At 36.2% G+C, this 72,089-nt stretch overlaps 2 protein-coding genes across 2 annotated transcripts; both read left to right on the top strand.

The window, feature by feature from the left end:
• Positions 1-9,421: 9,421 nt before the first annotated feature.
• On the top strand, positions 9,422-13,933 carry LOC122135882. Its single transcript, XM_042716821.1, has 3 exons — positions 9,422-9,836; positions 10,268-10,677; positions 11,112-13,933. Exons 1-2 carry the CDS (start codon positions 9,515-9,517, stop codon positions 10,669-10,671), a joined length of 726 nt encoding a protein of 241 aa, XP_042572755.1. The 5' UTR covers positions 9,422-9,514; the 3' UTR covers positions 10,672-10,677; positions 11,112-13,933.
• Positions 13,934-18,005: 4,072 nt separating this feature from the next.
• LOC109107262 (forkhead box protein K2-like) lies at positions 18,006-39,860 on the top strand. The gene is made up of 9 exons (XM_042716811.1): positions 18,006-18,697; positions 30,509-30,700; positions 32,565-32,709; positions 33,552-33,698; positions 34,638-34,831; positions 35,130-35,344; positions 36,697-36,936; positions 37,022-37,234; positions 38,115-39,860. The coding sequence occupies exons 1-9, from the start codon at positions 18,414-18,416 to the stop codon at positions 38,306-38,308; spliced, it is 1,824 nt and encodes a 607-aa protein (XP_042572745.1). The 5' UTR covers positions 18,006-18,413; the 3' UTR covers positions 38,309-39,860.
• Positions 39,861-72,089: the final 32,229 nt, after the last annotated feature.

The following is a 72,089-nucleotide window of genomic DNA, read 5'->3' as shown; positions in this document are numbered from 1 at the left end:
GCTCTACTGCCCTCTAGTGTTGAGCGCTGGTAAGTCTGAATCTTTTGAATGAATCGCTTCGTTCAAATGGTTTGTTTTAATGAACAGCTTATGTTGTCATCTTAGGTAAATAGGTTCGTTTGAGTTTCATAGCGTCGCCTTTTATAACTGATTGCTTTTTAGATCAAATTAAGTTAGATTCAATTTAAGATTAAAATTAAGTAGGCTAGCTCAAACTTTTTTTATTATTATTTCAGTTAATTGCAAAGGCAACTGAACATTTCTGTTTTTTTTATTTTAAGTTATTAATCTAAGATTTATTATTTTATTTCTGCTTTATTTCAATTACTTAACAGTAATAACACTTTTTTTTCCCGCTTGTGATGTGAATGTAATGACTCTCTTTTGCCCTTCTCTCCAGAGCAGGTGGACTCAATAACAACAGTCCCGCAGAACATTCTGGTTGTTTGCTTTACCCAAACACAGCAAAAGTGACTCTCTGTGACCCGCAGCGCTCAGCTGGAACTGTTGGGGATTGTGTCTGAATACAAGGTTACGTCTGTTTGAGGACTCATACAGAAACCAAATGAACAAACACTTTTCTCTCAGCTTTTCTTTAGAGACCTTTCTCCCAGAGTGCACTGCATATTGAGAGTTTAATCTATCTATCTATCTATCTATCTATCTATCTATCTATCTATCTATCTATCTATCTATCTATCTATCTATCTATCTATCTATCTATATGCATTATAATACAAGGAATTCCATATTTCATGACACATTATCAGATCTAATCTTTTTTTATTATTATTATTATTATTATTTATTTTTATTTAGTGCCAGCATGTGGCAAAACTAAAGCAACACTAGGGCGTGTGATATCTGGGAAGCATTCGAATAAATGTGGTTGAATAATTCATTTATTTTATCTGAACAGAGCAGATGGGACGCATAATTCTTCTGCATATGAACAGCAGAATGGAAAGCGACTCCTGCAATGAAGCTCTATACGACTCTATAGGGAATATCCCACCATCATGTTTCTGCCCTACTGTCTGTCTGTCTGTCTGTCATTCTATCTATCTATCTATCTATCTATCTATCTATCTATCTATCTATCTGTCTGTCTATCTATCTATCTATCTGTCTGTCTGTCTGTCTGTCTGTCATCTATCTATCTATCTATCTATCTATCTATCTATCTATCTATCTGTCTGTCTGTCTGTCTGTCTGTCTGTCTATCTATCTATCTATCTATCTATCTATCTATCTATCTATCTATCTATCTATCTATCTATCTATCTATCTATCTATCTATCTATCTATCTATCTACCTGTCTGTCTATCCTTCTATCTATCTATCTATCTATCTATCTATCTATCTATCTATCTATCTATCTATCTATCTATCTATCTGTCTGTCTGTCTGTCTGTCTGTCGTTCTGTCTGTCATTCTATCTATCTATCTATCTATCTATCTATCTATCTATCTATCTATCTATCTATCTATCTATCTATCTATCTATCTATCTATCTATCTGTCTGTCTGTCTGTTGATTTATTGCACAGGTGTGCCTTAGGCTGGCCACAATAAAAGGCCACTCTAAAATGTGCAATTTTATCATACAGCGCAATGCCACAGATGTCGCAAGTTTTGAGGGAGTGTGCAGTTGGCATGCTGACTGCAGGAATGTACAGCAGAGCTGTTGCCCGTGAATTGAATGTTCTCTTCTCTAACCGTCTAAGCCATCTCCAGAGACGTTTCAGATAATTTGGCAGTACATCCAACCGGCCTCACAACCACAGACCACGTGTAACCACACCAGCCCAGGACCTCCACATCCAGCATCTTCACCTCCAAGATCGTCTGAGACCAGCCTCCCGGACAGCTGCTGCTACAATTGGAATAACCAAAGAATTTCTGCACGAACTGTCAGAAACCGTCTCAGGGAAGCTCATCTGCATGCTCGTCGTCCTCATCGGGGTCTGCCTGACTGCAGTTTGTAACCGACTTGAGTGGGCAAATGCTCACATTCAATGGGTCGTCTGGCACTTTGGAGAGGTGTTCTCTTCACGGATGAATCCCGGTTTTCACTGTCTAGGGCAGATGGCAGCACGCGTGTATGGCGTCGTGTGGGTGAGCGGTTTGCTGATGTCAATGTTGTGAATCGAGTGGCCCATGGTAGCGGTGGGTTTATGGTGAGGGCAGGCGTATGTTATGGACAACAAACACAGGTGCATTTTATTGATGCCATTTTGAATGCACAGAGATACCGTGACGAGATCCTGAGGACCATTGTTGACCACGACCCATCACCTCATCCATGGCCCCATGTTGCAAGGATCTGTACCCAATTCCGGGAAGCTGAAAACATCCCAGTTCTTGCATGGCCAGCATACTCACCGGACATGTCACCCATTGAGCATGTTTGGGATGCTCTGGATCGGTGTATATGACAGCGTGTTCCAGTTCCTGCCAATATCCAGCAACTTCACACAGCCATGGAAGAGAAGTGGACCAACATTCCACAGGCCACAATCAACAACCTGATCAACTCTATGCGAAGGAGATGTGTTTGCACTGCATGAGTCAAATGGTGGTCACACCAGATACTGACTGGTCTTCGGATCCCCCCCCCCCCAAATACAGTAAAACTGCACATTTTAGAGTGACCTTTTATTGTGGACAGCCTAAAGCACACCTGTGCAATAATCATGCTGTCTAATCAGCATCTTGATATGCCACACCTGTGAGGTGGATGGATTTTCTCAGCAAAGGAGAAGTGCTCACTAACACAGATTTAGACAGATTTGTGAACAATATTTGAGAGAAATTGGCCTTTTGTGTACATAGAAAAAGTCTAAGATCTTTGAGTTCAGCTCATGAAAAATAGGGACAAAACTGTTGCGTTTATAATTTTGTTCAGTGTATCTATCTGTCTGTATGTCTGTCTGTCTGTCTATCTATCTATCTATCTATCTATCTATCTATCTATCTATCTATCTATCTATCTGTCTGTCTGTCTGTCCTTTCTATCGTTCTTTCTTTTTGTAGCTCTATCGTTTATCTTTTTTATTTTGCTTGCAAAGAGAGAATGAATCAATGGACAGAGAGAGGAGGGGAAAGAAAATGATGAGAGAGTGTTGAAATGAGAGGGTTGTGAGAGGGGTGAGTATTCCACTTAGTGTCCATCTAATGCACTTTACCCCACACACACTCTCTCTCACACACACACACACTCACTCACATGCCTCAGAGGTCTTGGAACATCTCATAGCCGAGGAGTTGGCAGGACTGATGCTCATCTGACAGATCAGACAGATATCAGACTCAGGAGGATCCTCACGATTGCACACACACACATCTGACAGGTAAGACCTTTCATTCTGTAGCTTTGTAACCTTCATTATTCATAACGAAAGAGCAGCAATATACTAAAGTACATACATTATCTGCATATCTTTTACCTCTTTTTAAATCTTTGTGTTATGCAGAAATTATTCATTGAACTGCTGCCACATAATTCACGCTCTCTCTAGTGTAATATTCACAATGTGGGCTGTTTGTGATGTTTCTGTACAGTAGCTCATCAGGGTGTGGTACTGTAAACCCTCTAAACTCAACAGTTATTTTACAACAGTATTATCGAGATTTCTAACAACAACAGTGCTTATAGTCTATATTGTTTATTGTCTTCTGTTTTGACTTTATTGATGTTTGCCAAGAAAAGCATAGCTGTTACTAATGTATGTATTAACTATTAAACTAAACATTTGCGGTCTTGACACGTCTTATTGAGGGGAGTTTGTGCTGTTACTTTAGTAACTGATCAGATGCACTATTTTCACCGGCTGGACCAGAAAACAGGTGAAAAATTCCCACAAATGCACAATGAAGGAGGAGCCACATCTAGAAACTAGATGATGACAGAGCGAGGGTGCAGGACTCTCTTCGTGACAGAGAGGAGAAAAACAAACAAACAAACAAAAACATAGAAAACAACTGTCTAGCAATGCAGTAAAAACCATTCACCGCATAGCACCTTAACATGATGGTGACAAGTGCACACCATACACATTATCTTCATAAAATAATAACAATACAGCAAAAAAAAAAAGAAAAAAAAAAGATGGTTTGTTGGGGGAAATCATCAGTGCATGTTATTCAAAATAAACAAATAAACTTTTATTAAAATGCAATAATTACTTCACCTCTAAAACAATGTTATTTTAGTATTATTGAGATACTATGGTTTTTATAAATAGTTTGACTTGGTTTTTATTTTTATAGTTTCTGTTTTCCTTTTAATTTTTTGTATACATAAATTTGTGTGTTTGCTTGTGTGTTTATCATTTAGGTTTAATATATCAATATATTTTTTGTTATTTTAGTATAACAGGTTAAACTAAATAAAAATGAAAAATGCTTCATTGGCAATTAGCTAAAATAAATTAAGTTAAAAAATTTAAATATTTTATTTCAGTTAACATTTATTTATTACAATATTAGGCTACTTTTTCAAAGGAACTGCAGTGTTAATAATAATGAATTATTAAATTTAGTTTTTTTTTTTTTTTTTTTTTTTTTTTTTTTTTTTGCTTGTATGACTGAATGCTTGGATTCATTATTTCCCACAGGCTCGGCTGAAGTGTGTCACAGTGCTGTTCAACAGAAGTCACGTGAGGTGCAGGGGTGCGGGACGTCCGAAGACATGTCGTCTGTCCCAGATGACCTGCCTCTCAGGGACTGTCCAGGCTCAAATTCCTGCGAGCAGCTCACACCTTGCTCCGAGAGCACAGTCCTCAGCATGTCCCACAACAAGAACTTCTGGACCCTGCAGCCCGCACCGGGAAACTGCGAGTACTACTGGCAGGCCATCCTCCTCATGACCTCCGGGGGCAGCGTGCTGATCTGCGGGATGGTGCTGAGTGGACTTTACTTTGCTGGCTTCTCCAAGATGGCCACCAATATCCTGGGTCCCGCCCTGTTGTCTGTGGGGCTGGTGGTGCTGGTTGTGGGGTTGGTTTTGATGCCCACCACACGACAAATGAGGGATCAGAGCGCAACAAAACACCTCTGCAGTTACTACAAGCCTCACATAAACCCATGAGGAGAACGTAAGGCAAGAGACTACAGGTGATTTTGATATATATATATATATATATATATAGATAAATATACAATATATATATATATATATATATATAGTAATGCATAAAAATAAAAATATACAAATTTACTAAAATGAAAATTACAAATATAAAAATAAAAGCTTATTTAAAATATTAATAAAAACCATAATAGTATATAAATAATACTTAAATTAAACAAAATTAGAAGTTTTGTCTTGGCAACTAACTGAAATAAGTTATTAAAATTACCAGCTGGAAATAAATAAAACTAAAACTGAAAAAAATAATAATAATAATACAAATATTAATAATAATAATCTATTAAACCTAAATAGTAACAATTAAAGAAAAATGCATAAAAAAGACGAAAAAACATTAAAATAAAACTGCAAATTCAAAATATTAATCAAACTAGATAATAATAATAATAATATAAATAATACTAAAAACATCCAAAATACACATTTAAGTGTTTATTGCACTTTATCTATTTGCATCTGTAGATTTCAATTACAACTCATATCCTTAAAGTTTTCTCAAAATGAGCCAGAAATCTCCACTAAAGCAAAACTTACATACTCCAAACTTAACAGTAGTATACCTATATATATATATATATATATATATATATATATATATATATATATATATATATATATATATATATATATATATTGAAGGTTTTTACAGAGGGAGTTGTTCATCATTCACTCGGTTTACATAACATTTTATTCTTATATATATTCCCTCTGGCTGTTGACAGTATTTTCTGATTTATTGAATAATAAGAGAAATGCCCTCTGTAAAAATATTTAAATATTCCAACAAAAATCAAACAAGAATTTGAGCCTAGCTTTATAGGTTACTGTTCTGGAATTGTATTCAAATTAATGCATATTGAATTAGATAATGCCTCATTTTCATTTCAGAAAACTTGTAATACAAAACAGTCATCTTAAAGTACTGTGATTAATCAACTGGGGAAACTTTCATATTTTTACCCTATTCACCTGTAGTGTCTTGACTTAATGGAGAAATTGCATTCTGAACAAATGCATTAAACCTAACTTGTTTTTGGATGACTAAATGTGCAGAAAAACTCCATATCTGCAGTAAGAAACAGAGACTGCAGCATGGACTCTTTCCCTTTGGTCTGAAACCATGCATTCTTCTGAAAATGTAAGAATGTAGTTTACAAAGTTTTTCTGCTTTGAGTCTATTTAACCAGCGTGGTGACTAACCTGTCTGCTTTGTGTGTAGCTTCAATGCAGATTTAAACTGAGCTCAAAACTCAGTATGTATAATGTGAATATTAAAATTGTGTTTGAATATTGACTCAATTCTTATTTAATGTGAGATATGTATTCGTTGTCTTTTTTCCTCATTATACCATCCGATCAGAAAGTGTCAGTAATTAGAAACTAAAGTCACCAAACATGACTGGACCAGAAAGATGCGTGCAACTTTAGTACACAAACCCAAGTCTCTCGTTTAAATGACTTGAGGCCACATTTGACAGGCAAATTTTTAGGATGTGCAACCTGACACAGAATCCAACATACATGTGTTACTATTGGCGTGTAAACAGCATAGTCTGATATAGTGCATAGGAATCAGTATTAAAGGGATAGTCCACCCACAAATGAAAATTCATAATTTAATCATTTAAACACCCTCATGTCCTCTCAAACCTGTATGAGATTCTTTTGTCTGTGGAACACAAAAGAAGATTGAGAAATGTCTTAGTCATTCAAATAGGAATCCACACGATCGGGAGTTTAGCACGAGGATGGGAAAGTTCCCCGGGCAGATTTCCCTCTTGTTCAAATTAATCACTAATTCAACGCCTTGACCAAATAGAAAGCTTATCGGTTTGAAAGTGACTTCTTTAATCTGTTTTAAACATTTCTACTCTAATGACAATCGACTGGACCTTTTTTTCCCAGCAAAATTTCACAATGGAATATGTGTGTGTCCCCGGGTCTTACTTGCACCCGCTCCAAATGGGAGGCGGGTGCACTAACAAGCTGGCTAAAGACCGGAGCCTATCAGTTGCTAATGCACCACCTGAGATCAGGAAAGTGAGGTTTACCTGCACAGCACCTACCAACTAGCCTCCATTACACTCACTATACACATTAAACCTCATTCCCATCCGGGTCACGGCACCAATGTAACCCCCCTGGTATCCTATTCACACTCACTCCAATAGGACTCGAACCCAGGTCGCCGGCACAGAAGGTAGAGAGCTAAAGACCGCAGCCTTTAATATTAGTTGCTAATGCACCACCTGAGATCAGGGAAGTGAGGTTTACCTGCACAGCACCTACCAACTTGCCTCCATTACACTCACTATACTCATTAAACCTCATTCCCATCCGGGTCACGGCACCAATGTAACCCCCCTGGGATCCTATTCACACTCACTCCAATAGGACTCGAACCCAGGTCGCCGGCATAGAAGGTAAAGAGCTAAAGACCGCAGCCTTTAATATTAGTTGCTAATGCACCACCTGAGATCAGGGAAGTGAGGTTTACCTTCACAGCACCTACCAGCTGGCCTCCATTACATATCTCTCTATAGTACGAAGTTGCCATATGGCAAGAATTAATTCCTACTCATTTCCTTGTTATAAAAAAATAAAAAAATAAAAAAATAAAAAATGCAATTTGCTGCACAATGGGAATTAAAAGGACAGGCCTTAAGGTAGACAATGATGTGCTGTTTTTAAGTCACATGACATTTGAATGTCCTTCCAAAACTCTTGTTCCCACTGTCACCCTCACACGGAAGACACCTGCTGAAGTGCTCCAGAAATTGCTCTATTATCCTCATTTCTAAAAATCTCTTTGCAAGTTTTTTTTTTTTTTTTTTTTTTTTTTTTTTTTTTTTTTTTTTGCAGCATCTTTAAGTAAATTTGATATTTTTCTTCACAACTGAACCAACCACAAAAATTTTCACGAATTAGCTTGGTTTTTGCTCAAATTAAAATTCTGAAATAGAAGCATTTTGAAAATATAGATACTTTTTTTTTTTTTCTTCTTGTTTCTGTTAAGGGTTTGTGCAGGTTAAATGTGTTTGTCAAACAGTTAATTGGTGATGGGGCCACCCAACAATTTTTTTTTTTTCTTTTTTTTGGACCTGAAGCAGTTTTATTTTTATTTTTTACTTGTCTAATATTTTATTTTTAGATGTTTTCAATTACTTTTTGACTTCAAGCCTTCTTTAACCTCAGTTACATCTGTTGTATTGTACGAATTTTGGATGGATTTATGAAGTGAGAAATATAGTCAAACAGAAATATACATGGGCTTTAAATAATGATGAACAGAAAATGAAATATTGCATATCAAATTATATTAAAGTATGAACTAACTTGTGCAATTCAGTAAATATCATTACACTACCCTAACTCAATGAAAAAATGTGCTGTCCCAATCACCCAAACATTGCGTCCCAATCATGCAAATATTACTCCCCCAAAAAAAGACAAATAAAAATTGGGCTCAGTTTACAGAAAAGTGTACGTCACGCATCCTTTCATTACAATATAACATTGTTTCCTCCTCAGATGGGTAGTTAACATCTTCAGATCTACAGAAATATATCATGTGTTCGGCTCATGTTTTTAATTTATGGCAAGAACCCTTGCTCATGTCGGAAATAATCATCAATAATATGATTGCAGTTATTTAATAATTTGAAGAGTTTATTGTAGTATAGTTGTTTTTATGTATAAATAAAATTATTTCTTATTTTCAGAAAATGAATACATACAGCAATATTTTACAGGGATATAGGAAGAGTGTAGAGTTAGTTATGAGTTAGCAATGTTTCCCTAAGTAGAGCCTTGAGTTAGCAAGGTGATCCCTATTTTGGTTTGCATAAGTTCCAAGAATATAACTCTATCAATTTCTAAAAGAAATGTGCAAAAAAAAATAAAATAATTTTACATAAACACTAATAACATTTTCCACAGCGTTGCCATATAGCAATGTAAATAAATAAATCCCCCCCCCAAAAAATAAATAAATAAATAAATAAATAAATACATTTTTTCCCCATTTGGAATTCGATTTTGTTTAATAGCATCATTGGCAGTATGTATGTAATGTAATGCAATGTATAAATGTATATATAATACGCTTGTTTTTAGTCAATAAAGAGTTGAAGACATATACAGAGATGTTTACGCTATATACTGCATAAATAGTGCATTAAATATGCCATGTAGGAAGGCTTTTGATTTTCATAGCAGTCCCACCGTCAGCAGCCGTGCAGCCACCGTGACGTCACGAGGCCGTTCCCTCCCTGTGCGCCAGGTGCGTCTCACCTGAGCTCGGCAGTTCTTCCGCTAGCGACAGGAGCAGCAGCATCCTCCTCATCCTCCTCCCGAAGATGACGGCGCTGAGGTGCATCGGCAACTGCCTGCCGTCATTCGTCATGGCGATCGTCTTCGACATCATCGGTGTGGTCCTGCTGTTCGTCGGGATATTCGGTGACGTGCGGATGCAAGGCGTGTTTTACGGGGATTTCCTCATCCACACCGGCGCGCTGGTCTTGTTCGCCAGCCTGGCCTTGTGGCTCCTGTGGTACGTGGGGAACATCAGGGTGAAGGATGAGGGTTTGGAGCGCAGATCGAGCGCAGCGCACAGCGTCAAAGAGATCGCGAGGAAGCTCACGAAGAGATTGTCCAAAACACACCTGAAGGACAACACCGGTGAGAAGCGCTTTATTGTTTTACTGATGCTGGCGAGAACTCAGAGGCCGAAACACCGACGTGAAGATCCTAATGAACCATTAAGAACCGTTTTAAAATTCAAAGAACCAACTTTTGCGTTCCCCCGAGAATAATTTGTTTCGATGCAATGCAATGCAAAGCATGCAAAAGTAGCCTATTGAAATATAATTTTTCCTCCTATATATCTAATTTTTTTTTCCATCACCATCTCCTTTTAAAGAATCATTGAAGTGTCTTTTAATTTTTAAAAGTGACTCATGAATCATTTTATTATTATTATTATTATTATTATTATTATTATTATTATTTAAGATTAAACTGATGAAATAACCTTCACCAGTCTGTGCCCACTCTTGTATTTATGTGTGTATTGATCTATATGTTGAAGCTTATCTGTTATTTTTGCACAGGTGAGAAAACAGGAAGCAAAGGTTCCACCATTCGTAACGTAACGTGGGGGAAATCCACTTACTTCCCAGGACACAAGGATCTTGAATCAGATATGATCAAATGTGATGAACTATCCAAAGAAAAATCAGACGATGATCAGTTCATGTGCTACCAGAATCAAGGGTACGAGGATGAGGAGTCTTGCAAACCAATTCAGGAGGAGACAGATGGCCAGACCCGGTCAGAAGACGGTTCTGAATCAGATGTGAGCAAATGCAGTGAAGCGTCCCAGGAGAAAAAGCCTGGAGATGATCAGTTCACCTGTTACCAGAACGAAGGGTACGAGGAATCAGAATCAGCCGTGACCAAAGACGCCGAAAAACCTCAGGAGGAGAAGCAAGAGAGCATTGATGTTCTGCTGTGAAAAGAGGTGAGTTAAATTAACCCTAATTGCTCAAATAATAAAGCCACTGGAGTAAAGTTAAATTCAACATCATAAACTCCCAGTATGTGACTCTACACAGTTAAATGCTGCATGGCATTTTCATAGACAAACATCCGTGTGTTTCTATTTTAGCTGGTGTGCAAATGTTTACCAAGATACACTGCAAATCTAAACCTATTTTAGGTTATTTACATAATATCATAACGTGTTATTCCTTATGTCATGTACAGTCTTGCATGTATCATTAATCATTTTTGTAGTATTTTTATCATTCATTTAAACTGCATCATCCTTGACCTTTAATATTCATTTTAGATGTGCATATAAATGTATAAATTGAAGCAAACTTACTAATTCATTCATGAATTAGAAACTTCTCTTACTTGCCAAAGTTTAAGACGCTTGTTTTCTTTTTCTAGGTCCTAAAACAATGACTGAATAGCCAAGAACCTTCAATAGTCTTCAAACATTTGCCATCAGCAGTACGTCTAGAGATGCTGTGCACAACTCAAATGGTACTACATATGCTTTAATATAGTAAAACACAGCTGTCTGTTGTGTTTCTGTATGGGGGTTGAAGATTCTCAGTGGCCTGATGTTTCTAAAGCAGGGTGGCTGATATAATGCTATAATACTTTTAATGGACACCAAATTGGTGAAATGAAGCGAACTCTTACTTTGCACAATATTTACTAAAAATTCATTAGAAGAATGTATAATGCTTTGGCAAAACTGTTAGCAAATTATCTCCAGAAGTGGAGGTTACATCAGCCAAATTTTGATAATCCCAAAATAGCCAAATATTGTCTGATATATAGCCATTCAATGTGTGTTGTAATGTCCACTTGTGTTGTGTTTTTGTTACTGTGTTGTTGTAAAATGTTGCTTATTTTTGCACATCCTCATTTGTAAATTCATGCATAGGCTCATGCATTGTAGGAATCCATTTCCCTTTCAAAGTGGCAGCTGAGCGCTCAAGCAAAGACCTCCAAAGTCAAGCCATTTCATTTGTTGTTCGTCATCAGTGACCAAACCAGTCCGACAGCAAATACAATGGACTGATAGTTCATTCAAGGGACCTGTTGGTTCATCTTTGTACATAAGCATTTTATACTGCACCCATATGGCAAAAATATATATATATATTTTTTCAAGTATATTTTGAACTATATAATAGTAGTGAGCGAGTTATGTGAACATAACTGTATATGAAAAAAACTGCATGATTTATGTAAATGTAAAGCACATAATCTTGACATGCCAAATTAATCCTGACTGTAAATACTCCCTCTTTCTCTCACAATACTGTAGTTGTTGTTTTAACCGATGCAATATGAAATGCATGTAAACTTAAAGCCCAAGTTTGTATAAACAATTAAATCACATTTCACCCATATGACTGTATTTGTTTTTAATTCATGTTGTGTTTGCTTAGTCACTATTGCCACATCATACGGTTAGTGATTTGCTCTAAGGCCTAACCTTTGAATGTTGTGGTTAATCATCAAATTGAATAATGCCTCAGTTTGTGTGACTTCCTGAAATGTGCAAGGTCTCTCTGTGACTCATATTTGAGGATTGAGATTGCGTAACTAAGAAAATTCAGTACAACTTGTAATGCAGCATCTGCACCGGTGCTTTGACGAAGGCTTTTCTCTGTCTGTGGAAATATGTGAATCTGTTCATAATTGTTTATCTAGCAGATCCACCGTCAGGGTGATGAGAACAGTCTGAGGAATAATATGCATAAGTATAAGACGTCTTCGCTTTTTCAGTAGGCATTCGCCAGGCAGTTGAACTTGTTTTGCTGGTTGCATACCTGCTGTCAAAGAAATGCACTGCGTAAGAATGTGGGTGAGCTGCTTTATAAAAGTCTTGTGTGGGGAAAGTTCCTGTCATTCGTTCTTCAGGCCCATCAGCCTGCTGTACGTCCGTCGGCTCTCCTTACTTGAGCTTCTCTAAGATGGACTGCAAGGAAAGAGTGGGACGCTGCTTCCTCTTTCTATTCTTGGCTGTTCTGTTCGATGTAGCTGGACTAGTTCTCTTCTTCATTGGCATTTTTGCACCAATCAGTTTTTGGGACTTGTTTGTCCTTTCCGGACCAATCATCATCTTCCTTAGCCTGGTGTTTTGGATCTTTTGGTACCTGGGGAACCTGACGGTGCCGTACCGCGAACTCCTGCCCAAGTGAGCATGGATTGGAGGAGAAATCATGACTTCAGGAAGGCGAAAGGACTCCGGGAGTTACTGAGTGACTAAAACAAAGGATGAATGACGTGTCACTTGAAGGCCTACTGGAGTCACTTGCCGGATCACCATTGTCTTGGGAATTTAACCTTTTAACAGTGATTACCATCTCAAGATGCTTCAAGAATGAGAATGACTGTGGGGTGACAGAAAATAAATCCTGTCAATGAATTTTAACAGCAAAGAATTGGACAATTCAACCCCAAAAATGCAGCTACCTCAATAAGATTCCCTTTTTTTCCAGTTCCGCCATTTTCATTGATCACTTCATGTTCGTGAAAGACCTATTTTTTAGCATCGTACACAGTTCCTGCCTCTTTTTGGAAGATCCCGTCATGCACTTTATGGAAAACATTAGAAAACCTCAGGTGAACCTCTGAAATGCCGGACTTGACCATTGACACTATGGTTTTTGCACTGTACTGAAAACAAAACAAATGATTGATTTATGATTGATGCCTTTCCTTTTCCACAGTCTTTTGCCTTTATATAGAGGTTTACAAAAAGCTGTTGTCATCATAACCAGTATAACCAATAAGAACAAAAAAAAATGTTGATGCTGAATGTGAACGGCTGTACTGAAATGATGTTGTGGTTACTGTGAATGTGACACATAAGTTTAACTTATAAAATGAAGTTTTTGTTTGGTCAGTGACAATCAGAGACATCATCTTTTATAGTCTTTTGTTTTGGTCAGAGATGTCTTTCTGAAAACCAGATGAACTGGAAATGCCAGCGCAAACATCAGCATTGAGATGCATTATTTTGCACGAGGTGCTTCCCTGTCATGGGGAGATCATATGACCAGTCCAATACTACAGATTCCCAAACAGAATTTTTGAATGCAGAATAAATTGATCATGGGTGAGTTTCTGTGATGCTGCATCCACACCAGTAGATGTCAGTATAAAGTCCACTGTCATCATGATTACACTTCTTCTAAAAGCAATAATGAATGCAAATAATAAAATGCAGCTAATTGTATAAACATGAACAGTTTAACTGGCAAAATGATATGCCCTCATGCACAAAACAAATGCAACCAGACTACTATAAATGCATGTTCACTCTCAGCGAATATAAACATGGTTTGTGTTGAATTTGGAGCTGCCAAGAGCATTAAAGCATCGCAAAATGTTAAATTGTTCTATTCAGCTTGTGTTAGTGTAATAATTTTGATTATTGTTCGGCTTATGTAGCTCACGGTGAGCTACATAAGCATTGATTACCCTTTGGGGTAGGCTAATTGAGGTACAAAGGTGTACCTTTTTATAGTCTCAGCAAACAACTATCCAGCTAACAGGGAACTTTCTCAGAACTCTTGGTTCTCTCAAAGATATGAACAAAACTTCTTCCAGCTGGAAAATAACAAAAAGGTCCATTGCTGTGCTCCAGACATTTCTGGGCTGCAAATTTTGGCCAGTGGGTGTGTCAGAAGCAGCTACAAAAATGAGAAGGATATAGCTGCAGCCCAGAGATCTTCAAATGGGGGTGGGAACTTCACAGCAGGGCGTGGCTTCCTCCCTTTGACAGACAGACACATGACACAGTTTGTATTCCCAAACCAGTTCAAAACTCCGCCTCGTAACCGATACAAAAGATTTAATTGGTCATGTCAATCACAGTACTGGTTTCCTACACAATGCTACAATTGCCCCCCAAAGATCCACCATTGACTGACTATAACTTCAGACTTACTTTATATCTCACAATTCTGACTTTTTTTTTTTCTGAAAATTGTGAGAGAAGAACTCACAATTACCTTTTTTAATTTTTTTTTTTATTCTGTGGTGGAAACTGTCTTTCATACTTATGCATGATTTATATAATTATAAGATTAAATATAAACATTTATAACCTGTAAAATACTGCATACAAGCAGCAAAGTCTCATTATTCTGGTTATTTTTGATGATGCCTGAAATGTTGCCACCAGATGTTTTTTTTTTTTTTTTTTTGTTTTTTTACAGTTTAGGGGTTGGACTGTATTTTATAAATTCTCGTGAAAGCTGCTAAAATCCCATTTTTGCATAAGTGGGATGCTGTTGTTAGCCGCAGTTATTACACTGGTTTCCTAAATGGTTTCTGTAAGAGCTTTCCAATGTAATTGTTGGCTTTCTGGAGTGCTGAATATTGATCGCTCTGCTCTTTATTTTAATAACCCATGAGCATGCATCCTGGTGGTCATCAGTAGATGCAGAAAATACCACAATGAAACACAAAAAGCAATTTATGTGTGTGTGAGAAGAAAGAAAGAGAAGCCACACAGAGGAATAGATGCTTATGACAGCAATAATAAGATGAGTCCAGCCAAACATGTAATCATATTTCATCACATAAGGATTGCATTTCGAATGGTCCACATAATTAATGTGAAAACTAAAATTATGGCATAATCCTTCAATTCCTGCTTGTCCAATATGTTGATGCACTCAAGTCCAAATATTGGTACATTTGGTGTAAATGTATCAACAATATCAATGACCCATCTTTTTCACAGGGCTTATACCAATTTTTGTTCCATCAAATGCTCTCTAGAATAAACATGACTTTCAATTCTCACAATCCATTTACTGAATAAATCTTTTAGATATTTATGTTCGGATGAAGGATATTTCACAATTTTTACAGAAGCTCAGATTGAGGTATAGTTCACCCTAAAATGAGAATTAGCTGAGAATTTGCTGCAAGGCCATCCAAGATGTAGATGAGTTTGTTTCTTCATCAGATTTGGAGAAATGTTACATGACTTGCTCATCAATAGATCCTCTGCAGTGAATGGGTGCCGTCAAAATGAGAGTCCAAACAGCTGATAAAAACATCACAATAATCCACAAGTAACCCACACCACTCCAGTCATCAATAAACGTCTTGTGAAGTGAAAAGCTGTGTGATGGTAAGAAACAAATCCATCATTAAGAGGTTTTTAACTTAATCCGTGATCCATAATATTGCTTTCTCCAGTGAAAATGTCATCTGTTCTGAATCAGGAGAGAAATATGCACAGATTAAGCACAGTTTACAAGCGAAAAACAGTCCAAAACATTTCTAAACAAATATGTGGGTGGATTTTGATGTGAAAGCCAACAGGAGATGGAGGAAGCATTATTATGGACTCAAATATGATGCTTTATATTTAAAACGCCATCATGATGTTTCTTACAAACATGCAGCTTTTCACTTCACAAGACATTAACTGATGGGTTTGAGTTAAACACTCATATGTTCCTCGTTTATAAATCGCTTTATAGAAGCATCTGCTGAATGAATAAATGTAAATGTAGCATCAGAATAACCATAAAACTTCCCCCTTAATAATAAACAATGAGTGCCATTATTGTTTTCAATTATATGAAGCGTACTTATCTGTTAACATCTGAAAAATGTGTTTTAGGGTTTGTCTCGATATGACTGAGTGTCATTTGCCAGCAGATTTTTTTGTCCAGTGGGTCAAAAGGATTATATGAGAATCAACTAAACATTATGAACAATAAACGTTAGCTTGCACTGTCATTTCATTTGTGAGAAAGTCACCATGCCCTCTACTAAAACAAATTGCAACAGTTTAACGTCTCCCTCTAGTGAGTAAAGTAGAATTAACCAGTCAGTTAATACTCATGTTGAAGAGACAGTAGCAGGCTGTGTCCATTTACACCGAGTACAAATGTCTTTTTTGCAAAGAATATTTCCATGCACCATTTACTTTGGCTATAAATAAAGACATAACACACCCTCTGAACTGTGCCTCTGAATCTGCCCGTCGTTACTGGACACTGAAGACAATATAAACGAACATTTGTGTCATATAAAGTTATTGTCCTTTTCAGAAAATTTATCATGGACTCAAAAGCTGCAGTAGTGGCCCACACAACAATCACAATCTAATCCTAATAGATACAGCAGGTATAAATGAATTCTTGTAGCGACTACTTCCTCATAATGAAACTCAAGGCTTTCCTGATGGCAGTAATTGATGTGTTGGAAATATGCAACAGGAATTCTGAATAAGACGTAGGGGATGTACTGATGTAGATGTTAATGTATGAAGCATTGATTTGATTGTGTCATTGTGGATCCTGTGTATTTTCGTTGTGTGTCTAGCGAGGCCAAAGGTCAATTTTCATTCAATGCTGGACAATAAAGTACAACTTACTAACTAATACTGTGGAATATGGTATATAGCAGTGTATCAGGTTAAAGAAGGAAATTAGGAGTGTCGTATTGCATATCCAAAAAGCATACATGGTTAAAATAAATAAATAAATCGATAAACATGGTGCTTTTAGCAAGTGTGAAAGTCATTATGTTCTCTACAGTTCCTCTAGGACTCTTATCGGGTGTGAACGCGCCCGGGCGGGTCACACCCAGCAGCACTGTTTACAAACACCAGGAAGAGATGACGTCACCTTGCACGAGCACATGTTCCCCGGAGTACGTGCGCGCGTCTCCCTGTACGCGTTCACGTGTTTGAAGAATTGACCTCCGTTTGAGGGCTAAACAACATTCTGCGTGCTGTTTAAGGGAAGGGGCATCTTCGCGCCTTAAAACGCGTTTGTGTTCATGACCTCCGTACTCAAAACACACGCTGACGCCGCTGAGGATTATGGGGGAATCGGCGACTGCAGACGTGGAGAGACGTAAAACGCGGAGTAGACTTCGACGGGATTCAAACGTACAGCAAAATCTTCAGGGCTTTATTTCACTCAGACATACATTTTCTAGTTTCTAGAGATAAATTGTGATGCGCTATTGTAAAAATAGATTATAGAAATGCATGCAGGGTAAACTGTGAACAATTAGAAGATTTAAAATGGACAATGAGCGTTTATGAATTACCGGGAAGGTAAAATACCTGGTGAATTTTAAACATAGCTCGCAATTAATCGCATTTGATTTAAAGGCACTTGCAATATTCCCAAAGCTATCAATACGCATTAAGAAAAAAATGAATAAAACAACCATTATAAAAATAAACATTCTTTATTACAAGATTCTTAACGGTTTTTAATTTTATTATTTTTATAGTATTGTATTAAATCATACTTTTATTCTACATACACTGTATTATTCTTAATCGATAATTAATGATTATATTATAAAACCATTTTACGTCCATCCACGATGAATCTCCACTCCAGTGTTGACAACTCTCCACATACATGCGTGTTGAGGCGCAGCGCAACCGACCTTCAATCCGCCAAGTCACCCATAGTCCTAATTTCATTGGCTGCGATCGAATTACTGCATTCCTTAACGCGTCTCTGATTGGTTGGCTTCTCTGTCAATCACAGAGCCGCTTCCACCAGCGCGCCCTGATTGGCTATTGCCCCCTTCCCTTTCTCTTCGTGCTGAATCGCGGCGGTGGGTCGAGTCGCCGCCGCTGATGCTGGTATCTCCGGTCGGGCACGTTTAACGTTTTCCCCCCTTCATATTTACCATTCATATTTATCGTGCCCCGTGTGCGGAAAGATAAAGATGGCAGCGGTGGCCCGTCTGGAGGGCCGTGAGTTTGAGTATGTGATGAAGAAGCGCTCGGTGACGGTGGGTCGGAACTCGTCGCAGGGTTCGGTGGACGTGAGCATGGGCCACTCGAGCTTCATCTCCCGCCGGCACCTGGAGATCTTCACCGCCGCCGCGGAGGACACGGGCTCGGGACTGGGCGGAGGAGAGTTTTATCTGCGCTGTCTGGGGAAAAACGGGGTGTTCGTGGACGGGGTGTTTCTGCGTCGGGGGGCGCCACCCCTGCAGCTGCCGAGAGTGTGAGTGATTATAACCTTCATCTTCTTCGTGGTCATCATCGTCTTCGATGTAATTGTTGTTGTTGTGATGAAACACCGGGAGCACGTGCTAGTGTCCCTATGTTGCACATTTTTTTTTTTCGTTTCGCTTTCAGAGCCTCTGGGCTGTGTCTCAAACCCTAGCGAGATGCCTAAGTAGACAGCATTCACGGGCGTCATGTTTACGCAGCGTTTTGGTCATTGTGTACAACATCGTTTTTATACGGTGCACGTAACATTTCTTCTTATCGTAATGCATGGAGCGTGACAGACCTATGAAGATTTTTGAGCCACAAGGGGCGAGTGCAGCATTTTTGGACGCCATACGTGCATGCACTATTTTTGGGGTGTCATAGGTGCGTGCTGCAGCAGATTAGAGCATTACATGCGCGTGTAGCGACATTTTTGAGCCATCGTGGGTATTCAGAATTTTTTTTCAGGGCGTTGCTTTCAACAGTTTGGGGTGTTACAGATATGTGCAACATTTTTAGGCAAGTGTATTTTGCATTTTTCAGCAACAATAGGTGCATGCAGCATTTTGGGAGGCATAGGCACGTGCTGCAGCAATTTTGGGGCATCATAGCCGTGTGGAGCAGTATTTTTGAGCAACAACATGCAAGCAGCATTTTGGGAGTCATAGGCACAAGCTGCAGCAGTTTGGGGTGTTATAGTTGCATGCAGAATTCTGGGCATCATACACATGTGTAACAGCATTTTTGAGCATCATAAGCATGTGTAACAATTTTTGGCCATCATAGGCATGTGTAACAATTTTTGGGCATCAAAGGCATGTGTAACATCGTTTTTGGGCATCATAGGCATGTGTAACATCATTTTAGGCATGTGTAACAGCATTTTTTTAGCATCATAGGCATGTGTAACAGCATTTTTGGGCATCATAGGCATGTGTAACAGCATTTCTGGGTATCATTAGTGCATGCAATAGTTTTGGGATGTTATAGGTGCAGTATTTTTGGACATGATCATAGATGCATGTTTTTGCTTCATATTAAAATGTGTAGCAGCATTGTTTTGGGAACAGTAGATGCATGCAGCATTTTGGGAGTCACAGGCACATATAATGCAGCAGTTTGGCCAATCATAGGTGTATTCAGAAAAATTTGGGGTGCATCGTGGGTATGTGCAGTATTTTGGGATATACGGGGTACATGCAGCAGTTTTGGGCATCATAGGCAAATACAGCAGCATTTTGAGGTGCATCATGGGTATGTGCAGTATTTTGGGTGATAAGAGGTTCATGTAGCAGTTTTGGGCATCATGTGCACATGCGGCATTGATTGATATATTAATAGGTGCACACAGCACCCATTTTAAGCATCATAGACAAGTGCAGCAGTTTTAGGCATCATAAGCAATGTCCTAAAGATGCTGTCTAGGTAGGCAGTTCACCACGTTTTCAAACACAGTTTAAAATTTACATGCATATTCAGACATATGCATGCAAATATATCACCTGTATTAATTGTAAGAAATGTGCGTGAAAGAGAAAATGTGTGTTTTATCATGAAATAATGAGTGTGGTTTTGTCTCAGATGGAGTGTAAAATCACTGAAATGGTGAGATTTGTGTTAACTAGGGGTTTGGGGCTGATATCCTGACTCTATGCATCATATGCTCTTTGTTTCTTATGTGCTTAAGTTCCTTTTTTTTTTTTTTTGGTGCATCTCAGAAAAGTTCGGTTTGCTGTCAGCTGTTTCCATTTTCTTTATTTGTTTGTCTTGAGAAGCTGTTGGACATCTGGGTGTGTTGACATTACCCTGAAGCCGACCTTTGGATGGTGCATTATCTGTTTTGAATGTCTGATTTGTGTTATGTCTCACCCACAGCTGGCCAGCATATTTCAGAATGATTTAGCAGTGTAGATTTGTATGTCTCAGGTATCTTTTTTTTTTATGCATGTCATCAAATCACTGCGTCGAGCACGACTGTAGTGCACACTTATCCCTTTGCTTTTTTAAGCACATGACCCACATATCTCAATATAACAACAAATCTGTTGCACCCTACAGTGCCAGCCTTAAAAGCAATTTTGTGCACAGCCATTTTCAGCCCTGCAAATCTTTCTGTGGAATCCTACACTGATTTAACAAGACATATCACCTCTAGATGATCATCTTGATATGCGGTGTCACATTAAGAGTGAGCTTTCTAAATATGGAAGCATAGCTTACATGTTTGTTTGAGTCCTGTGGAGTTGCAGAGAGATCCTTTGTGCTGACAGACACGAATAAGGCTTTTTATAGCCAACATCTGCTTTAAAATCTAGGGCTCTATAAAATCTGTTTAATTTTGACACGAGTTCGATTTTATTTTTGCCCCAAATTTAGTATTTTCCATTTTAGTTTTAATGGTTTAATTAAATTGTATTAATCGAAAAGGATGTTCAATCCATTAAAGTGATAGGCTAGTTCAAGTTATGTCATCATTTTCTCACCCTCAAGTTGTTTCAGACCTGTGTTTCTTTCTTCTGTTGAACACAAAAGAAGAGATTTTGGAGAATGTGGGTAACCAAACTGTTGACGGTAGCCATTGACTTCCATAGTAGGTTTTTCCATACTATGGAAGTCATTGGCTACCGTCAACTGTCTGATTGCCCACATTCTTCTTCTTCTTCTTCTTCTTTCTTCTACCCACATTTGGAATTTATATATAAAAAGAAAAAAAACTATCAAAATAAATACATAATTAAAATATAAATACTTACAGTTTCTTTTAAAATTTATATATAAAATGATGTATTGTTTTTTTGGAAAGTCTGTGTTGTCGGTTTAAATTGTTCCAGGTTCTGTTATTATTATTTAATACAAATTTACGTACAGTTTTTTTATTATTATTATTATTATTTTTTTCTCAGTAGAAGTCATTTGCGGTTTAACATTCACAGACACTAGTCCATATTACTACATCATTTTGATTAAGTATACCAAGTTTTGATTCATTTATCCAATATTTTGCAGAATTCCATGACATTCCGTGTTATACAGTATAGTCTGCATTTATGCATTTGCACTATGCTTTTATCCAAAGTGACACCCAAAAATGAAAAATGTCATCTATTCACCCTCAAGCTGCTCCAAATCTGTATGAATTTATTTCAACTGTAGAACACAATAAATATATTTTGAAGAATGTTGGTAACCAAAAAGTTGACGGTAGCCATTGACAATAAGCCACTGACTAGCATCAACCGTTAGGTTACCAACACATTTAAAATATCTTTGTTTATGTTCAACAGAAGAGAGAAACTCATACAGATTTGGAACAGCTTGAGGGTGAGTAAATGATGACAACATTATAATTTGGGTGAACTACCTTTTTAAATTTCATTAAAAACAATTATGTTTGTTTGGTATATTCAAGGTATATTCTCTGGGAATCGAACCCATGACCTAAGCATGGCTTGACTTATAATGGCTTACTTATAGGTGACTGCATTAAAATGCCTCACAACATGAGTGTGTTTATAAATGTTATGCTAATTAGACTGCCACTTCTCTGAAGATTAGAAAAGAGCCGTGTCCACATACTGTAATTGGCAAGAAATCAATCTGCCGCACGCGCTGAGACTTGAAGGACGTCCAGATGGTTTGTATGGACTATAAAGGACAGCACGTTGGAGGTAGAGACGCTTTGAGTTTCAATATTGATCAAGAAGCTAAAGACCGTTTAAATAGTGGAGAGTTTCGCTATGATTGGATCTCCAGACTACGCCTAAAAAAAGTCACATTTGCAACCAAAAATATTCATTTGAGAGTGATATTTTTGCTGAGGTCGCCTTTTTTCCTCTATAAGCGTCGTTCTGTTAATGCGTGAGCTCCATTTTAATATTTGCGATCGTTTATAATCGATACTGATATGGCTTCTTGTTATCAAGATCTTTAGTCTATAAGCGTCGTTCTGTTAATGCGTGAGCTTCATATTATTATTATTATTATTATTATTATTATTAGTCCAATAATTGCAATAAGCTTTGTGCTCTGTTACCTTTAATAAACAAAGTATCAACTTAAAAATTCTGCCGAGTTCTTAACGAAATTCAAACAATAAATACAGTTTTGGTGCTCTTTAATTAAATGCATGAGTGATTCGTCCTCAGTCCAAGCGGCACGTGAACCCATCATTTCTTTCTCTTTACTATTATAGTACAAAACAATCATGAATGGACATCAGCAGGTATTTTATAAGATACAGTACATCTTACTGAAATGTCTTATGTAATGGCTCATTCAGTGTTTTAAACTGTTAAAGCTTGTAAATAATGCCACATAACAATGGTTTACCTCAGAATAACCAATCAGCTAGAAAAAAACAAAACTATAAACCGGAGCATTTTGCTAATTTTATGCGCTTTATTGCATATTCGTATTTTTACTTAACCTGTTGACATGATAAGAAAGAAAGCAAGGAGCTAAAGATAAAATTCAACACCTCCTATATAATTGCATGTTACTAATGAAGACAAACAGATTGGATGTGTGCAAGACATACGACAACATTTATAGGATGCATTAATTAGGAGCACAAACTACACTCCAGGGCCAAGTGATGCTGATATAGTTATAGTCCGTGATATTGGCACAGATTCAGTTCTCAAGTTGGGAAAGATGTTTAGTTCCCACTTTAACTGAACCTTAGTTCCTAGGACATCTAAAGATGGATTAAAATACTGATAAAGACAAATAAAGATGTGTTTTTAATTATGTCAGAGGAGCTATTATTTTGACCTTACAGCTGTTGCATTCAAGCAGATGAAAGAGATTTTATGGAAAGACCGTAAAAATCTACTAAAGTATTTTCCACATTGTTTATCGTTATATTAACAGCAGAACATTTCATTTATGTGCAGCAATATAACAATAAACGGCAATATTTATTTTCATACACACACCTATATGATTTTATTTTATTAGATCTAAAAATACCAAACTATTTGCTAATGACTTTGTTTTATTTATTTATTCATCAATAATTTATATTTCAAATATGCCTTCATAGTGTTAGGAGTCTGCTGTAGACAAGACTAGACCGCTGGAGGAGTGAGTCAGGTTTTAATATCTGTTATAAAACAGCCTAGTGTCTTTTTTCCTGTTGTAAGGCAGTGAGTCACTGGGAATGGGGTTGTTTCTGTCTGGAAAGTGTTAGGGTTTGGTGCTTTGGTCTGTCTTTGAGCACACACACCCCTGCTGATGACATAAGTTTTAGAGTCAAATCAGTTCTCCTTCTCTCCTGTAGGTTTTTTTTTTTTTTTTTTTCTGTTGCTTTGAAAATGATCCAGTTTTTTTTTTTTTTTTTTTTTTTTTTTTTTTTTTTTTTTTTTTAGATAAACATGCATTTTCTGTTAAACCTCTTTGAAATGAATTGAATTGCATTGAAAATAATTCAGTCAGTGGTAAATAGTCATATAGTGTCTTATTGCTGCTAAACTCAGTTTTGAGTGTAAGGCTTGGCATAGGGATGTAACGATTAACCGCAAGCCGGTTGAAAACCGATTCAAATATGTGACTATTCAAATCGGATGAGGTGCTAAACAAATCGCGAGAAAAGTTTAGATGGTATTTTTTTCTTTTCATCTTGCCTCTGTATAATGCATATTAAAGTTCATAAGTGCAGAGCTGCTTTGTTTACAGCAGAAACCAAGGAAACGCTTTAAGCGCCACCTGCTGGCAGAGAGTGAATCTGTGTCTCGTTCAGCTCATCTGCTGTTTCTGTTTCATGCAGATACTATTTAGGTATAGTTTCACAAAACCGAAGTCAAACCATTCTTTTTGAAATTATTCAATCTAATTTAGATTAAAAACTGCTCATGTTGCATGTATGCAGCATCTTTGTTTGAATCATGATAACAATGCAGTGGTTGCCTCTAATTTTAAATGGAAAGAGCACAGACAAATCCTTAATTTGTTTATATGAAGAGATTTCTTTTATTTGTGTTACTTCTTTTCTTTCATTTGGGGCTTGTTTTAAAATTTCAATTTAGTTTTTTTTTTAATTTACATTTACATTATATTTAAATTTTTTCATTTAGCAGACGCTTTTATCCAAAGCAACTTACAAATGAGGACAATAGAAGCAATCAAAACCAACAAAAGAGCAATAAAATGCAAGTGCTATATTAGTATATTACTATAGTGTTATATTTCAGTTTCACAAAGAAATGTGCAGCATTCTGTCAACGCAATAATAAAAGGACACATTCAATTTATAATTTGTCTTAAATCTCATTTTGTAAAAAGAAAAAAAAATTGTGAATCGAATCGTGAAATCAAAATCATGAATCAAATTGAATCATGAAATCAAAATCATGAGTCAAATTGAATCGTGAAATCAAAACCGTGAATACAATTGTGAAATCAAAATCACGAATCGGATCATGAAATCAAAATCGTGAATCGAATCGTGAAATCAAAATTATGAATCGGATTGAATCGTGAAATCAAAATCGTGAATCGAATCGTGAAATCAAAATTATGAATCGGATTGAATCGTGAAATCAAAATCGTGAATCGAATCTTGAAATCAAAATTATGAATCAGATTGAATCGTGAAATCAAAATCGTGAATCGAATCGAATCCTGGAATCAAAATCATGAATTGAATCGTGAGTTGAGTGAATCGTTACATCCCTAGCTTGGCACGATTCCTCTGCTTCAGAGCGGTGCAGACTGAAGGGAGTCTCAACACTCCCTCAGTAGTCAAATACCTTCAGTGTCGTTAGTTAAGGGCACAGTAAAAGCTGTAGTGTGTCACTCAACCATTTTGGTGCTAAAATCTAATGGGGGAAAAAGTGCTTAAATATTTTCACTTTTACTTTTCAGCCATTATTTTTTTAGAAAATTAACACACAAAAGAAAAAAAAAAATCAAAGTTTTTTGTGTTTGGTTAAACCAGGCTTCCTGTGCGAGATCTTTTTGTAGAAACTGTGTTCTGGTGTTTTGTGGTTGAGATGCAAGGAGATATGCAGGAACAAGTCTGTTCGGGTTACACACACACACACACACACACACACACGTCTCAGGGAGGAATGTGAGGGCTTGAGATCCCAACATTCCTGTTTTAAAGAGTTCCTCGTAGTTGCCATGACGAGATTGTGCTCGGAATGGCTGCCTGGAGCAGAAACACATTTAACATTCAATCCTGAATAATCGAATTACAATTTGCATGAACAGAACGATTGTTGGATATCTGACAAAGACAGCTGAGCAAAGTTTAATGAATGTTTACTGAAAGAGTTTCAACAATTTATGTGAGAATGATTGTTATCTTCTTCTCTGAAATGCATTTGTTAAAAACTAGTACTTTTCTTAAACATTTGATTTTTTTCTTTCTATTGTGTCTCTAAGTCTCTCAGTTTGTAAATGAGTTGTGTTATAATTAAGTAACTACTAAGTATCAGTGCTGAATGCTGAGTGTTTATGGAGATATCGATGGTTAAAGAGATATGATCAAGCAAAGTAATATATTTTTATCTTTGAAATGCAAAGTAAGATATTTTTTACAAAAACCTTTGTCACTTTATTGACATTCCAGGTGACCAAAACCTAGAAAGATCCAAAAACAGGGTTTCTGTAGATACGAAAAAGGTCTTAAAAAGTATTAATTCACCCCTTTCACAGATTAAGGCCTTATAAAAGTCTTAAATCAGAGCAGAATGAAGTCCTGGCATGCACTGAAAATACATGAAATGTTGCATGCACTGAAAATAAAATAAAACAAATTATTTAAATAAATAAAAATTGATCATACTCAGTATTTCTGTCTTGTTTTGTATCAAGATGCATTTACTTGAGATGCAAAATGAAGATAGTTGAAGTCTTGTTTCATGAGAAATTGAATAAAAGTCAGTCAGTTTGTGCTTAAAACAAGCACAAAATCAGTCAGTGGCATATATGAAAACTTGTTTCCGTTTGAATTAAGCTGTTTTTTCGGAGCCCGTTGGCAGATATTTTTTAATCTTTGATACACAAAATAAGAATTTAGTGAGACCTCAGAAGTTGCAGAAATTTTTAGATCACTGACCTTTTTGAGGTTTTGTTCAGCTGAACTTTCAGTGGAGGCAAAGAAAACTCGCAGGTTTCATTTAAATGATCTTAATTTATGTTTTGAAGATTGACCAAAGGCTTTATGGGTTTGGAATGATATCAGAATGAGTAAATGATGGCACAATTTTCATTCCAGGGTCAACTCTCCATTTAATATGTGTGTAATGTCTTAGTCATGAATATTTTTAAATGTAGCTGTTTAGTTTGAGTAAACTTTGTGGTTTGGACTGGAGAGGAATTTCTGTAAATTCCTGTGTCGTGTAGAACATCAAACTCTGAATAGTTTTTTCCACAACATGACCTCGAGGAATGGACTCGTTACTCCAGAGAGGTCCAGCAGATGTTGTTGATAAAGTGTGTCGGTGCGCTGCTCGTTCATGACTGCTGCCCAGTGTGCAGATGTTTTACTCGAGCACAAATCATAAGGCCAGATCATGAGTGTGTCTTGTTGGATGTGGAAAATGTTGCCTTTTTTTTTTTTTGTTTATAAGTGAATTGTTTATTGTAGTTTGCGTGACACATTTCTCTTCAGGCTCTAATCAAGAGCAGATTTGCCCACTGTGGAGATTGCAGTTTACCACAAGGTTTCAGTCGTTAACGTTAGTTGACGTAAGCTAGCAATGAACAGTGCTTCTACAGAAGCATTAGAGGTAACTCACTCTTTCCAGCACACAAATATGTAACAAAACACCATTGAATGTCTAAAAAACAGATGTTTTTAGCTGCATCGCCCAGCACTAGTGACATGAATTTACAGTAGTATACTAAACACTTCAAAAAGGTCAAAGGTTTAACCAAAGAAATAATGAACTTAATTTTAGATTCAGAACATATTAATTTGTTTCATTTCAATATTACTTTCATCATTTACTGCTACATTTTTAGAATCAAAAGCTGTATATGGTAACATTAGTTAAAAAAAAATAAATTACTTGAAATAAAACAAATTTTAACTAAACTAAAATATAAGAAAATATTACATAAATATTTAAAAGAAAAATATAAAACATATTTATATACATTATATAAAATAAACACAAGCTGAAACAAGCAAAATACATTTATATAAAATAAAACACCTGTAAATAAAACACACTACAAACAAAATACATTTATACAAAATAAAAAATGTTTACATACATTTATATGTAATATAAAATATAATAAAAACATTTTATTTCAACTAAATTGTGATGTGATGTAGCGAAATAACTAAGACTGAAACTGAAATAAAAATGTATAAACACTATATAAACACAAAAAACCACAAACCAAAAATCACGCACAACAAAATTACTAAAATTTAAAATGAAAATGGAAAATATTAAACTAAAAACTAGTTCAAAGTAATTCATACAAACTATAATAGTCGTATCTCAGTGATACTAAAATTGCACTAAACATATGTATTTTTACAACATTAGCTAAGATTAATAAATGCTTTACATGTTAGTTAATAATGCATTAACTAGTGCTAATGATAATGTGGTTTTGGTTGGAAAAACACCAATTTAATTAAGTTACATTAGCTTAATTTGGAAATTAGTTTAATGAAAGAAAAAAAGAATATTGTTGTGAACTGAAGAGTAAAAACAGGAGTTTGCAAAGGAACAAAAACTAAATTAAGTCAACAACAAAAACAATTAGGATCTATTTAATTGAGATGCAAAATGTTGCTTGCTTTTCAGTAAACTTGTTTTTGGCAGCATGCATAAAAACTATTCATTGTTTAAAGATGCATAACAAAATAACATTATGTACAGTTGATATTATCTAAACTAAAATTGACAATCAGAATGAATTGAAAAGAAAGTATTGCACAAGCATCAAATCACTTTTAGTAGACTAAAGAGTTTGTCTGTATTGTAAAAGTTGAAACTGATTTCAGATAAGCACAGATTTCTTCTCACGCATTTAGTTTCTTAAAGTTGAGTCCAGATGTTGGCCGTAGCTTGACTCCATGTTTATTCCCGACACGTATGAATGTCTGCTCTGTTCCTGAACGAAGGCAGAATGAAATCCTCCTTTCATTTATTAGTGAATAAGCAGGATTTGGGGATAATTGAAGACGCTGGGTGTGATTGGTGTGCATGTGTGCCAGGTCTGCAGGGGCCTGGCGCAAAGTTTAGTACAAGGTTTGGCACAGAAACACCTCACCCAGTGCCAACCATATGGACGGTGACGCCGGAGCGGAGAGACTGAACTCCTTCAAGAGCTGTACCAGTTCGGATACGTTTTCTTTCCCTTTTGTCTTCTCGGGTTAACAAGTGCATGTTTCTGAATTAAACTGATACACAAATCATTGATGTAAGTCTTTCTACAGCAGTGTCAATAATTCAAAACTTGTAGCAATGTTTACTTAATTGAGAAAGACTTGAAGAGTACATGCACTTATCATTTTAATATTTATGTGATTATTTATAATCATTCTGGAAGGATTATTCATGATTTATTGTTTAGTTTACAATGGAATGAAAACTAAATGCATTTTTTTAACTCATAATTAGACAAGAAGCATCTGTTTAATTGACAAACTGTTGGTTGTTTTGTTGCTTTTTCCAATAAAATGTTGTAATCATTGGCAGAATGTAAGGATTGTTGGTGATGACCTGGAAGAAAAAAAAACTTAAACTGAAATTAATACATAAAAACTGATCTAAAATAGTAGTTTAAAGACACACACAAAATAACTTCATGAAAAGTAAAAATTAAAAATAAACTGAAATTGGAAATCAAAATGCATAAAATGAAAATAGATGAAATCGCAAACGTGTCAGATCAGTCTGTTATGACGATGAGAAATGTTTTAATAATTTGATATTATTTCAGTGATTCAGTTCAACCTGTCAGATTTAACAAAACTGATTCAAAACAATTGATTCAACAATTAGTTTGCATCAAAAATGCTCATTAAATCTCTGTTTCTTAAATTGATTTATTAAAATGTATGTAAATGTTGCTGTTTATTGCTTTATTAAATAAAATAAAAATAAAATACATTTAAATTTAATAAATTTAATAATATTAAATAAAAATAAATTTATCTAAATAAAAATAATATATAAATAAATATAACAATATTAATATTTCACTTTTTTTAAATAAAGGGCTTTTTTTAAGTGGCATTTCATTTTGGAAGAATTGTGATTTATTAAATATTTATTGAACATATAATGCTGTGTGATTAGCAGTGCTAAAATAACTGGTTTCTGTGAGCCGTGTTTGGTCATGTTTTGGTGGGTGAAGGGACTTGTTTACTCCTGGGGCTGGTAGTGTTAACACTGAATATTAGTTCGTCAAGGGGGCGGTTAATTTTAGCATCGCTTGGAGATCTGCTTATACTCCTGAGCTTTATAACCACAGTCGTCTCAGCCAAAGGAAACTTCTGTCTGAGGCACGTTGAGAGTGTTTACATGCATTTAATAAACGGATTACACGTATTAAACTGACTGCACATATAAACATCCCGAACTGTGAGTTTCTCTGTTTCTCTGCCTGTTTTTCTGATTTCATTTTGCATGTAAAAACCTTGTTCACTAGGACTCATTAAAAAACATTCTCGCATAGATTAATATGATGACTTCAGACTCTTTAAAAGCCCTCTTCTCTGCCTTAAACGCTCCACACACGTGTTTTGGGAGCCTGAAGCTTTGTTTTGGCCGCAGATCTCATTGTTAGGTTCATGTTGATGCTTGTTCGATCTATAAAGACTCTCTCTCTTTCTCTTTCTCAGGTGCACGTTTCGGTTCCCCAGTACGAACATCAAGATCACATTCACTGCGCTGGCGAGCGTCAAGCGTGAGAAGCAGGAACCGGAGTCTCCGGTGAAAGCGGTTCAGCCACAGATCTCCCCTTTAACCATCAACATCCCCGATAACATCGCTCACCTCATGAGCCCCCTGCCCTCGCCCACCGGCACCATCAGGTACAAACACAGCATTATCAGCACACACCATCAGGTATAAACACTTTATAACCAGCGCACACACAGCAACCCGCCAACTTTATATCATAACCAACACACTCCTTTAGGTACAAACACAGTATAACCAACACACACCATTAGGTTAATGGACAAAGCAATTTGTGAAAAATGTACAATATGTTTCTTATTTTGTTGGTGATGGGAACCTTAGAAGATTGCAGGATCAAACTTTTAATGTGCATTTGGCCAAGATTCATTCTTTTGTCTTGCACATGCAAACAAAAAGTAATACTATTTGAATCAACTAACAATTAAGAATGGGAGTTTGCATTGGAACAAAGCCTAAATAAAAAAAATAATAATAAAAAAATCTCCCAATTAGGTTGGAAACATCTGTTTAATTGACATGCAAATGCTTGGTTTGTTGCCTTTGGCAGAACAGAAATATTGTTGCCTTGTAAGCAGTGTTAATTTTGACAGCAAATTTTGATTAAGTATTTAGTTTTAATCATAATCTTTTGACTAAAATGCCATTTAGTTTTAGTCATATTTTAGTCATCTGAATTTAGTTTAAGTCTGCTAAATATCATAAGATTTTAGTAGACTGAATCTACAGTAAATTTAGTCGGTTAAAATCTAATGGGTTTTAGTTACAGTGCATTTATTAAGCATTTCTCTAAAATTTCCAAACTTATTATATAGGTTTGATATTAAGGTTTTATCATGATAGACATGATTTAACTGCAGTGAGACACAACATGCCTTCATGTTAAAATGAAATAAAACAACTTCTCATAAAGAAAAAGAACATGGTCTTCATTTAAATAAAAAACCAATGGTTATATAGGTAAATTATGCATTCCTTATAGCAACTCGTTTACCATATTCTTTATTTTTTCAAGCAGACGTATTTATTTCTATTTCATATGTGCGCATCTAACCTCTGAACCACGCAGCAGATTCGTTCTGGATGAATCTCTTGATTCTCTTCCCAAATTGTCCCTCCCTAAAATTTTCATCTCGTTATTATTCGTTGACAAAAATGTCAATAGATTTACGTCATGGTTTTTGTCATTCAAATAGAGTTTTAGTTCGTTATCGTCTTGTTGTCGTCTGTGTAAAAAATGTTGTTGACAAATTATTCATCAACGAAATTAACACTGCTTGTAAGGACTGAAAACTTAACGCATAAAAACTAAAAACTATAATTGTCCAAAAGTGCATGTGAAAAAATGTTTAAAAGTTTATTAAAAATACAAAAGCAGTTTAATTGATTAAACTTGTCAGATTTAGTGAATTTATAAAAAAAAATTAAACAATTAATTTGCATCAAAAATGCTCATGAAAGTCTGTTTTTTGTTGTTTTGTTTTAATTAAAATATAAATAATTGATGTTTAGCGCTATATTGTTGCATATAAATAAAATTATTAAATATAATTATAAATATTTCTATATTTAATCTATGTATGTATGTGTGTATATATATATATATATATATAAATAAAAAAAGTTTTAGTTAATGAAACAACACAGAGATAATTCATATAGCAGAATAATATGAAATCTTTCCTGTATACGAAAAGATTTCACGAGCATTTGGAGCAGAAACGGTGATGTTCTTGTCGAGTAGGAGTTGGTGGTTTGTGTTTGTGTCTGAATTGCGGCTGCAGCTGTGTCCTTTATGTGCCACTTTTGATATGATTGATTTAATTGAGTTTGGCTGCCACACAAATGAGACAGTTTCCTTTTCTGCATAGAAATTAAACCTCCTCCTTCCCTGCGGTCCATCTGTTTCCACCGCTCGGTTTCTGATGATGGTTTTGGAGTGTTTGGTAATGCATTTCTCTGTGGTTTCTCCATCAGCGCTGCTAACTCGTGTCCGTCCAGTCCGCGTGGTGCGGGGTCGTCCGGCTACAGGCTGGGCAGGATCGTGCCTGACCTGCAGCTCATGAATGAGAACTCTCAGTCTGAGAACGACAAGGAGGCGTCAGGAGAAGACAGTCCAAAGGTGACGAACGCTTTCTGTACTGATAAACCTCACACTAGCCGAGGGGTAATGATCAGAGAGATCTAGCACCAGTCAGAAGTTAGGAATCATTCAGATTTTTAGTAATGTTTCTGAAGGAAGTCTCTTATTGATCACCAAGACATTTATTTGATCAAAAATACTGTCAAAACGAAAAGAACTGTTTTCTCTTTTTGAAAATATAAAAAAAATATAATTTATTGCTGGGAAGTAAAGCTGTATTTTCAGCATCATTACTCCAGTCCTCAGTGTCACATGATCCTTCAGAAATCAGTCTGATATGCTTCAGTATTTTTGTGGAAATGATGATCGTTTCTAGTAAGTAAAAAACATGAAAGAAAGAAAGAAATGGAATACTTTTTCGATGCATTAAATTGTCAATGACGTTTATAATGTTACAGAAGATTTTGATTTCAAATAAATGCTGTTCTTTTCAACTTTCTATTTCTTTATTCATCAAATAAAATGTATCTCAGTATCCACACAAGTATGAAGCAGCACAACTGATAATAATCAGAAATGTTTCATATCAGAATGATTTCTGAAGGATCATGTGACACTGAAGGCTGGAGTAATGATGCTGAAAATCCAACCTTGATCACAGGAATAAATTACATTTTACAATATATTCACATAGAACACTCTTTGAATTATTAAGGATATTTCACAATATTACTGGTGAACAGAAGAGACTTCTTTCCTCCCGAAATCTTACTTATTCAACATTTTTGACAGATAGTGTACAGCACCTGGAGAAAGTGTCCGTCTGTTCTGATCCGGTCTGAATGAGTTGATCTGAAAGGTGAAATCCTCTGTTTCTCTAGGACGACTCCAAACCCCCGTACTCGTACGCTCAGTTGATCGTTCAGGCCATCACGCTGGCGCAGGACAAGCAGCTAACACTAAACGGCATCTACACACACATCACCAAGAACTACCCGTACTACAGGACGGCAGACAAGGGCTGGCAGGTCAGTAGCACACGTCCGATCAGCTGAAGACCATGCTGTGTGAACTGACCGGCGTTACAGTCAATCATCTATCTCAGGGATATCTGGAAAATATCAGGCGGTTTTGGCACTCTATGAGCATTGTGCTTTGAAGTTTATTGCGTTTTTGAGTAAAGTTTAGTTGTCTAATTTCTTTTTTTCCCCTTCAGAATTATGGAGAAAATGCAATCTCTATTTTAAAACACACACACACACACACACACACACACACACACACACACACACATATATTATTTATATATATATATTATATAAAACTTCTGAGTTTCAGATTCTCAGTTTATCCAGAATTATGCCATTTTCGGTTGTATGCAAGAAAATGTCCTGCATTCTTTACTTTTTAATGAAAAATTACAATAATTTAAAAATATTTTTTTTGAAATTAATTTCTGTGTCATTTTTAAGTTTAGATTTATATTGCATTTTTAGCAATTTTGTACTTTTGTCTTTTTTATTTATAAAAGGCGGATTATTTTTGTTGTATCTTCATTTTTTTTAGTATATAAACTAAAACTATGTTTATATAAATGTACAGTTGTGGTCAGAATTTGACATGCACTTTGCATTTCTCCTAAATGTTAATTATTTTACCAAAGTAAGAGGGATCATACGAAAGCATGTTATTTTTTATTTAGTACTTGATGAGAAATATCTTATTCAGGTCAGTACTAAAAAAAAAAAAAAAAACTATATATATGTATAACATCAGTATTATCTAGATTGGGTTTATTAAGACAATATTAGATATACAATTGTAGACTTATTTATTTTCTACATTTTCCTTCATTTTATTTATTTAATATTTTTTGTACAAATAATAAAAATGATTTCTGATGACCGTGTCTGTCTGAAACGGCTGAAGATGTCAGTTGGCAGTATGAATGCATTTCTCTCTTTCAGAACTCGATTCGTCATAACCTGTCGCTGAATCGCTACTTCCTCAAAGTCCCGCGCTCACAGGAAGAGCCGGGCAAGGGCTCATTCTGGAGGATAGACCCGTCGTCTGAGAGCAAACTCGTGGAGCAGGCATTCAGGAAACGCCGGCCGCGGGGCGTCCCGTGCTTCAGGACCCCGCTGGGACCCCTCTCATCCAGGTCAGGCTTGTGACACTCACCTTTACAACGTACGATTAATCTCGTACATTCCTCTTATCAATGTTGCGCTGCTTAATAGTTTTGTGGAAACTGTGATACTTTTTTTTTTTCAGGATTGTTTGATGAATAGAAAGTTCAAAAGAACAGCATTTATTTGAAATGGGAATTACTTTTGACAATATAAATGTCTTCACTGACACTTTTGATCAGTTTAATGCATCTTTGCTGAATGAAACTAAATCTTATTGACCGGTAGTGTACGTGAAACGCATCCTGATGTGTTGGTCTGTAATAACAGGAGCGCCCCGGCGTCGCCCAATCACTCGGGCATTCTCTCCGCCCACTCCAGCGCTGCGCAGACCCCCGACAGCCTATCACGGGAAGGCTCACCTGTTCCCATGGAGCCAGAGCCCGCCTCTGCCCCGCCCCCTGCTCCTGCTCCTGCTCCTGCCGCTGCTGTCCAACCCAAACTAGCTGTGATTCAAGAGGCCCGGTTTACCCAGAACACCACAGGTACTCAAACACTTTACTCTCAGAGATTCATGATCTTTATCGTTATTTTTATCATATTTATAATCTATGATGGTCATATTAATTTATTGTTTTTATTTACTTATTTTTATAATCCAAATAATTACAAATTATCAGTATCAGTAAGATTCTGTGCATCATATATATATATATATATATCTTAGTTTACACAAAAATTGTATTATTTGTAAAACCAATTTACATAATCATATAACAAATCAACTATCCACAAAAGTAATTAATTAAACCTGTTTTTGTTATGGGCCTTAAAAATACAATTGCTTATTATTACAGGGTTATTACAGTTAATTAAACCATTAAAAAATTAAATAAGTAATTCCAAATAAAATAAAATTTAACCAAAAGAAAATAAAATTTTATATATATATATATATATATATATGTATGTATATATATGTATATGTGTATATATATATATATATATATATATATATATATATATATATATATATATATATATATATATATATATATATATATATATATATTAGGGCTGTCAAATGATTAATCACGATTAATCACATCCAAAATAAAAGTTTTGTTTACATAATATATGTATGTGTACAGGGTATATTTATTATGTATATATAAAAACACACACATAAATTATATATTTAGAAAATATTTACATGTATATACATTTATATATTTATATTCTTATATTTTATATTATATATAAATATATTTAATATATAAACATAACATATTCTTCTTAAATGTATACATGCATGTGTGTGTATTTATATATGCATAATAAATATACACAGTATACACACATATATTATGTAAACAAAACGTCAATTAAAGAATATATAAATAACAATAATTTAGTATTATTTACACATTCTTAAATATATATATATATATATATATATATATATATATATATATATATATATATATATATATATATATACACATATACATATATATACATACATATATATATATATATATATATATATATATATATATATATATATAATATATATATATAAACAAACTAAACTTTTTTTTTTTCAGATGGTTGCCAAGGTAATATTTCAAATTTTTATTTGAATTTGATGTACTACATTACTGAAAAAAAAAAAAAAAATTAAAACTGTACAGACATAAAAAAAAACATTGAACAAAATTACTAAAACTTAAATTTTAAAATAGAAACTGAAAATTAAAAAAAAAAAAAAAAAATTCTAAATACTAATAAAATCATCTTAAAATCATAATAGGTTCTCTGTGATACTAAAATAACGATGCTGTGCATCATTAGTGCATCAGTTAGTTTAGAAGTGTGTGCTTGTCTTCTCTCTCAGCGTCTCCCATCAGCACCCAGCCTGTTCTGATCGCTGTCCAGCGTTCGTTAACGCAGACGATCAAACCCGTCACGTACGCTGTGGCCGCCCCCGTCACGTCCTCCACGTCTGCACAGCCGCTGATGCAGACGGTGCACGTGGTGCATCAGATCCCTGCGGTGGCCGTCAGTACCATCGGCGGAGCCAACCTGCAGCCTGCCATCAAAGCAGAACCGCTGGAGAACGGAGAGGAGGTCAAAGGTGAGAACTTCGGTCAAGCAGCTTGACCTGGTTTGAGTTTCTACAGATAATGTTAGTAACAAAATGTGTCTTTGTCTCTCTTCAGTGAAGGTAGAGTCGGTTCCCGGCATCAATCACGGCTCTATAGGCTCAGCCAATAGGATCATTCAAAGCAGCACTGCAGCCACGCCCCTCCAGACGGTTACCATAGTGCAACAAGCCCCACTGGGTCAGCACCAACTGCCAATCAAAGCCATCACCCAGAATGGTACTCATGTAGTGCCCATCGCCACAGCGATACAGAGCCAGGCTAACGCAGGTATTCATTCACACGTCTCATATCACGTTAAACATTAATCATATCATGCCATAAAAACTGAATTTAAATACCAATTTATTTTCTTTCTATTCATTTTTTGGTTGTTGTTGTTGTTGTCCCCCATTAACAACTGAAGAAGTCATGAAAATTGGTGAACTCTTAAATCATGGGTATTTCAATATAGAAAATGAAATTTTTATATTATATTTCTATATTTGCTTTACAATTTTCCTATTTCTCTAGCTCAGCCTGTCTCAAAATAAAAGCTCAAGACTTTAACTCTTGAACGTGAGGAAATTGTAGTAGTGAAATTACAATAATTATGAATTAAAATGATTTATATATTTATTATAAAATATGAATTAACCCTTTATAATGATGCACAAGTTAATTCTAATGACAATAAAGAAAACCAAAAGCTCATGGTTTTAACTCTTGAAAGTGAAGAGAATAAACAGGAAATGTTGTACTTTTGCTACTGTAAAGTAAAATAATTCATATACGTGAAACATTTATATTTTTTTTTGCAACAGAAGCAAAACAAAAATGTAAAAAAAAAAAGTTATTGAAATTGAAGAAATTAAGTCAATTCTTGTAACTGTACTACTGTAACATAATATTATTACGTTAATTATGAAATATATTTTTAACAACCGCAGTAACTCATCGAAGTGAAGAAAATGTGAATTCTAATGTCAAAAAATGCTTAAACTCTTGAACATATAGCCTACTAACTCATTTATTTACAGTGCTTTTGTTTTGCAGTAGTAGTAGTAATATATTTCTGTCTTAGAAATATTATAATATTATAATGTCAGGCTGCGACCCAAGACTTGGGAGAGAATCGTAATGTTAAAGGTCTCTTTCTGTCTGTCTCCAGTGTCGAGTCCGTTACACATGTTGGCCGCTCACGCCTCGGCATCCGCCTCGCTCCCCACGAAGAGACAGAACGGAGAAAACGGCAGCGAGCCGCCGGAGAGCAAACGATTGAAAACCCAGGACGAAGAACACGCCGTCACCACCGACCCGAACGGAACCGCTGCGGACACAAACTCCACCAGCCAGCACAACTAGTCAGCCATTAACCACCACCACCTCTTTCCCTCCCTCCTTCTCTAGTTTTCTCTTTTTCTCATCTCATCACGGTTTCTCTTCCATCCAGCAGCTCACGGTGCCAAAACTCAAGGCTTGGACAGTAACTCTTTGAGCCGAAGCAAAAACGTCAAAAAAGAACCAAATGCATAAAATACTATCTGTTTTCTGTCTGTTTCCGCAGCAACCCTTCTCCCTGTTTTCCGTTTTATCACTCAAACGCCTGATTGGACAAAAACTTGCACCTCGAAACTCAAGAGCAACTGCCATCTGGTCCATAACTGGGCATTTTATTACAGACTTTGGAGGTGTTCGATCGGCTTGGATTCCGTTCTTTGGGAGTCATGGTGATTTTTAGGGAAAAATGCACGCTATCCCGGAGGTTTTGCGACGTGCGATGCCCTCCGGATGTGCAGATGTTGATCCCATCTTGACCTCGGAACCCAAAGGATTCTAGAACCTCCGGAACTCATGTGTTGCTCACAGCACACTGAGAATTCCAGAACTCCCGCTTGCGGAATCCGGATTTTATTTTATTTATATATTTTTTTTTTTTTCGCTGACAGCGGAACACTGGCTTCGATCCAACATTCCAAAGTTTGAAAGTCCACTACGGAGGATGGAAATCCAAGAGGATGTCCTGGAATGCAATTACACACCATGAACCGCACATAGATTGTTGTCTTTTTTTTTTAAAATAGTGCATACTAGGGCTGAACGTGGAGCCAAAGGGATCAAAATATTCCGAAACACATCAGATATTCCTGAACTTTCGGCAGCTAGCCTGACAGCATCCCCCAGCCGTCGTAGTGGATGTAATATGCAGTATTTTGTGTATTCATACGTGGAGCATAGGATCTGGGCGTGTTTTCAGTTATAGAGACGTTTTAAAAAGTAATAATAACAATATATATAAGCAGCAGCAGCAGCAGCATATGAGCAGAAGTGGACATGGGACGTCCGGGACTGTGTCTGTTTTCTGTTTAGTGAAACTAAGCGTAGTTTGTTTTCTAAGATGGATAAAAATGTATCAATGGAGTATTTCCTTCCTATGTTTTTCCCTCTCTGTTTATTTTTAAATCTGAGCAAAACCGGCTTTGTTACACCGACATATTTTCATACAGGTGCTCGAGTGGATGTGTCATTTCCATGTGTAGTCAAACTGTTTTCATCCAGCTTGCATGTAACGGACTAGACAAACGTACCTGAGCCGTCGATTTAAACATGTCATTCAGAAAAAAAAAAAGTAAAAAAAAAAACAAGATACGAGAACCTGTTTCGAATCAGACCAGGTCTGCACTTGATTAGACTGTTCTTTTTGTTTATTTTTCCCCTGTTTCCTTTCCGTTTCGTTCCCTTTTCTTTTTAGGCTGTATTGGTGTAGGCTTAATGATTTGATTCTGGTCAGGCCGGTGAGTCTGACGGATTATATATGTTTCAAACAAAAGCAAAAAAAAAATAATATGATTAATGTTTGTTCTGCTTCAGTGGGTCAATGCTTTTTTTTTATATATATAAATTAATTTAAACCTTATTCTTATGATGTTCTTGTCTTTTCTTCAGTGAAATGCATATAATAACTATAGATAGATAAATAATATTTAGATATTTATTAACATTGTCTTTGAAAGAAGTCTTGTATGCTCACAAAGGTTGAATTTATTTGATAAAAATACAGCAAAAACAGTAATATTATGAAATATTATTACCATTTAAAATAACTTTTCAATTTGAATGTTTTGAAATATAATTTATTCCTGCGATGCAAAGCTGTATTTGCAGCATCATTACTCCAGTCGAGTGTCACATGATCCTTAAGAAATCATTCTGATATGCTGTTTTGCTAATTAAAAAAAAAAAAAATCTAAAAATGGTCAATGGTGAAAACAGTTTTGTTGCTTTTTTTTATTTTTTTTAAGCAAAGTTAAAATAAAAGGTTTTTAAATGGAGAGTAAAAGGTTTTTAGGGCTGTTGTAGGTCACACAGGGTGTGTTCAGATTGAGTTAAATAATGCCTAAATATGTCCCCAAAATAATAGACTCACTGAGTCTTTAATAAGTGACTTTAAACTAGAAGTGTGGCCATTCCTCGGATGACCACTGTGTGGCGCTGGCGTGTAAGCGTTCACATGCAGGATGTGCTTCTGATATTTTGTGTATGAGAAGGTACTTTTCAAGTCGTGTCGTCCTACAGATGATCTTAACAGATGCGGTGTTGTTAATGTGGTCTAGGTTTTATGTGGTCACCGAAAATAGTTCAACCTTTAACCTCTCTTCGTAAGATGGACCTCGAGAGTACAGATCTCTTAAGCGCACTGTTAGTAAAGATGATCTGAGGGGCCCGTCCTCTCCTTGTTGTGTTTTGACCTCTTTAACGGGCTGAATTTGAACACGCTTCATCTGTACAGCCTGATATCTGCTGCTAAACACACAGAGGTCTTAGAATGAGTATTTATTTATTTTGGAGTGTTTGTCGACTGAAAGTTTATTAAAATGAAATGATTAAAATGAAATGAAAGATAAGCTTTTGCAAGGGGTAGCAAGAAGCCACAGGGCACTCAACACATTGAAAAAAGTGGCTACTGTGTATTAGCTTTTTCAATTGAAAGGGTACAGAGGGATGGCAAACGTTTTAAGTTCACTATCAAAATAAGAAAAGAGGAGGGGTTTTCAAAAATCTGCATTTGTGAATGAAGTATAAGCAAGTTCAAAATGTTATCGCGCACATTCAAGTTTCAAATCCCCGTCAAAAACAAGGTGCAGGAAACCACGTGAAAAAGTTTGGTATGCAGATTTCGCTCGTGTACAAGTTGATGACGCAAATTCACGATTTAATTTCATATTTGAAGTCACCAATGAAATTTGACAACAGCTGTCTCATAATTCTGCAGTGTTTGCAAACAGTGATGATGATTTTTTTGTGGGCGGAGCCTATCTGGTGGCAGAAAATGACAGTTTAATAGTAGCAGTCTATGGAAGCCATGGAATAAAAGGAAAAAAAGTTTTTTAGGAGTTTATATTTCAAAATTCTGACTTTTTTCCTCACATTTACAAGATTATATCTCACAACTCTGATAAGAAAAATCAACTCGTCATTCTCTCTCTTCCCCTCGGCTCAGAATCATGAGTTTATATCCCACACTTCTGGCTTTTTTCCCCCTCAGAATTGACAAACTCACAATTGCGGAGTTAAACTGAGTTACAAAGCCTGAACTAGGAGATATAAACTTGCATTTGTGAGAAAAAAAGATTTGTGAGATAAAATAGGTAAATGTTTAAATAGTTGGTTATTTCATGCTGTAACTGTAGGTCTAATACAGTATGTCCCCTATGAACTGCATATGTGAATATTATATAGACCTATTTTTTAAATAACATGTATGCTTTAAATTAGGGTAATCATATCAGGTTTCAGCTGTCCATTTAAAAGTCTGTGTTTAGCTTCAAATGGCATCATTTTTAACAGTATTCTACTTGCATTCCAATTTTGACATCCAAAGCCACAATAATATATATTTTTCTCTTATTCTATGGATTTTATCCGTTTCCCTCCACTTGTCAGAAGTGTTTTACTGCCACCAGCTGAAAGTGATGTAACAGTGATGTTTACACCGAACTGGTCTAGAAATGTTGTTTCTTATGCTTAAATAGTGTAAAAAAAAAAAAGTGCAGTGCAGTCCTAAAAGCGCGTCTCTTAAAACGCTGTTGCTGTAGCAACCAGAGCTTCTAGCAGCAGCTGCAGTGACGCGATGATTTTACCAATTAGCCATTGGCTCTTTTATTGAGAAGGGACTATTCCGTCATACTTTGCACTATGTCCCATTCGAAAGTAACATTCGTGCACCAGCTTGAAATATATCAAACGTCACTCCGCTTTTGACAATGACCACTTTTGGCTGCAAAATTTGTGACTGCGCCTTTAATATGAGACTCTGACATTGTGGCGCTTTTAGTGAAGTAAACCCCTGATGGCTGGAGAATGCATGACTGTCAGATAAACGAGAGGAGACTTCAGCTGTTCATCAGGGTCGAGCTATTTTGAAGGTTTCTGTGCAGTTGCATATGAAATAGTCTTTTCTTTATATTTTTCATGGTAATGCGCACAAACAAGCCTCATCAGTCAGACAGCAGCAGAAGATCAGAGGTAACGCTGAAAGATAGAAAGTGAGACGGTGGCAGGTAGATTAAGGCTGTAATGAACACATCTCACTGAAACACGGATGTAGGAGGTGTTGCCATGGCGACCGGGCGATGAGTGATGCTGATGAGAGGAAACGAGAGGAGGAGGGTGGAGTGGTGTCAGACTCCAGCATCTGCCTCCATCACACCCATTCAGACGTGTCTCCTCTAAATGAAGCAGGACCTTGAGCTGAATTCAAAAGTTCATAAACTCACACCGGACGCAGATGTGACTGTTCAACCAAAAGCAGAACGTCACCGGAAAGGTATCAAACCCATTTTATGCATTAAAAACTTTGTGAACGAGACATTTTTAACTTTGAATTAAAATGAATGATAATGTGAATATATTTCACCTTGAGTCATTTGCTTAACACTTCTCTCACTATTTCTGTTTGCAGCTTTCCAGTATGCGTGAAACATCAAGAGGACCTGCAGCTTTTTGCCACTTGAATTAATGCATAATTGGTAAAAAAACAAACAAACAAACAAAAAAAAAACAGCATTGACATCAAATAAGAAAAACACTGCAAAGATACAAAATTATGTGTGTGTGTGTGTGTGTGTATGTGTATATATATATATATATATATATATATATATATATATATATATATATATATATATATATATATATATATATATATATATATATATATATATATCTCATTGCAAGATTTAAACTATAATTGCACAGCTCTCTCTCTACACATATAAAGTTGTATATATAATTATAAACTATATAGCAAATCAAAAACACTTAATTGTTTATATAGTTAAATTTAAACTTAATGTTACTGTGCAGTTCTATATATTTATATATAAATATATTTGTGTGTGTATATACAGTATGTATATGTCTGTGTGTTTGTGCATATATAGTCCATGTTTATATTGTTGCAAAATGTAAACTATATTCTCACACAGCTAAGCTGAATATATAAATAAACTGAACTTTACGCGCACACTTTACTGTATACTCAAGTAAAGTAATATATAATCACAAATCTCGGCTCTGTAATTGTTTATATCATTGCACAGCTCTCTATATAGAGCTGGTTATATAGTACATCCAACCTTATCTGCATACATATACACATGTAAAACGATATATCCTACAGTATCTAGCAAATTCAATCGCTCAACTGTTAATATTGTCACTAAATTTGAACTATATCATACAGCTTTATATATAAAGTCGGATTTATAGTACATCTAAGTTTACTTTCATATATAGCAAATATGTATATGCTGTATTTCAAATCTTGGCTGCATAATTGTTTATAACATTGCAAGATGTTAACTATATCATTGCACAGTTCTATATATCAATTTAGATATTAGATTGACTATAAATGTAGATATTATCACCCACCTCTAATTTGATGAATGCAACTATAAGGCATGAAGATATTATATTATAATCACTAATGATTTTCTGTAAAGCTGCTTTGAAACGATGTGTATTGTAAAAGCGCTTTACAAACCAAATAGATTTTTACTTCTGCAGTCTGACAGTTGTGCTCTGTAGCAACGTCTCATGCTGCTTTAAAGGGATACTTTTTCCCAAAATGAAAATTGTGTCATTAATCACTTACCTCCATGTCGTTACAAACCTGTAAAAGCTTCGTTCGTCTTCGGAACACAATTTAAGATATTTTGGATGAAAACCGCGAGGCCTGTGACTGTCCCATAGACTGCCAAATAAATAACAGTGTCAAGGTCCATATCACCGTATGCCCTTTTGTGTTATCCGCGCCACAAGGATGCGCTGTTTCTACATGTATTTAGCTTTGATTTGAAAGAAAACAGCGCATCCTTGTGGTGCAGATGATACAGAAGAGCATACGCAGCATACGGTGATATGGAGAGACACAGAGGAGAACGTTGACACAGGAATTGTTGAATAAAGTCGTTATCTTTGTTTTCTTCATTTACAAAAAGTGTTCCCCTTGCTTCATATAACCCAGATTGCACGTCTGATGGCAGATGGAGCATTCTGATGACGACTTTTATACCTTTTATGGACCTTGACACTGTTATTTATTTGGCAAATGTTATCCAAAATATCTTAAATTGTGTTCCAAAGATGAACAAAGCTTTTATGGGTCTGGAACGACATGGGAGTAAGTGATTAATGACAAACTTTTCATTTTGGGGTGGAGTATCCCTTTAAGAGTTGTTTTGTCCTGTGGCTAATCTAGATCCTCCTCTAGCCCACGACACTGTTTCTGACCCCTGACACAGAGGTCAGCGAGGGATCAGCCACAAGCTGATTATCTCGCTTCTGTTTTGCTAACAAGCTCCTTTATTTGGCTGAACTCTTTCAGTATTCTAGGTCACTAAATTTAGTTAGTCTATGTAAATAAGGTTATGTATATGTTTTCATTGACAAAATAGTGCTATGGTGTAGTTTTTTGTACAATACCATGGTAATACCATGTTTTATTGTTTGTTTGTTTTTTTTTTTGTTTGTTTTTTTTTACCTTTTTTTTTCCATTTGAACCATATTTCATTTTTGGTGTTGTACATCAATAAAGTAAATCTTTCAGATACAAATCAAATACGTTTTACTTGCAAATAAATTATCATGCTGTTACCAAGATATTTTGCACATGATGCAATTGTAACACTTTGTTGTTAATGTTGTATTTTAGGTCAATTAATTTAGTTCATATATCTGTCAAGGATACGTGAGGTTATCACTTTCACAAAAAAACTATTGTGTTATTGCCAAGGCTTTTAGGACTTAGTGTTACAATAATGCCTTGTTTGGACATTTTTGCTTTATGTCACTTCATTTAGTTTATGTCTCTGTGAAACTGATATATCTTTTAATATAGTTATAAAATAATGATATGATCACTAAATCATGGCAACATGTTTTTCCATTATTGTAACTTAGTTTCAACTTTTTTTTTTCTTTTTTTTTTTAATTATGTAAGTTCAACTAGACAAGATTAAATAGAAAATAAATAAGTTGCAAAGACTTGTACAGTCTTTACAGTGAATTACCAAGGTTTTTCGGTCAAGCCTTTAGTTTTCTTTCATGAGTCAAGAAAGATGCTTTCCACAAATAAATAAATAAAACACAGACACACGTCAACAAATATATATATATATATATAATTTATTTATTTTATATTAAGTTTAGATTTTTTTTTTTCTATCCCATTGGCATTCCCATGTTTTTTTTTTTTTTTTTTTTTTTTTTTTTTTTTTTTTCCTATTTTTCCTATTTTAAATATAAACTCACTTATTTTTGATACAGAAAATTACTTAATTATTTTAAAGTCATTCTGCGTCTCAAATAAATGCATCGTGATTTAAGAAAGTTTAGATGGTTGTACTGGGAATCTACAAAAATACTGAAAAAGTAAATATTTTTTAACAGTGTGAGGGTGAATTATTCCCCATGAAAATCCAGAAAGTAATAAATGATAATGTTAAGCTATAGTTCTAGTCTTAGCTCCGTCCTCCTCCACAGTGAAACACGCTCAACAACCACAAACGCTGACAATCGCTCCAGTGTTCATCGGCTATTTGCAGCGTATAGCTCATTGATTGATCCCTTGTGATCCTTATTTTGAAATCACAAAGCTGAACAACAATCTCTTTTTTGTTGGGAGTATGTAATTCTGTGGAATTCGGGCCCATCGGGGGTGCAGGTCAGGGTCCGAGCTGCTCTGAAGCGGTCGTGGAGAGATTACATTATGAAAGAGACTCAGGTTAGCTGGGTTAAGATCAGCTAGTACTAACTTCCACCTGTTTTCAGCTCTCTCTGGATGCGGGTTTGTGCTGGATGCAGGTGGTGTGTTTGTTGTGTCTTTGAATGGAAATGTGTGTTGGAGGGAAACGGGCGATGCTGCAGGTCCACTGACTCCCTCATAGAGGCGCTCTGGAGCAGCAGATGTGTGTTGAAGCAGTGAAATCGGCCTCTAGGTATCACACAGAATAGAAATGAATGTATTCCTCACTAGTCTGTTAAAACTGAGTGTATCGTGTCCTCTGTAAACACCAAAGGACATAAATGTCTGAGCTTCTGTATTCAGTGTTATCACAGTGAATATTGAAATCTCCAAGCACCATCAATGCTCCATAAAATAGTACAACTTGTGCACTATATTCTACATCTGCAGCAGTCATGTGATCATTTTGTGTGAGGAACAGGTGCAAATTTATGGAAGCCCATTTCAACCACATAAGAAATTGTTTGATAAATCATATGATGTAGTTATGACATCATAAGTTGAAATTGACATAAAAAGACATAATTATAACAACATAAATTGAATTTGTGATTAGTCACATGAATATGTTATAATATATGTTTGTTATATATGATATGTTATGATATATGCTATAATGTCAGTGACTTAAATGTTAAATGTATTACGACATAAAAAGCCATATTTATGACATGTTGAAATTATGAGATAAAAAGTCATAATTATAAACAAAAAAAGTCTCAATTATGGAGGTAAACTGCAACTTTTTATATCATACTTGTCTTTGGGAAAATTTGATTTTTTTTGTGTCATGACTTTTTATCTCATAATTAACTAAAGTTGTAATTTTGACTTCATCTCATAAATTAAATAAATTCATAATTCATAAATAATTGTGATGTTTTATCTAATAACTTTTTGTCATTACAAATTTTTATCTCATAATTGTCAAGCCAGCAAAGTCAATTTCTACTTTTCATTTAATGAATTGTAATTACTATGACATAATTTCAACATTTTGTTATTTCATAATTTAGATTTATGTAAATTATTTTATCTAAGTTTACTTTTCAAGTCATAATTTTGACTTTTCATCTCATTAATTTGAGTTTATCTCATAATTCCAATTTGCGTCATAATTATGACTTTTTTTTTTTCAATCTCAGTTTTATTTTTTAATCTTGTAATTATGTCGTTATGATTTACCAAAGCATGTTTTTTTTTTTTTTTAAATATTTTTATTTATTTATTTATTATTATTATTATTTTATTTATTGGTAGAATTGGGCTTCCATGTCATTTTAACACATTCTTGACTGATTATTGTTACGTCTACTTTGGCTGTGTGAAAAACAGAAGTGCTGACATTGTGCCAAACATCCTTTTTTAATTATTTATTTTAATTTTTAATTTTATTAATTAGCTAATTTGGCTCATTAATAAGCTAATTTGGAAGGGTACATTAATGATGTCAGAATTGTAATCGGGTGATTTATTCCTTTTATGCAGCTGCAGGTTATTTGGACCCATTTTAGACAGACTTTCTGCAATGTAACGTCATCAAAATCAGCCTGAAACTCCAAAACTCTTCCACAGATGGGATACATATTCATGTCAAATGTCTCCACATCACTCACAGATGCTTAGTCTTTAAGAGCACATTGTGGCTCTCAAGATGTGATTTATCATATCAGGTCAATTTGACCCATTAACTACATCTGTCGGAAACATCGAGTCAACTGCCACTTGTTACTGAAGCTACACTCAAGCAGACAGTATTTATTTGTGTTTTTCTTTGTCCTGGCAATAGCTTTCTGCAGAAAGTCTTCTGATTTGGGCTGTAGTATTTAGTGTTAGCAAAAGATTTCTGTTCTTTACATCCATCTCTTTTAAGTCAACATGAAATCATAATGGATCCAATTAACTTAATGCATGTTTGTAATGCATTATTTCAAGAAAAATAAAAGTTTCATCCAAATCTAGTAACTTTGCCCCTGAAACGACTTTTCTTTTTAAGCTGATGTTATTGAGGTCGAACAAACTATTGCTAACAAGAAGCCAAAGAGAGACTCCATCCTGGTATGTAACAACCACTTTTCACACATTCAGTCATTTCTCAATGTACAAAATCAAGTCATGTTTTTTTTTTTGTTTTTTTTTTTGTTTTTCCCAAATCAAGTCATGTTGCTGAATATCCCAAATATGCCATTTCATGTTGTTTTCAACACTACACACCCTAACATAAGATTACAGTTCCATTCTTTACATGTAGCCTGATCCGTTTCTACATGACTTGGCATAAACCAAGATTTTCCGCTCTTTGAAGCAAGTTTAATGTTTATCCATCTGTTATCAGAGAAGCATAAACCTGCTCACTGCCAGACTAACTATTCTAGTTAGCAGATATGGCAGGTTTGTTTGTGTGCTGTTTCTATACAGGCTCTCTAATCAATAAGCGTGTGAACGGAGACATCTGTGTTTCCAGACTTTAATTAGACACTAATGGGAATGTTGTGCCAAACCACTTGTACACAGACACACACACTATCCTTCCATGTTAGTGCAGGATTACTGGAAACACAGGCAGTCTTTTACATCTGTAACACACACATCAGTCATAAATACACTTGAGGTTTGACAGCTGAACCCCGTGTATAAGTTGTATAAGCAGTATAAGTTGTAAAAATCGCATCGAATTGCTGTAACCCTTGGGTTTCTCCCCAGTTTAAATCAATAAACCTCCAAGCTTCTCAACTTTGGGCCCAAAGTCTTATGGTTTCCTCTCTTGTGCCGTGAATGCATGCAGTGGACAACTCAAGACACATCACATATATAAAATTGCCATTATTCTCTTTCCTATATCTTTCATTTTTACCTTTAATTTTGTCATTTTCTTTTATTTCGTTTTTTATGGTTTATTTAATTTTTTTTTCTATCTTTACCAATTTTGGCCTTTTCACTTATTGTATTTTCTCTATTTTAGTTTTTGCTTTATTTTATCTGCTTTGTTCCTTTTTTATGTTAAGTTTAAGTTTATATATATACAGCATATATATATATATATATATATATATATATATATATATATATATATATATATATATATATATATTCTTTTACTGCTTTTCTTTTTGCTTCTACTCTTTTTATTTTATTTTCAAGATATTTCTTTACATGTTTCATATTTGCTTCTTTTCACACCTCTCTCTCTCTCTCTCTCTCATAATCATGCTCCTTCTCTCTTATCGAGGGTTTAGAGCAGATGTCCTCCTGCATGTCGGTCCGCCTCACAGGTGCATTCTGGGTCTTAGACATCAGCAGTTTAATTTCTTCTTCACTCTGGTGTGTCGTGACTGTATTTGGGTCTCAACAGTCTCTGTTTTCCAGGAAGTTCTGGCTGTAGATTATGTTGTAAATTAGACAGACTGTCACCTGGACGCAGCTGCCCAACACCTGTGTGCATGAGGTGTTAGCTGTGCAGATGTGCTTTCCACTGAAGGGGCTTCAGTTTAGTGCATTTATTGGAAGAAATGAAGGATCTTAGAAGATATAAAAGCAGTCAGATAGTTGGAGCATTACTAAATCTTCTGTTGCGCAAATATATTTTTGGTTCAATCTCTTTTTTGTTCTTCTACTTATTTGGGTTTTGCAATTTGACATAGTCATCCTTATGTTGCAGTGGATAAATACATCGTTGTTTGCCTCTAGTTTTCACAAAAATGGGTTTATAACAGATATTCCCTAAAACACAAACTGATGGCATGTTTAATTTCCTTTTGGAGCTATAAAAAGCTGTTTGCGTGGTTGTCCCGCTCAGGGCAGCCACGAGCCTCATGAATGATCCAGACATCTGTGTGTCATGAACAGCATGCTCTCTTTGAGTCCAGTGTTGAGGACCTTTGAGAATGTTTCTTTTTTTTATTATTATTTTTTATTTTATTTTTATTTAGTGAGACCTTTAGTATTCAAAGAGAACTTGAGAAGCAAAGGGGCTTTATGTCCATGAGAAATGTGGTTTAACACATTATATGCTCTCTTTAATTTATTTTATAAGTTTTAATTTTCCTGTAAGTTTTTAAGTTGTCCATAAGTTCTATTTCCGTTATTTTATAAGTTAGTTCCCAATAAGCTATTATACATCTTTAGTCCTCTATAAGTTTATTTGTAAGTTTTAAGTTCGTTGTAATTTATTTTATACATTTTTCATAAGTTGAATTTTCTATTAATTATTTTATATATTTTAAGCTCTTTATGAGTTATGTAAAATTTTAAAACGTTCTATATATCTATAAAGGCTACACAAGTTTTAAGTTCACTATAAGTTGTTTTAAATGTTAAAGGTCTCATATGATGCTGCTAAAAATAACATTAGTTTGTGTATTTGGTGTAATGAAATGTGTTTGTGATTTAAGGTTCAAAAAACACATTATTTTCCACATAATGTAGATTATTGTTTCTCCTCTATGCCCCGCCTTCTGAAACGCATAATTTTTTACAAAGCTCAATGCTCTGAAAAGCGAGGTGTGCTCTGATTGGCCAGCTATCCAGTTCATTGTGATTGGCGAATGCCTCAAGCGTCTGACGGAAATGTTACGCCCCTCACCATACTGTGATACGTGTCCCGGTCAGAACACGACGCGACAAGACAAAAACAATAAAACCCATTACAAACGAGCCATTTGTTGCATCCAGTGGGGACATAATTACTGATTATAATGATTTATACTGTTTTTATAATGATTTATACTGTTGCATCTCGCAACGTAAACATAAAACCATGTCTGCATATGTGATAGGAGAAACGACAAACAAGCAACACTACTCTACACTGCTCAAAACTCACGTTTGAATCATCAGTGCTAAATCCTTTAAGTGAGTGAGTGACGTGACATACAGCCAAGTATGGTGACCCATACTCAGAATTCGTGCTCTGCATTTATTTGCATTTACATATGTAAACGTACTTACAGTCTGTGAGTCAGAACAACCGGCATTGTAGTCTTCCCTCCCAGGATCAGGAAACAGTCCTCCATAAAATGCCCTGCACACATCTGAATATTTGGGTTGAACTGTTCTGGAACAGTGTTGTAAATACAACTTAAACACTGATTTCTAGTTGTGTCCTCTTTTGGAAGACCAAACAAAGTATTTTCACTTTCACCACAAAACAGCTTCTCCACGACATGGTGCCGCAGCATCATATGACCACTTTCAGTCTTTTATCATTTTAAGTTTAATATAGGTTAGTTATTTATCTGCATCTCTACTATTGCATCTCTATTTAGAGTTCTTGCAATACTGAAAGGTGAAAATCTGCCGACTCTTTAAAATAAAAAATTACATTGACACTCATAAAAAAAAAAAAAAAAAAAAAAAAAAGATGCATAAAAAACTGAAATTCAGAACAGGAAGTCAACTCATTACACAGGAGTGTTTAGATGTGGTTTTATGATGCTAATGTGAACGTGACCCACTTGTATCTTAAATTCAGTTGTTCTGTAGTCATGACATTGTTTTTGTGGTTCTGAGGCTCTGGTGTTACTGCAGACCTGCAGATGGACACTTTGACACTTTCTGTGTTTGGTAAAGCACTGAAAAGACAGATTTTAAAGGTCAGCGGCACAGAGGGTCTCCATCGGGTTTCTAGATTAAAACACTGAGGGCTCAGCTGGACTCAAACAGTTCAATGCTCTTAGGAGAACAAAAAGCATACTGTACAGTATATACTTGCATACTGTCAGCTACTTTTTAAAAATACTATTTGACAGTATGCAATCTGGAGTCTAAGCATGGAAATTCATTAAAGAGTGTGTGTTTTCTCTTGCTGTCACATCACTGTGCTCACTCTGTTTTCTCTCTCAGAGCGCACACCTAAGAAGACCTTATTCAAGAACAAGAGGAAAGTATAAAGACATCAAGACTGAGTTGATTTCAATCTGTCTGTCTGATGATATCTTGTAGTCCAGGTGCAGTTCTATACAAATGCACTTGCTCTAGATGGGCATCAGACACACTAGTTCCGGCTGTAAGTACACTATCAGTATCACTACTGCTGTTAGTATCTGCCTGACACCACTGATCCAGGCCACAGATGGTATTTCCCTCTCCATCAGAGATATTAAAACAATCAGCTTCAGAGGGCTGGTTTTATCCATCAGACTCCCTCTTTGCAAATCCCATTATGAGATAAATGAAGTGAAAGACAAACAGATGAATCATCTTTTTCCTTTCCTTTCAAAGGAAGCTCGATTAGTCGGTAAATATGGTAATAGATTGCTTCTGTTCAACTATTTTTAGCATTTCCTTGTCATCCATTTCTGTGGTAGTCCCGTCAACAGTGCACCAAGTTGACAGAAGTCACATGACCTTCGGAATGGCTGAACAGAAACAGAAATGCCTGAAAAATTTTTCACCCTCAGGTCATTCAAGATGTTGATGACTCTGGAGAAATGTAGCACTACATGACTTGCTCACCAATGGATCCTCTGCAGTGAATGGGTGCCGTCAGAATGAGAGTCCAAACAGTTGATAAAAACATTACAGTAATCCATAAGTAATCTACATGACTCCAGTTAATCAACTGATATCTTGTGAAGTGAAAAGCTGCATGTTTGTCTGTCATTAAGGTGTTTTTAACTTCAAGCTATTGCTTTCAGCTAAATAAAAGAGTTTATAATCCATAATAACACTTCCTCCAGTGAAAAAGTCATCTCGTCTGAATCAGCAGAGAAATATGCACAGATCAAGCACTATATACAAGCCAAATCAGTCCAAAACGACTCTAAACAAATATGTTGGTGGATTATGATGTAAGACAACAGGAGATGGACTTTTTCGTTATTATGGATTATGGACTCATGTTTAGCCAAAAGCAACGATTTAAAGTTAAAACTTCTTGATGGATTTATTTTTTTACAAACACACAGCTTTTTTCCATTCATAAACTGTTAACTGATGGACTGGAGTGATGTGGATTACTTGTAGTTTATTGTGATGTTTTTATCAGCTGTTTGGACTCTCATTCCGACGGCACCAATTCACTGCAGAGCATCCATTGGTGAGCAAGAGATATAATGCTGCATTTCTCCAAATCTGATGAAGAAACAAACTACATTTATTTAAATCTACATTTTGGATGGCCTGAAGGTGGGTGAACTGTTCTTTTAATCAAATTGATTTAGACGATTTGGCCGTGACATGTAAACTAAGGAACTCTTTACTGACCAATCAGCATCCAAGTTTCACGTTTCAAGTTTAATTTATTTGCATAGCACCATTAAAACAGCAGCAGCTGACCAATGTGCTTTACAGCATCAAATAAAATAAATGCAAGAAAAACGAATAGAAAAATAATATCACAGATAAAATCAAAGGCAATTTATCAACGAGATATCAAAAGAAAATCAGAACACTAACAGAAGTCAAATACAAAAATTAATCATCAAGGGACATTAAAAGCAATGGAAAAAATGATATTTTAAGCAAAAATTAAAAAATCTGTATTGTAGGAGCAGATCTAATATGAACTGGTAACTAATTCCAGAGTTTAGGACCCGTGACAGCAAAGGCACATTCACCTCTTTAAGTCTGGCTCAGGGAACATTGACCAATCTATGACTACCGGATCGAAGAGCTCTAAGTTGTTTAGGGACTTAAAAACAAAAACTAGGGTTTTGAACTCCACTCTGAACCAGACAGGCAGCTGATGTGATGATCCTAACGCAGGAGTAATGTGAGTTGATTTACGGAAGCCCAATAAAAGTCTTGCTGACGCATTTTGGACCAACTGGAGATGGGTCGAGGAAGTAGTGTTCATTCCACAATAAAATTAGTTACAGTAGTCTAACCGTGATGATATAAAAACATGAATTACCCTTTCAAAATCTTGAAAACAGAGAAAATACTTAATTTTGGAAAGAAGGCAGAGATTTTAAAAAAAAGAATCTAACCACTGAGTTCACTTGTTTAAGTTGCAACTCACTGTCAAGCAGAACACCCAAGTTTTTAACAAGAGTTTTAGCTTGAAATGTGACATGGTGATTGTTAACAAACTTTGTTGGAATGCCACTTGGGGGACCAAAGAATATGATTTTCGTTTAGATTAAGAAAATTTGATGACATACAGATTTTTACATCCTCCATACACTCCATTAAAGGGCGATGTTACTTGAGCGTTTAAGGGGCAAATAAATCTGGGTGTCATCGGCATAGAAATGAAAGATATACCATGCTTTTGGAAAAATAGAGCCCAATGGGAGCATATATAGAGAAAAAAGGGTAGGAGCTAGTATAGATCCCTGCGGGACCCCCCATGGGAGATTGGCAGCATCCCCACATAGGACTTGAGATGGGCAATAAGAATCTCAAGATCAATCATGTCAAATGCAGCAGATCTAAGAACTAACATCACCAATATTACACTATCACCCTGCTCAGTTACCATATAAATATCATTTAAGACCTTTAATAAAGCCGACTCGGTGCTGTGAAATGTTCTAAAATCTGACTAAAATGTTTCATAGATACAGTTTTGAAGCAGAAAAGACTGGAATTGAACAACTTTTTCAAGAATTTTAGAAAGAAAAGGCAGATTAGAAATGGGCCTACAATTTGAAGGATCAGCAGGGTCAAGATTTGGCTTCTTAAGAGATGGAACCACCGAAGCATGATTAAGATCTGCTGGTATTGTACCCAAACTAAGTGATTTGTTGACAATCGCCAGAAGACTAGGCCCCAAGGTATCAAACAGGTTTTTTTTTTTTTTTTTTTTTATACGAGAGGGAATGACATCCAACGAGCAAAAAGTAGGTTTTTAATTGAGCAATGATTTCTTGTAGGGCAGGCAATGAGATGGGTTTGAAAACACTCCAGATGAGAGTGCAAGGAAGAGATTTGGGAGTGTTAATATTGATTTGGACAGGCTGGGGTCGCTAATCAGCAATCTTATTAAGAAAAGAATCTGAGAAAATATTCAGGTGTTAAAGATGATATTATTTGAACTTTTGCATGTGGATTGAGAACAGAGTCGATAATGAAAAGAAAAAAAAAAAGCCTTAGGCTTATGACAATTTTGATTTATAATGTCGGAGTACTTGATTTTAGCAATTTATGCTGCTTTTTTCCAGGACCAGAACTGTTAGCCATCATGACATTACAGGTCTGTAGAACTTAACTAATGAAATTCTTTCTCTGTGCTGTTTGGGGAGGGCTGGGCAGATAAACAATGACTGTTTACCAAAGAGTTGTTTTGGCAGTCTGCAATGTCCTCGACTTATCCATCTCCGAAAATAGAGCAAAGAATCCACAACCTGACCAAGAACAGCTCTAAATCTACTTGAGCGCTTTCATCTCTCCCTGGCCACTGACGTACAGTTTAAATTTCTTTTGATTGTTTAATATCAAAACACACCCACTAAACTTTTTATAACTCAGTTTTAAAACCTAGATAGCAGTCCACCTAGATTTGCATTGTAATTTAATTGTCCAGAATGCATTGCAGTATGAGAATAAGCATCTAAGATAGAATAATTTATTGAAAGTGTGCTTATTTCATTCAGTACAGGAAAGTACCTGTAATATAGACAATTAAAATTAAAATGTACCCAGTAAAATGTATTTTTATGCTTGAGAACTGTGAACACATTATGTAAGTATTGAGTACTCAGTCCACTGTTGGCATATTACTCTTACTATTTCTGCAATATCTGCAATAAACTAAAGGATTGATATGTGGGTAAATCTAGAAGTAAATCTGCTTTAAAAAGTATTGCACGTTCAAACATGGCCATCTGTGAGCAGATTGAGAGATCCGTTCAAATTTGTAGTTTTAACATGGTTTTAAAATGCTGTCTTTACACATACTATAGAAACACAGCAATTCCGAGTCCTTAACATGGGCAGAGTATGTGTCTACACATACAAATGAAAAGCCTTCAAAATTGCCACCTTAACGTGGTTTTGTTAAAAGACTTTTGGCCCTGCCTACTTTCCATAGGAGCCTAGTTAGGTGGCGTGAGGTGCTGCTGCCTGTGTAGGGTGTTTCAGGTTCCTCTTCAGCTACGATTGCTAATTCTTGAGCCATTCACACAAAACACGATTTTGCCTTTACAATCATGATGTGCTGAGGAAAGGAAAAGAAAACTCTCGAGATATGTGTTTTTAAGACTCTCCTTGATTCTGCATTTTCAAAAAGACACATGCGTGGGATGCGGCGCAACATTTAGGACTGTTTAATTCCAAAATTTTTGGAATTCATTCATTATTATCAGCTTCTATTCATCTTTGTAACTGATTCTTTTGGGAATGGATGTCCATTTACATAGAAAAGTCATGATAGTTTCCAGTGTAGATAGAGAAGGAACTATAGATTGTTTATTTAGTAAGGATATTAATCAGATTTTTGACATTATCTGCTCTATATATATTGTTTTCCTTTCAGTGAGGACAATGATACTGACTGTTGATAAGTTCATGCAGTCGTAAGCAAGATTTACATAGAATAATATGTCTGCACACAGATTTGAATATAAAAAGCCCTTGGGCTGTGTTCACAATGGCATACTAGTGTACTGCTAGGGTGCTCTGAGTGCTTGATGTGGCTTGTGGTATTTTTAGATGGTTATCATCCACAAGGTGGAAATTATTCATGAACAGAGTTACTCTGTATTTTTTAATAGGTGTTTGTTAAAATCCTACTAGTACTATTTATTGATTTATTTATTTTGTAGGTGGGGGTGTGAGTGACCAGTGAATGACTCTTCAACACCATGACTGAGGTGAGACCCTTGAGCAAGAACCAAACCCCCAGCTGCTCCTCTGGAAACATATCACTGGCCATCATAAAACATCATAGTGTTATATTGTTTTTTGTTGGTTTGTTTTCCAAAAATGTGTCTTTTTACCAAAAACTGAGTCAAAATGAGATCGTAGTTAAAAATTGTAGTTGATATCCCATGCTGTTAATTAATTTAAGTGCACTGAGTGAATATTTTGAAAAATGTAGTAATCCATAAGTATTTTTTTGTACATACAGGAGTTTGCATACTGATAACAGTAAACATGCTGCAGAAATAGTGTGAGTCTTGTAGTATGCTATTCTGAACCTAGTGACTCTGTATGTTGGTGAAATTCTCATGATTTTTCAGCGCAGCTGTCTGTCAGCTCACGCACACATACACACAATCGTGCATCCTGTCACACGCACTTCCCCTGATGAGGTTTACTCAGCAACAAGAGCTGTCTGCTGTTCCCACGGAAACAAAGCAAATCTATGCATGCCGTGACATCTCTCGTCAGCCAATCTGAGCAGCCTCGCTCTCTCTGTCTGCCTCCCTGGATCTGCTCTAAATCTCTATCACACCGACGCACAGCACTGCCTGAACATCTCTGCTTACTGTAAATGAAACACATATCATTCATAAAGTGTTTGTAGTGTAGCCTTGAGACATACAGGATCAACTGCAGAATACCTCATATGACTGTAATGTAGCATCTGACAAGGGGCACTTCCTGTTTTGATTGTGTTTACAGGAGAGCGCCGTGGCAACGCTTCAAATATTCAAACACTCATCACCAAAATTCCAAATTGAATTTGCGGCAACATTCTGACCTCAGAGGAGCTGGAAATCACACACACGCACGTCACTCTGACCAGAGATGCACCGCGTGGGATGGACAGGTGCCACGAAGCACTTATAGTGACGCACGGCACTGCAGAGAAAGACCACTGATAATCAACATAAAGTCCAGTATATTTTGCAGCTTTATTCCAATAACTGTCCATGTATGGTCTAATTGACATGTAAAAATCAAACAGAGCTGTAAAAAAGAAATATATCTTTCTGATTGTAGATAGCTGTTTTTTTGCACATCTTAAACAAAACACAAAAATTTGATGCCAGGAAATTAACAAAATTTCTCAGAAGTGCTCACCGAAGCACTGTGAACATGACATATCAGCTGGTGCACTGATATAAACCTTTGACTCTCAGATAAAGTCTAATAATCAGATTGGAAAAAGTGCAGTTTGCATTAGACACTCAATGGCATTCTTGACTGTGCTTTTGTACACCTGTGCATTGCTGTAAATGTTAGCACAAGGACAAGCTGAAAAGCTGCTTCTGAGTTGATTTTAAAATCTTAACGCTGCCCCATCTCTCTCTTTCTCTCCCTGTCCGTTTCCATTAGCTGCACTGAAAGGCTGTGGTCAGGATGAAAGGCCCGTCATTTGGCTGTGATGTCTTTCTTCTGCATGAATAAGCATATCCCCGCATCTCCAGACCTCCAGGGGCCTCCTGGATGCTGTCCCCTGCCCTGGGCCTCCTCTCTCAGGACACTGCTTTCCTGCCTTTCTACTGCTGTAGATGTTATAGAACATCCAGGAAGGCCAAACAAAAGACAGAGCAGCACCTTTCCTACTACACATTCCAATTAGATCCAAGCAGGTTTTTCTCCGAACCTGTGATGAAAGATGTTTGTTTATTCTCCAAAAAAAAAGAAAAAGAAAAGAATCACATGAATCAATTTCAAAAAGAAGTCACTAGAAGGCATTGGGAATCGAGAATCGATTTCATTAAAAGGCCTATTTAATAGCCTTTTTCAGTTCAGTAGAGCTAATCATTAATTAACCTCTCAGTCCCTCACTAATTGTGGTGTGAAGTCACTTTTATTATATAGCACTTTATAGAATAGATTGCTTTAAAGCAAGCAGCTTTACAGTATTAAACATGAAAAACACTGTCAGTGTCTCTTTAAATTAGAATTACAACTCCAATTTCCACTATATAGCTGCTTTCCAGTGTGTTTTTATTTGCTTCTGACCTTGACTGACTGATCAGAAGAAATTAAATGGAAAGGATTTCCACACGGCTCGGAATCGATTTCAAAAAGACAGACTGAACCAAAGAAATTAACCCTAGAAAATTTCCATTAGGCTGGGAATCGATTCCAAAAAGAGTCAATTGAGAGGCGTTGGTATTTTAATTGTTGGAATTGATTCTGTCAAAGGCAGCTGACTCCTCTTTAAAAGCAATTTTTAAGTCGCTTTTGTTATATAGCACTTTATACAATAGATTGCTTTAAGGCAAGCAGCTTTAAACAGTGCTCATGTTGTTACTTGCATCTGACTTCGACAGACTGAACAGGAAGACCTGGAGAAGATTACCATTGGGCTGGGAGTCTATTCCCAAAAGAATCGATTCAGAAGTGTTGGGAATCAAGAATTGATTCCTAAATTTACACTCCTCTTTAATAGACCTTATCAGGGCAATGGAGCTAATTTGGTCACATATAGTGATGTGTCTGATTCATTTCCACAAACTGGTTCATTCAGACTGTTCTTTTCAATGAATAGGTTAAACAAACAAACATTGAAGCTCTTCTCTTAATGTTACATAATGCCATCACTAGAGCATATTTCTTTGACTGCTGAAGCATCCAAATAAAGCTATATGTGTGAATGAATATTGCTTATTAAGATTAATACCTTTCATTCAGTCAAGTTAATGAGGTTTGTTGCTGCTGATTCATTCTGTGATTCTGCATGTCGAATAGCATATGACTGACACGTATTGATTAGCCTGCTGTATGTCTTGGACAAGTTTCCTGCATTAAAGTTTTGCACCTTAAACACAATACAGGCACTGATGCACAAACTCAGAATTTGTTCCAGGTTTTTAAAGTGTATAAAAGAGACAGCTTTTCCAGAAAAACCTCCAAAACGAACTTTGTTTTTGGTCTGATTTTTGTTCATAATGGTGTTACATCAATTCGTTCTTTGAGTATAATGGCGCCAGAAGCTTATGCAGAGAAGTGGTTGTTGAGATGGACAGAATGTGTGTGTGTGTGTGTTGGGTACCAGGAAGACGGGTTCTCAGTAAGAGTGCACAGCTTCTCTGTTTATAATAAACCTAGAGACCTGCTGTCCTGCCAGGGGGTATCGTTTACTGTACCACCCCTGAATCCGCACTCACATCCCAGAGTCACATTTTATTTCTCAGAGGTCATTCAGAAGTCTTTCAGGAGTCAAAGTCTCCATGTGTTTTCCTATTTAATATCACTGCTGTCTAGGAGATACAAGATTTACAACAGATACTATTCATGATTTTCTAGCCTACACTCTTAAAAATAAAGGTTCTTTATTGGCATTGATGGTTCAAGAACTTTAACATCCTTGGAACCTTTCTATTCCACAAAAGATTCTTTAGATTATTAAAATAGTCTCTACACTAAGAAAATATTGGTTCTTTATTACCTAAAGGCTGGTAATTCTCAACTTTTGCACAGATTTTTGCCCTGATTTGCATTCTGGACAAGTCAGTGCTAGTTGCCTGAAAGTCAAAACCTGTCTGCAGATTTCGGGGAATCAGAATTGACAGATTTCACAGAAATTCATGAATCTGGTCACCGTGTTTAAGCTTCAGACTGTAATTCCATCCAGTTGAAGCATATGAAATGTTTGATATTTTTAGCGAATTTAAGAGCACATTTTCAATTGTCACGTGTCTCCTAGCAACAAGCTGCACAGACTTGAAAAGTCTGGTAGTGTGTGATCTTTAGTCATTTAGTTTTCAACCAATAATGGAAAACTTTTATGGCATTTTGGCCATTCATTTACACAATGACATTTTGGGGACATGAAAATGCTAAAAAAAAAAAAAAAAAAAAAAAAAAAAAAAACGGTTTCCATTATTATACGAAAATGTAAATTTGTGAAAACGGTGACGTCATGTGCTGTATATTAAGTGTTCAGTCTATAGGAGTGCATATGTGCACAGATATGTGGTGATACTTTACAAAGTGACATTGCCATCTTCTGGCTTGGCATGCACAATAAAGCTTTGTTAGTCGTTGTTGCAGATACACTTGAACAGTGATCGTTTTGACAGTGTTGTCATCTGTAAATGAAATTTTTCAAAAACACAAGTTTTAGTGCATTGTTGTCGTGCAAATGTACCATTAAGAGCCGTTCACATATCTTGTGAAGCGCATGTCACAGCTCATGAGTGCCATGAGTGTTTCTACATCTGAAATAAGGAACTTGAGGCACAACATGTGAACGGCCATTTAATCTGTTACCACTTACGAAGTTGCAAGTATATAATGCCTAGTGTTTTAAAATCCAATTTAAAAGTCATGTAGCATATTCCACCCCACCCTTAAAGGGATACTCCACCCCAAAATGAAAATTTTCTCATTAATCACTTACCCCCAATGTCGTTCTAAACCTGCAAAAAAAACCCAGCCACAAGGATACGTTTTCTAGATATGTATATTTACGCTTTGATTTGAAGAAAACAGCGCATCCTGTGTCGCAGCTGACAGAAGAGCGTACACTGCCTGCGTACTGCTCAGATTCGCCAAAATGGGGCTACGCTGATGTGGAGTGACACAGAGAAGACAAATTGTTGAATAAAGTCATTATTTTTGTTTTATTCGCGCACAAATATATAGAGTTATAGAGTTTATAGCTATAAAATAAATGCGGAGAGCAGCTCGAATCATTGGATGAGATCATATTGAGATCTTTAATTTTTGATTCCAGGCCGAGTTTGAGACATTGTGGATATCTCTTCTGAAACTCTAGAGGAGACACAAGTGAGATTACTAGGGTATTTTCATCATCTAGACTTCAGTAAAAAGTCTCTGATTTATATCCATTCGGTCTCATTGCTGTCTAGAAAAATGGTTATTTCTTTCCTACATTGTTTTTTCTTTGTTTCTCATTCAAAGAGGGGGTTGAAAAGGTCTCATTTGTGGCTTGAGTCATGTCTGATGTCTGGCTCTAATGTCAACATCTCATGATGATATTGGCTGCAGTGTTTGAGTTGAACTCATTCAGTGTTTCACACAATCCTTTAAACCCTTGTTTGTCTGTCAGCCTGTTCTTGACGATTTCTTTCGAGCAGCAGTCTCTCTCTCTTTCTAGCTCTCAGCATGGGGCGACACATTGTTCTACTTCATCAGACGGCAGACAGAAAAGTTTAAAAGACTTTGGCCCACTCGAAATCAGCTGGAGCTGTGAATGGAGCTGTGGAGTTCAGATCAAGGGATGTGTTTTTGGCTTCAGGGGAGCCCAGAACGAGCCTGTCTGATCTTGTCTGGAGCGCTGCCTGGCATGGAATGGAAAATACCCACCTCCTGCATGAAAATCAAGGAGAGCGAGAGGTGGAAAATGGTGTGTGGATCAGATGAATGGTTTGACATATGCGTGAGAGCCTGTTCTGTGTGTGTGTGTCTCAGCGAGTGAGTGAGCGAGCGAGAGAGAGGAGGATACGAGACTGGCCTCCTGCCTGTGGTGTTCTGGGTGTCTCCGTGTTTAATCACATTATGAACACTCACAAAACCCGGAGACCAACTGAAGTCCACTGAGCTGCTAGTGAAAGCTGTCAGGAACATGTCCTGGTCAGATTTAAGCACAGAATCAGAAGAATAAGAAATCACATTTGGCCTGAAAGAAAATTAAACCTGTTCGCAATGACACACATTAGATATGACAAACAAAATAATGCATGTTACTAGGATATATATATATATATATATATATATATATATATATATATATATATATATATATATATATATATATATATATATATGCATATTATTGAAATCAATATTGTATGTGTGGATTGAGTGCAATGACTTTTATTTGTTTTGTACTTAATTATCATTTATAATAAAGTTTAATAATTTACATCAAGGCCACTCCATGATGTTAACAAGAGGCTGATTAAATAATGTTATTATTAATTATGTTTGTTTTATAAATCAGTGTGGTTTCTGGTTAAAGAGCGGCATGTTTAAAGGCCGGTGAAGAGCGCTTTTTTTTCTTTTTTTTTGATGGAAATATGTGGAATGGGGCTTGACTGGACATTTTTGTTAGAAAAGGGGTAACACACATGTATTCGGGTCCCCTACACAGGCCTCTCTCACCTGAGCGTCAAACTAACTCCAAGTGAACACAACACAGATTAGTGCACTTCTCTCCTCTCTCCTCTCATCTCCACGCCTCCGATCTCTCTCTCTCTCAGTGCTCTTGTTCCAGTTCAGCCGATCCACTCCTTGTTTTCATTCTCGCATGTTCCCTGTGTGTGTAAAAGTAGGTCAGTGTTTGCTTTGTATTATTCAGCAACTGAAAGCATGTTTTTTCAACGGAAAGCATGTTTTTTTGAGACTGAGAGAGAGAGAGAGAGAGAGAGAGAGAGAGAGAGAGAGAGAGAGAGAGAGAGAGAGAGAGAGGAGAGAGAGAGACAGAGACGAGAGAGAGAGAGAGAGAGAGAGAGAGAGAGAGAGAGAGAGAGGGAGAGAGAGAGAGAGAGGAGAGAGAGAGAGAGAGAGAGAGAGAGAGAGAGGAGAGAGAGAGAGAGAGAGAAAGAGAGAGAGAGAGAGAGAGAGAGAGAGAGAGAGAGAGAATTTTTTATAACACCTTTATTAAATACAAAACTCTAAAAAAACATTACACAACACCTCATTACATTATCCCATCAGAAAAAGCCCAATACATCATTATCAACCCAACACAATAAATTTTCGACACTCCAAATATCCTCAAAATTTTCCACCTTCTTCATAGATAGATAAAAAGTAAAATCATGCCTTATTCTTACTTTTATGAGCCCTTTAAAAACCAATTCAACTACACAATTTTGAGTCATAAAGGATCTTGTATCTTCTGCTAATATATATAGCCAATTTGGCTTGTCCGTTAATCAGAGGTTCTAAACCGTCCTTTCCTCTTTTTGTTTTTACAATATTTAAAAAACAAAAAATAAACACGGTCATCGTTAACACCTCATCAACACAAGAAAATAAAGTTTCCAATAAAACAAAAAGAGAGCTCAGTCTCTCACAATGCATAAAACAGTGAAAAATTGTTTCTCTGTTCAAACAAAAAGGGCATTTATCTTGCACAGTTGGATTCAATATTGAAATAAAAGCATTGACAGCGATAATGCCATGTAATACTCGCCACTGAAGATCTCCTACTTTTTTAGTCAATGGTGGCTTATAAATTGAACCCCAAAAAGGCTTAACATCATTTTCAATACTTAAATGACCTCTCCATGGCGTATCCACCCGTTGTAGTTTATCCCTATTGATCACTTTTACACACACTTGATAAAGACTTAAGCCCCCCATTGAGTCAAAAACAAAGTCTCTCACAATCTTTAGGGATGATGAAGAATTCCCCCTTTCCAAAACAGTCCTGGGTATCACCATCCTTGGAAAGTGATCCGTTACATTTGGAAACAGTTTGTGAGAGTAAAATAGTCCAATCTTCTTTACTCAATGTCTCTCGAAATTTTTTCAACAAAAGATAAATTATCCTTGTTGATCTCATGCCCAGTTTCTGTGCAAGCGCAGTATAATTTTCCAGAGTCTTACCAGCCACTTCCATTAGGCTCTTCATTTTCACAATCTTAGCATTTGTCAAAACCTGTTTTAACCAAGGTGTTGTATCGTCACATAAAACCAAACGTGCACCGTTAATCAGAGGTTCTTCTAAAAACCAGTATAAAGACAAATATGGCAAGGATCTCTTGGCTTGCACCAAAGCCCAAACTTTTCTCACACTTTCATAAAAAGGAGAAATAAACCTCAAATCAAATTTAGTACAGTCCACCCAGAAAAGATTTTTTCCAAAACCCCACCCAACAAACCTTACTTAGAAGGCAAAAAGTTAATCCAGTCCACGATAAATTTGATTTATATAAAAAATTTCTGAACAAATTGTAACCTAAAAGCTGCTTTTCTACTCTTAAGGTCTACACTAACTTTACCACCTTCCTCCTTCAGAAGATATAATACAGCCCTAGGAACCCAATGAAATTAAACCCAAAACCACAATTTTTACCATTTTAACTTCTATTTTTTCAAGGATCCCAACAGGAGGCTCTAAAACTGACAGTCTGTGCCACAGTGAGGAGGCTATCAGATTATTAATAATCAGAGCCCTTCCTCTAAAATACATTTTAGTCAATAGCCATTTCCACCTTTCCAATCTTCCCTCAACCTTCTCACACACATTCTCCCAGTTCTTCTGATTGGTTGATTCATCACCTATGAAAATTCCAAGGTATTTTAAACCACACTGGGACCAGTTCATTCCACCTGGCAAAACCATTTTTTTTCTCTTTCCATTGTCCAATTAAGTATGCCGCACTTTTGGCCCAATTTACTTTTGCAGAAGAAAATTTTTCCATAAGTATTAACAATGTCAAACTAACTTATCAATATCATTCTGCCCACTAATTAAAACCATTATATCATCAGCATAAGCTGACAATTTTATAGATGAAAAAAAAAAAATCCACATCTAAAACCATCTAATTCTTCTCTGATTTTATTTAACATTGGTTCTAAAGCTATCGAATACAGCATGCCTGACAAGGCACAGCCTTGTCTTATACCTCTCTGAATTTTAAAAGGACTACATAAGCCACCATTGAATTTCAGCATACTTTCAATGTCACAATAGAGCACTTTAATCATAGCAATAAACTCAGGTGGGAAACCAAAAGCCTTAAGAGTATATACCATAAAAAACTGATGCTCCACCCGGTCAAAAGCCTTCTCCTGGTCCAGAGAAATCAGACCAACCTTTTGATTTAAAAAGTCTGGAGACTTCAAAAACATCTCGAATTAAAGATATGTTGTCCACTATTGATCTGTTGGGTACACAATAGGACTGATCCATATGTATGACCTGCCCCAACACGTCCCTTAGTCTATTGGCCAAAGTTTTTGACAAAATCTTATAATCGGTGCATAACAAAGACACTGGTCTCCCGTTCTTGACTTCTTTGAGGTCACGTTTCTTTGGTAGCAGAGTTTAAAACAGCTCTCCTACAACTTGTTGGCAGCCTCCCTTCAGACAGACTGCTGCTTAATACTGCAAGCACATCTTCTCCCAGAAAGTGCCAATATGCCTTGTAAAACTCCACAGGCAGCCCATCTAAACCAGGTGCTTTGCAATTTTTCATGCTTTGCAGTGCCTTAAAAAGTTCATCCAATGTCAGAGGATACACCAAGCCAGCACAAGACTCCTCGGTCACCTGTGGTAGATCTGAAAGGAACTGATTTGTTGACTGGTCCTCCATACATTCAGAGGAATACAGCTCCTTATAGAAGCTAACAGCCCTTTTTCGAATATCAGAATCCCTAATAAGATCCTTCCCATCCACAGACCGTAAACATTGAATACTCTTTCTTTGACCATTTTTCTTTTCCAGACTAAAAAAGAATCTGGATGGGGCATCCATTTCAGCAATACTCTGAAATCTGGACCTTACCAAAGCCCCTTGAGCTCTAGTATCCAACAGATCAGCTAGCGCAACTTTTTTATTCTTAAGAGTCTGAATTTGGCCTTGATCTCTATGGGTTCCACACAACACTTGGAGCTCCACAATATCCATTTCTAAATTTCGAATATTTTGAATAGTGTCCCTTGTGACATTAGAAGTATACTGATTACATAGTTTTTGTATTTCTAACTTTCCAATATCCCACCATTGCTGTACTGAGGTAAACTTAGGCTTTTGGACTCTCCATCCCATCCAAAAGAAAATTAAACATTGTCCAAAAACAGCATCCTCAAGTAAACCATTATTAAAATGCCAATATGCACTCTTATGCTTCACAGATTTAATGAACACACAAGCTTCTACCATTGAATGGTCAGAAAAACCAACAGGACATATACAGCAAGACTTAAAACACTGTACTTGATGTTCAAAACAATAAAAATAATCCAAACGTGCTAAAGAAACACAATTGTCCTTTACATGAGCCCAAGTATATTGCTTTTGCTTAAAATGAAAATTCCTCCACACATCACAAAGTTGACAGGTTTTAGTGATTTTTATCAATTTACATCTTGAAGCCATATGTGGTTCAATATGATTTCTGTCAATATCATAGCATGTACAATTAAAGTCACCAGCAAGTATTAAAAAGTTTTCCATATCACACTGTTTAAGATTTTCACACAAAGTTTCCAGAAATAACATTCTTTCTGTTGGTTTAACCGGAGCATAAACATTAATCAATTCCATTGTGACATTTTCAAACCTTACTATTAACTTAAGAACTCTACCTTCTATTATCATCAAAAACGATCACAAGACACTGGCAAAAAAATGTTTTGAAAACAAAACCGCTACCCCAGAACTAAAAGCAGTCTTATGACTGAAAAAGATCTATACCTCCCACTACTTCAGCCATTCAGGTTCCTTTTCTTTTGTGCTATGAGTCTCTTGTAAAAACACAATGTCTATCTTTTTAAGTTTGATTAAATCATAAAGCTGCAACCGTTTTTTTACATCCCTCATCCCATTAACATTCAGGGAGGCAATTTTAAAAGTGCTCATTATGAGGGAAGAGAGCAGCAATATAAACAAACTCCATATCATTACACTATGCTTGTGACCCATTCTGCATTGTCTGAGCGCGTACTCTTTGCACAATTTTCTTTAATCTATATACCTCAGGATTCGACAAACAATTGTCACCCTTTTGTTTCATTAACAGTCTTGCTGAATCACTAAACATAGCAAGATCTGGAAAAAAATCCACCACCTCAACATTTCTCATTCCTTATTAACTTTAAAACAACACCTTCATACTATCCAAACAGTACCAACTATAATACTCCCCTACATTGTCTTCCACAGAGGCCTCTGACACCTCTTGCTCATTTTCTGAATCGGAAACCTCAGAAATTTGCGTGTTGTTCTCATCTTGCATCTTTTTCTTAGAATTATCAGCTTCTCCACATGAATTAGATTTTCGTTTCACTGCTGGTACTTTAAATAAATTCTCCTCTTCATTAAAGATTTCATTCTCTACCTCATCAAACTCAATATCTGTCATCTCCTCACTTCTCAGGTTTCCCTTTTTACATCCTTTCTTTGCACTTTCCCTTTTCTCCACATTTTGCACTTGTTTCTGGGCATTTCAACAACTTGTCCATCTTTCTCTACATCAGTAACTTGATTTAAATTCAAACTTTGAGGATCATTTTCCTCTGCAGTGTTGGCTAAATTACTTTTTTCAGGGCAAGAACGCACCAAGTGCCCTTCCTTTCCGCATCCATAGCACTTCATGGTTTCCGTTGTGGCAAAAATAACATAATCAAAGCCATCAACTTTAAACTTGAAAGCAACATTTATTTCCTCAATATCCGTTCTCAATATCATGTAGACAAACCTACGGAAAGAAACCACATGCTTTAACAGCGGAGATTTACAACCCAGCGGGATTTTTTTTATTGCCGACACAAACTGCCCGTACCTAGACAGTTCACGTTGCAACGTTTCATCACTAATGAACGGGGGCACATTGGACAACAAAACTTTTCTTGCTGGATTAACAAGTGGAAAAATCTTGACAAAGCGATCTTTAAGAACTATACCGGTTTCCACAATGTCATTAACTTTCTCAACTTTGTCCAACAACAAAACAACAGCACCATTCATCCTAGATGCTGATCGAATACTATCGTGGCCCACCACTTCTCCTACTGCTAAGCCAACCTCCTAAAAAAACCACACAACACCAACAGGCACCTTAAGCCCGTGCCGTCGGGTGAGTTGCTCAAAGCCAGCCGTCTCCGCCATCGTCTTAGCCGCCAGCTAAAAACGCTGGACGACACAACCTCCTAAACCGCTATTAATACTTTCAGTGCTTTGTGACAGTACACAGATAAAAGTAAAAAAAAAAACCACTATTAATAAAAACACAAAAAAAATGACAGACCTTCAGATGAAAGGAAAAACCGCAGTCACTCTGAATCACACTCCACTCGCTCAACAAACGCTCACGCCCACGCATGCGCAGAGAGAGAGAGAGAGAGAGAGAGAGAGAGAGAGAGAGAGAGAGAGAGAGAGAGAGAGAGGATGCATGCTCATCCAGGTCTTGTTGCATTCGTGTTTGTGTGTGTGTGTTTTGCAGTCTCATGCCAGCCCGTGTCTCGATGGCTCATTAGCAGGAGCTGCTGCTCTGCAGACTGAAGGTTGTCAGCTAAAATCAGACCTGCATTCCTCGGACACAGAGTGCCATTCCCAGCAGGCCGCTACTGTTCCCAACCCTCATCTGCCACTCTCTCTTCCCCTCCCGATGGCTCCGTTCCCTGCGATAATGACCCAATGTACTTTCCTTTCTGGCTATTTGCTGCATTCCTCAGCCAGAGGAAGTCCATGCAGGAAAAGAGCTCCGGGAGGCCAAAGAGAGCTCTTGTTATTGTGGGAAAAAAAAAAAAAAACATTTGTCATTACAAATACATCAGTAAGAAGCATTTCTATGCAACGTGCATTTCATGCAATACAAAGAAGATGTTTACATTTTCTAAAGAAAATGTTAGTGGTGCATGTTGCTAGGGTGTTTTGGGTGGTCGCTAGAGTGGTGCTATGCACTTGCTAAGGTGTTTTAGTAGCTGTTAACATGCTACTAGGTGGTTGCAAGGGACTTCAGGTTGCATTCTAGCAGAGTTTTGCATGAGTACTTTACTGCATTTTACTTGAGCATTGCTATGTGGTTGCTAAGGTGTTTGGTTGTTGCTAGGGAGCTCTGGGTGGTTTTTAGCATGTTGTAATGCAGTTGCTAGGATGTTTTACATGACTAATTGACCATGATTTACCTTGGACATTGCTATGTGGTTGCTAAGGTGTTTTAGTAGCTGTTAGAATGTTACTATATAGTTGCTAGTGTATTTAGGGTTGATAAAGGGGTTTTGGGTGGTTTTTACCCTGATGCTGTGCAGTTGCTAGGGTGTAAGCACATTGCAGTTAAGTTGCTAAAGTGTTTTGTAAAGTGGCTGGGATGTTATGGGTGGTTGTTAAGTTGTTTTGGTTGTTTTTCAAGCTGTATTTTGTGCAGTTACTAAGATGTTCTGAGTGTTAGTATTGCATTCGAGTTGCTAAGTTGTTCTCCGTGGTTGTTAAGAGCTTTTGAGTGTTTTTTGTACACTGTTGCTGTGCAGTTACTACGGTAGTACATTGTAGGTAAGATGCTTTTATATTCTGTGTGGATACTAAGGCATTTTTCTGTGGTTGCTAAGGTGTTCTGTGTGGTTGCTAGGGAGTTCTGCATGGTTGCTATGGCATTGCTAGGGTGTTCTTCATGGTTGTTAAAGGGTTTGGGGATTTTTTTACCCTGTTGCTGTGCAGTTGCTAGAGTGTTCTGAGTTATAGTACATTGCAATTGAGTTGTTAGCGCATTCTGCATGGATTCTGAAGCAATTCCATGTGGTTGCTACTGGGTTGTGACTGCTTGATAGGGGACTGCTACAGTGTTCTAGGTAGTTGTTAAGGAGTGTTGGGTGGTTTTTAACTTGTTGCTAGGGTGTTCTGAGTTCAGTTAAGTTGTTAAGCTGTTCTGCATGGTTCCTAAGGCAGTTTAGGTAGTTGCTATTGTATTTTTGTGTTGCTAGGGCATTGCTCGGTGGTTGCTAGGGTGTTCTGCCTATTGGTCAAAAGATTTAACAATTATAGAAATTAAGAGTGATTTTTTTTTTTTTTTCATATCAAACACTGCTAAGGTGTATTTTTGTGCAGTTTTCTAATTTATTCAATGCAACTAATAGTTAAAGGATGAGAGACACAGTGTGTGATATTTATACGATTGCACTTCTCTGCTTTGATGTGTTTTGTTTTCGGCTTCCTTGGCTACACTTCTATGAAAGTGAGAAAACAGAGGTGACATTTTAACCACATTGTGTGTCTGTAAATAAAGTGCAGCGGGGTCACACATAGTTTGAAGAGTTTCACTTCCTGTTGCTCTAAACCAAAAGTTTCAGGGATGTTTTTTTTTTTTTTTTTTTTTTTTTTTTTTTTTTTTATTCTCTTTGCTGATGCGATGGTTTCTGCATGTGTTTGCGCCGTGTGGTTGCATGTTTGTGTTGTACACTCTCTAAGGCCTTTGGAAACAAATCCGGTATGCATGTAAAGCACTTGTTGCAGTTTCTAATAACCTGTCCTAGCGATTGCATAACCTCAGACCTCAGATGCCCCTGTAATAGTTTCCTTGTGATAAGGATCCTGGCATCACGCCATCAGGAAGAGTTCCAGTCCCGAGCGTAGCTGTGTAACTTACTATTTAGAGCATGTGTGAGAGACAGGGTTGTCTCATAGGAAAGAAAAATCACAAATGAGATCTCCCTAATATCTCATTTGTTTCTGCCATACAGCAATGAGATTAAATTGAAAGACTTTCGCTCCTTTTTAACTTTTAAAGCGATAGTTCACCCAAAAATTTACATTCTGTCATCATTTACTTATCCTTCACTTGTTCCAAACCTGTATGAGTTTCTTTCTTCTGTTGAACATAAAAGAAGATATTTTGAAGAATGTTCAAGAATGTTCAAAACCAAACAGTTGGCGGTAGCCATTGACTTCCATAGAACCCCCCATACTATGGAAGTCAATGGCTACCGCCAACTGTTTGGTTACCAACATTCTTCAAAATATCTTATTTTGTGTTCAAACGAACTTAGATTCATTCATACAGAAACTGAAATGAATAGTTTCTGAAAACTCAATATCATAATCTGTTGATTTAAGTTCTAAACTCAGTCACCAAAACAAAACGGAAATAGTGGTCATGTGACTCTGTGTTTTTTGTGCATTGTTTAATTGGCCGTCCATTATGATAAGGGCTCTTACCTTGCATAATTTAGCAGCTTAACTATTGGTAAATTAACACGCTGGTAATGGAAGTAAAATTCCAATCATTTTCTGTCTAGACTTTTATCAGTAACAAAAATCTTTCATGGACTACCGTGGGCTCTATATATCTGAATATTTTGCAATTAATATAAAATACATAACTTTACAAAATTTATTTAAAAAAACAAAAAAAGTA

Source organism: Cyprinus carpio, chromosome A3, assembly GCF_018340385.1.
Source record: "Cyprinus carpio isolate SPL01 chromosome A3, ASM1834038v1, whole genome shotgun sequence".
Classification (NCBI taxonomy): Eukaryota; Metazoa; Chordata; class Actinopteri; order Cypriniformes; family Cyprinidae; genus Cyprinus; species Cyprinus carpio.
This window is presented reverse-complemented; position numbering and strand designations above follow the sequence as displayed.

What these genes read in the sequence shown, in the direction of transcription:
- LOC109107262 (XM_042716811.1), top strand. Translation starts at nt 18,414, where the DNA reads ATGGCAGCGGTGGCCCGTCTGGAGGGCCGTGAGTTTGAGTATGTGATG. An exon ending in CCCCTGCAGCTGCCGAGAGT is followed by an intron (nt 18,698 to 30,508) that starts GTGAGTGATTAT and finishes TCTCTTTCTCAG; the next exon opens with GTGCACGTTTCGGTTCCCCA. An exon ending in ACAGAGCCAGGCTAACGCAG is followed by an intron (nt 37,235 to 38,114) that starts GTATTCATTCAC and finishes GTCTGTCTCCAG; the next exon opens with TGTCGAGTCCGTTACACATG.
- LOC122135882 (XM_042716821.1), top strand. Translation starts at nt 9,515, where the DNA reads ATGACGGCGCTGAGGTGCATCGGCAACTGCCTGCCGTCATTCGTCATG. An exon ending in ACACCTGAAGGACAACACCG is followed by an intron (nt 9,837 to 10,267) that starts GTGAGAAGCGCT and finishes ATTTTTGCACAG; the next exon opens with GTGAGAAAACAGGAAGCAAA.